Source organism: Pseudochaenichthys georgianus, chromosome 15 (assembly GCF_902827115.2).
Source record: "Pseudochaenichthys georgianus chromosome 15, fPseGeo1.2, whole genome shotgun sequence".
Classification (NCBI taxonomy): Eukaryota; Metazoa; Chordata; class Actinopteri; order Perciformes; family Channichthyidae; genus Pseudochaenichthys; species Pseudochaenichthys georgianus.
Genome location: NC_047517.1, coordinates 34,013,109 through 34,085,197, shown reverse-complemented (window position 1 = coordinate 34,085,197; position 72,089 = coordinate 34,013,109). Strand labels below are relative to the sequence as shown.

The 72,089-nt window shown below is 42.2% G+C and overlaps 1 long non-coding RNA gene across 1 annotated transcript; it reads right to left on the bottom strand.

The window, feature by feature from the left end:
* Positions 1-33,636: 33,636 nt before the first annotated feature.
* Positions 33,637-40,737, bottom strand: LOC139435252 (uncharacterized). The gene is made up of 4 exons (XR_011644545.1): positions 40,655-40,737; positions 34,344-34,450; positions 33,912-33,972; positions 33,637-33,799 (listed from the first exon to the last, which is right to left on the bottom strand). It is a non-coding gene; the product is annotated as an uncharacterized lncRNA (long non-coding RNA).
* Positions 40,738-72,089: the final 31,352 nt, after the last annotated feature.

Sequence of the window (72,089 nt, the reverse complement as noted above, 5' to 3'; positions counted from 1 at the left end):
GCAATGCCATCAGTGGAAAAAGAAATGAATCTGTGGCTAGACTTCATTTACAAGGGACATGTGCCAGAAGACCACGGCAGATTTCTGTTTGTGTGTTCCAAACATTTTACGACGGACATGTTTATGAACTTGTCTCAAGTCCAACACGGATATGCCTCCAAAGTAATGCTAAACCCGGGATCAATACCAACCATCCGGGACCAGGCCAGTGAGGACACATCCAATTTTGAAGCTGTAAGTTTTTATTTAGCGGTGTTTTTCCTGATAAAGCTATCTCTAGCTTGTAGCATGTAGCTTCGCCGTATCAATGTCGCCTCAAACCGAAATAGTAATCGGTTAGGTGTTTATATATTTTTGTAGCATTTTATTTTGTACGCTCCGCAGTCTTTGCTTTGTCTTTTATTTGAATGATCAGGCATTTGCTAACATGTTCAGACATACTGCCGTAATGGCGATCTGTGTGAAGGCTGTAAAGCCACGCCCTAGGCGATAACACAAGTATTTATTCTCCTATTTATTAGTATTTTGTATCCTCTAAAATCATATTGAGTAAGTTATAATAACAAACGTAATCTTCTGTAGGCAAGTGCCGTTTTTTCCAGCGTTACATGTAAGAGCTTTTGTGATTGTAGTCTGTAAGAACGATCAGATATCATCGATCTGTAAGCTAAGCTACGCTACGCTAATGAGACATGCCGTTTTTTCCAGCGTTATATGTAAAAGCTTTTGTGATTGTAGTCTGTAAGAACGATCAGATATCATCGATCTGTAAGCTAAGCTACGCTACGCTAATGAGACATGCCGTTTTTTCCAGCGTTATATGTAAAAGCTTTTGTGATTGTAGTCTGTAAGAACGATCAGATATCATCGATCTGTAAGCTAAGCTACGCTACGCTACGCTACGCTAATGAGACATGCCGTTTTTTGCAGCGTTATATGTAAAAGCTTTTGTGTGTTTACTTGTTTGCGCACATGAATATAAATGGGGGTGTGTTAGGATACAACACTGTGTATGTATGCGAGGGGGGACACACACCACAAGTAAAACTGAGCTAAAGCCCCGTTGGTCTGTTGTTGTTGACAAGGCCTTACCTCTAGCAACAGGCTAATTAGTGGCTAGCACTCATTACAGTCAGTCTACTGAGCTCAGCCCCTCTCCAACACATCATCTGTATTGAGTCAGAAACACAGCATGCACGTTACGGTTCAAAACTAACTCAGATTGGAAAAGGCTAAGCAAAGAGCTTTGCTAAATAGAGAGTTTTAGCCCCATCTTTTGGGATTTCAGACTATATTTATCCAAATAGTATTTTCTCATCCTGAATACTAAGTTGAGATGATTTTGTTCTAACTATGTGTTCTTTTTTACAGGCCAGCACCTCACATACTTACTAATTAGTGACAATTTGTACATCCTTTGCTATTATTTACATTTTTTTTTTATCATGGCGGAAATGAAAGACTGTACCTGGCAGCCCTGCACTACAATGAAAACGCTGAGCGTGCACAAGCCACTACATCCACTGGAAACCCTCTGTATAAACTGCAGTTCCCAAAGGCCAGGAAGGGAGAATGCAGAGCAAAACCAGTAAAGACTGACCCCACATTCCGTAAGTGTTTAAAATATTTATTATACAACTATTTACAAATATAAAATAAAAAAATTAGAAAGAAGTTTCAGTTTTTTACATGCATATACTAATCTAAACCACATTTTTTGTTGTGCTTTTTTTACCATTGCACAGGCTACGTGGCCAACTTGATGGACCTCATCTTCGACCAAGTCTTTGTGGACCCTGCACCATTATGAGCGACCTGACAGGGAGGAGGTCATCGCCGGGTATGCTACATGGTTCAATTTGGCTGCTGTCTGAACCCAACATCGACATTTCACGGATCAGGAAACTCCCTGCGTATCCTGAGGACAACGCAGGCCGGAATCACCACTCTGATCCTGCGTCCAAGGAAGCTCCAGCACCAGCTCACAAAGCTTCTGTAAAAATATTTAGTGACATTTATACAAAATACAAGTAGGCTACATTTAATTTTTTTTATGGGTTTTTTTAACCGTTGATCTTGACAATAAAGTTCCGAGTTGATATCAAAATGTGTCGTGATTATTCATGTTTGGATGGGTAAAGAATATTCTGATTTCAAAAGCATAAGGTTGTGTGTGTGGACCTTTTTGTCGTACACATGGGTGTGTTATGCCATTGCTGTGTAGTATATAATATAATAGTATATGTACAATGACAGAATGAAAGATTGCATAAAGCCATATACACCAGTATGTATTTCCATGAACAATATTAGCATTCGTTTTACAATTTCAGTCAAAACAAACAAACCACTCACTGCTCTATTTGCCTCAACTGTAGTCCACCATGTTCAGCTCTGTAAATATTCAACGCATTCTGCAGGGAGAACACATTTAGGCACACAGGCTCCAATCCAGGATGGTCCACCATACAGGTTACAGAGTCCTCAAGTTACTGCATCCGTCTTGACACATTGTGATAAACATATATTGAATGACATGTGAAAAATGTATTTAAACAGACAACTTAGTAAAGCTGTCAAAAATGTTACCTGTGGTATCTCCATGCAGCACACATTCTCCGTTCAGAAGGCATCGTGGCGCAATTTGCACAAAGAAGTCAATAACTGAGCTTTTAAAAACACATGAAACTACACACATTGCTGACAACTGAGGTGTTGTTGGAGTTATACTTTTTATCATCCTAAGTTATTCAACTTTCCAACGGTTGTTGCACGATGTTGGAAGAAAAGGACTGTAAACTATTAATAAACGCAATGAGGCCATTGTATATATGCTGAAAATATGAATGTCTCCCTTTATAAATATATATATATATATATATCGCTGTTTTTGCGTTACAAACTGTACACATTGCATTCTTGCTAATTAGCCAAACTATGAACGGAATAAGGAGCAAGCATCGTAACAGAGTAAAATAAATAGGGGCAACAGCTTGTCAGCTAACCATTCAGAAACGTCCTGCTGCAACCGAGATTTTTGCACCTCCACCAAAACCTCCGCTGCTTCAGGGTCAGTTTCTGGATCAAATTGATAATATGCTTGAACACACGCATTGCTCTGAGATGACATGTTTATTCAACACTCGTAATCACAGCAAACATGGTAACGTGACTCTCGCCGGCTCATGCCTGCTCTTCTGCAGGGGGGCGTGGTCAGCTGCTGCTCAGAATTTTCAAAGACGGGCTTGGAATAGAGCGAAAATGAGCGAAACGAGGCATGTCTAAAAAATGATCTGTTTGGTATTTTGAAAAATAAAATGTATAAATATACCTTATATAGGTATGGTCATACACTATATCATTTAAATATAGCATGATAGGTCTCCTTTAAATAAACCAAAGGAATTGGTAATCAATCAATCAATCAATAGGATACGGCTGTAATAGGCCTAAGGCCTTTTAGTCGCTCATAAATAAATAAGTAGATCACTGATTCTTTATTTACTATGGATGCTGGCAACAGTCACATAGTCCAAGTGAAGGTGATGTTTGACCAGTAGTGGTCGAGGCGGGATTTGAGACAGTTAACCGTCTTGGATGTGACAACGCTTACTGGCAGATCATTCCACAAGTCAACCACACGCAGGCTGAAAAAGTTGCGGCGGATAGCCAGTCTTGAGTACTGTTTCTTCAACTTGAGGCAGTGTCCACGAGTCCTGGTGTTATAATCCCGTTGTAGTGGGCATGATGTTTTGTAGATGTTGTTTAGATATTTGAAAACTTCGATCATATCTCCCCTCGCCCTTCTATAATACATACTCGGGATTTTAATGCAGTTACATTGTATATGCAGCTTTACTGAAAGGTTGTCCTTGCTGAGTGGTGAGGTTTCTGTAGGGCAGCGATGATCAGTGTGCCGAACCGGATTAGCCTGAAATGTCAGGAGAGGAAAACCATAACAGAGGTGAAATGAAAGAGGGGAGAGTATCTGACATCAGCTGTGAAGAGAGACCAGCCTGAAGTCTGCTTTGCCCTTACATACTGACACACACATGTTGTGTACATGTTATACTTTCTTTCCCCTTGCCTGAGGAGTGTTATAATGGTTTTAGTGCATGTAAATGGTCTGCAAAGGCTCAAATCTCCCACACACTTCCCCACAAAATAGGCACAAAATACTAATATATCAATTTAAATGATAAATAAATGTTATGTTGTGATATTTGTTTTTAATAAATACCTTCTGTCTGTGAATATCTAGCTTTTTATTGTATTTTAACCAAACAACTTAAGTGCAATTGTGAGATCTTATCATGGCGTATGCGCACCACAAGTGGTCATTTAAAACAGATTAGGAATGTGACAAAAGATGTGATTGGTCAGCAGACATCCAACCTTATGAACAATGACCACCATATCTGAACGCATTAGTGATATATGACTTTGCAGGCCAAGGACTTCTCTCTGTGGTCGGAGACTTGGTGGACTGATGCCGCAGTAAACAGGTCATATAAACGCAGTGTGTGCTGCCTCAGACAAGATGAACCTCGACCTTTTGATGATTAAACGGTGATGGGTATAGCAGACCTCAGAGAGAAGACACACATCGACTGGAGCGGTCATTACAGGCCTGACCAGCAAAGTGTCAAGGTTTATTCCCTGTGAAACAACACATAGGTCACCATCCAACTCATCTGTGTGTGTGTGTGTGTGTGTGTGTGTGTGTGTGTGTGTGTGTGTGTGTGTGTGTGTGTGTGTGTGTGTGTGTGTGTGTGTGTGTGTGTGTGTGTGTGTGTGTGTGTGTGTGTGTGTGTGTGTGTGTGTGTGTGTGTGTGTGTGTGTGTGTGTGTGTGTGTGTCAGTCACATAATTGAATTTTAACAAAACTGTCACACACAAACCACACCAAACAACGAAGCGAAATGGATTTGTCTCACAGTCTTGTCAAATATTGTATGTTTGTCTGCAATCTTACATTTTCTGCACAACTTCAAAGATAACAGAGCATCCTGGGAGGCAACTGCATCAAACCTCATGTATGATATGCAATGAAAATGTCATTGGCTGACCCAATAATGTGAATACAAACACATTAAAAAGTGGCACATATTGACAATCTGCAAGACCAATAGGCCAAGCAAACAGAGCTGAGACTACATTACATGTTTAAATATGTATATTCAAGATATAGAAATATGGGATATATCGTTTGAGTGTGCTCTGAATTCACAGAGCTTGAACATCTTACACAAAAAAAAAAAGCTCAAATACATCTCGTTTTTTATATTTGTAAGAAGAACATTTGGTCTGTGTTGATGTCAAGAAAGAACAATCATGTCTGAATCTCCTCCTCTCTCTCTCACACCTGCAGCAAATCCTCCGCTATTGGGGACAGCCTAAAATAAAAGGAACTATTTTGGGGGGCTGAGCTAAAAAAAATTGCCCCAAGCTCCTCTCTTTTTCCTCTCCTCTCCTCATCCCTCCCTTCTCCTCTCCTCTCTTTTTCCTTTCCAGTATCCCTGGGCTCCAGTGAAAACAGAGCATAATACAATTGTACTCAGTGGAACAAGATGACAGAGAAGAACATGTACTGCTTAAGCTAAGGTCAAGCAGTATTTTAATTAAAACAATACTGTATAAATGATATTGTGGATGAGTTGGTGAGAATAATTAATTAGAGAAACAAAGGCCACAAGGACAGCTTTGAAAACAGAATTACACAATAGTATTATTTAAAATCGTATTCTATGTATGTATTACAAATCTGTGTCCAAGCCTGTCCCCATAAGAAAAACATGTGTGGTTCGAATTTGTAAAAGGACCTATATATTTTTGATTTTACCAGACAAGGACTGCATGCAAACTATGTCTATGTCTAGAAACAAGTAGGTAGTGTGATGACGCTCTGCAGCTAAAAAACGTATAGGGAGGGGACTGAAAGGAATAGATGAGTCGAACATAAGTACATTTAATACACATTTATGAATCCACACACATACATACAAAAAAGGCAGAGCAGAAAATGGTCCTATAAATATTTTTGGACATTTGTCACGGCTTTGAAAGACCCTGAACAACAATGTCTTCCAGGCGTTGAATCAGAGACCATTTCATTAAGTCAAGAACAATAATGCAATAATGTTACTTTTAAACATGGGACCGTTCTGCAGTTAAGAAAATCTCAGGTAGTTAATTGGAATACATTAAACAGTGTTGGTCTCTATGGTGATGAAGCTTTTAAAATAGGACTCCTAATTATCATAACATTATATCAATGTGTCACCTCACAAACATGCACACTGCACTAGTTCCTCTCTGAAGTGAAACAAAATTAGAAAAGAACAATGCAGCAATTCAGAAAGGAAGTAAGTATTTCCAATTTTCAAAAAACAATACCATGACAACCAGCTTCACAAAAAGCGACATGAAAGGGAATCACAGAGAGAGTTTAGAAAGAGAACACAGATTTAAATATCAGGGACAGTGTGTCAAAAGGAATTATGGAGTTTATCAATAACAGAGTGGTGCAGTGATGATGTATTTTAGTAGTTTGTAAGTTAGCATTGAAAGGGGTCCCTCCACTTCACACAAAATTAATGGGATTTTTCCATTCGTTTTTGGAATATTGCAGAAAATAAACTGTGTGGCAAACACATGTTTATGCTGAGCAAATATCTCTACATATTACCGCTGCTTTATTATTTTTGAGGCGTAAATACAATCATCAGAAGTAAACTAGAAGGCTATAAAGGTACTACATCCCAGCTGCATGATTTAAAGGCCCCAAGTCATGGCCATTTCTACTGATCATATTTCCAATGTTGAGGTCTACTAGAATAGATTTAAATTGTGCAATTTTCCAAACTCCCATTGGTTTCTCAAACAGCATCTCTGTATAGTATGTGTATTCACCAGGTATTCACTCTCTGTCCTAAACGGCTTGTCGGAGCTCCTGCCCCCCCCCTCCATGTGAGCCCAGTGTGCTCTAATTGGTCGGAACGTTGCGAGCAGGCTTCCGGGTCGGCGATACAGCGAGAACAAGTGAAACTCATCCTGAGCACACAAACACTCACAGCCGAAGTAAAAACAATAAGTGTGGCTTGATATTGAGTAAGAAAAAGGTTTATAACGCTGTGAGCATGGGTCTGCGGAGAGCATTTCTCCGCGATCCCAACTCGTCTATTACCAGCGTTCAGGGAGCTCTATGCAAGTCAATGGGGACTCCCTGTTAGTTAGCCAAGGGATCCTGGTGTGTGAGGTGCTCCACGGATTGGTCCATTTTGGACCTTCATAACACACGAGGGGACGGGTAATAACCAGAAAAGCATGACATGGGCCCTTTAAGGTCACCACCGCTAAGCTAAAGGTGGCTAATGTTCGGCGTGACTACATTTAAATCGTCATGTTAGTCACTTGTTAGCAGACGCCGTTTTTAAGACACATTACACCTTCAGACATCCACCAGTGGGGTACTTACTGATGTATTTTATGTCGTACAACAAAATGTATATTCCCATGACTTTAAATTAACCTCAGATCTTATTTCAGGTATCATTTCGAACCAAATATGTTTGCATGAACAAGTTGGACGGCTGAAAACTTTGATAAATCCCAATTATTTTAAAGTTTCAAAGAGAACAAGAACAAGGCTCACAGTGCATGTCGTAGACAATTGAATAAGTGGTGCAGTGACAAAGGACACCTGCAGAGTTCCCAAAATGATTTTTCCTATTAATCATGACCAAAATATGATTTCTTATAAAACCAATCAAATGAGGCAGCAGGTAAAAGGCACACAACAGGGTGATGTTGTGAAATGAACAGGCTGTGCAGAGCAGAAAAGAAAGGATCAAAGGAGAGGAGAGAGTGATGCAGTGCAGGTGCAGTGCAGCCCAGTTAACAGCAGAGTTCACACAGGATGAAGGCAGTAATGAAACAGGTTTTAGGTACAAGGAAAGCTTGTTAGGAATCAAATCCTGTGGTTTATTCACAATGGACAGAAAGAATGAAAGAAAGACAGAAAGAAAGAAAGAGAGAAAGAAAGAAAGAAAGACAGAAAGAAAGAAAGAAAGAAAGAAAGAAAGAAAGAAAGAAAGAAAGAAAGAAAGAAAGGCATGAGAGGTAAAATGTATGAAGGCGCAAGAACATAAATAATTCTGCTAACACACAAAGTTCTCAATAACCAGGCCCCCCCCCCACCTCACCGACCTGATCCACCACTACACCCCTTCCCGCAGCCGTCGTTCATCAGAAGCGAACCTCCTCTCTATCCCCACACGAACCAAGCTCCGAACCTGGGGGGACAGAGCCTTCTCCATCGCTGCCCCACCCTCTGGAACTCCCTTCCACAACACATCAGAGACTGCACCGACCCCCCCACTTTCAAAACACTGACCAAAACACACCTCTTCAGACTGGCTTTTAATTTGTGAATTATGCTGTGTTGCTGTTTTAATATTTGTTATTCTATTTTATCTCGTTTTATTACCACTGTAAAGCGTCTTTGAGCACCTGAAAAAGCGCTTTGAAATTACATTTATTATTATTAATAATGACTGGAATAAAGACGCAGTTATGGAAGAAATGTACTGTAGAGAGAGCGAAGACATAAAGGATGAGAGAAACTAAGAGCATCAAAGACATAAAAAAGTACAAGAAAATAATGTATGACGTACCGTAGTAGACATATGAAGGAAGAGAAGAATAAGGAGATAAGCAATAGGAACGAACAGCTTTATAAGACATAATGAAAACAAAATATATGTCCATTGATGACAAATGTTTGCCAGAACACATTTAGAAAGAAAACATTTATTTGTTTGCGCATTTTTAAAGAACATTAATCTCCTGTTGTACATTTCTTATGCCGCCGATTCATAATTCTATTTATCTTCTCTTCGCATCTTTTTCGTCCTTTCCTCTTACAGTATCTCCTCATACTGTTTATTATGTCCTATCTTTCCTCTTCTCTCTGTCCTGCCTCCAGACTTTCCCCTCTTTTCCCTCAATATTTATTTCATCATGCTGCCCCTTTCTGTCCTCTCTTCTCCTTCCTTTTTCCCTTCACCTTCTCCGCCTCTCTTCCCTCCAACATTTTCCTCTGCTCTTATCTGACCAAACATTCACTCCCCCACCTACTCACTATATTTCCCCCCTCGCGTCTACTTGCCATTTCCACCTTTTCCTCTCCTCTTTTTTATTTCTCTCATCCTGTCATTCTTTCCCTGTAAGATCCGGGGCTTTGTTCATTACCTGCTCTACAAACAAGGTTGACATTTACACAAGTGCTAATCACAGTGGACAGGTCTGTGTGATGTTTCCGGTCTGAAAACACACACACACACACACACACACACACACACACACACACACACACACACACACACACACACACACACACACACACACACACACACACACACACACACACACACACACACACACACACACACACACACACACACACAAACACACACACACACACACACACACACACACACACACACACACACACACACACACACACACACACACACATACACACACTCATTCACAAGGCTTTCTCATAGGATACCTTTTGTAGAATTGAACTGTTTTATCATTTCGTAAATCTTTCTGTGGGGTTACATTATCATTTATACATCAAGGGCTTTATTATCATGTTACTTAGGAGATGTATTGGTTAAGCTCATCCATAGGAACATACACTCTCATTAGTACTGAAAGACATACTGTATAAGAGTGTGTATTTCCCTTGTGTGTGTGGCTAATGTAATTGCTTTAATCCCAACCTGTTTGTTACATCTTACAACCCGCATGACTGAGCTGTAGCAGATTGTGGATCATTGGCTTTAGTTGGCATGAGATCGTGTTGTTTTTAAAGGCGACCTTTTACGCTTTTTGGAGGTCCCTTTCCTGTAGTGTGTTATTTAGGTTTGTGTGCATGTAAATGGTCTGCAAAGGCTAACATCCGAAAGTCCATTCCAGAGGGAGTTTCTCTCTCCACACGAAGTCCTTTGTTTACTTCTGAAACATAGTGACATCATCATGTAACGCTAGCGCTTCTATCGGCTAGCCCTCCTCCAACACATTATGATAGGCTAAGGGGCGGGACATCTCTAAGCGGTTGACCAATCACAACAGAGCCGGCCAGCTAACCAATCAGAGAAGACTGATTTCTGGTTTCAGACAGAGGGTGAAAAGAGGTGCTGCAGCACAGGCACGATGAGAGAAATAAAGAGCTTTTTGAACATTAAAGCAAGGAGACATGTCCCAGGAGAGGCAACAAATATAATTATCAACCTGAAAAAGAGCACAATATGTCCTCGTTAATGCAGAAAAACCTGTCCTCTCCAGAATTTACTAAATTGACAAAAGGTTAATTCCAAGTGGAATAACATTTGTAGGTTATTTTCATCATGTCAGAAACACCTAGCTGGCTCCTTCTTTAAAATATATGACTTGGATGGTTTGGGACAAAGTGCCAAAAGCTTACATTTTCTTCTAAATCCTTCTTACAATACAGCTTTATTTAGAGCCCTTTAAACCTCCAGACAAAAAAATAACAGAGCACAGTAAAAACAATAGACAATTTAAAAGCAATAAAAGCAACAGTCTAAAAGATGTGAGAAGAGGTGGGTTTTAAGAAGCAATTTAAAAGCAGGCAGTGTGGAGGCCTGTCTGATGTGCAGGGGCAGATCGATCCACAGTGTGGGAGCCGCTACAGAGAAGCGACGGTTCCCTCTGAGCTTAGACCTGGTTCTGGGCACATTCAGGAGCAGTTGATCCGCTGACCTGAGAGGGCGGTTGGGCAGCTCAGAAAGATATGGTGGGGTCATGCCATTTAGGGATTTAACAAAAGGATTTTGAAATGAATCCTAAAAAGTATTGGCAGCCAATCGAAGCCAAAATGGGGGAAATGTGGTCATATTTCCGTGTGCCAGTTAAAAGCCTTGCTGCAGCATTTTGCACCAGCTGCAGACGAGCGAGGGAGGACCCACTGACCCCCACGTAGAGAGAGTTACAGTAATCCAGCCGAGTGGTGACAAAGGCGTGGATTACTGTCTCAAACTGCTGTCTGGAGAGAAAAGGTCCAGTGAAGGATCTCTATGATCTTTTGTCTTTCCAGATATTGATCATGCCCGGCACTAATGCTTCAGCAACTGCTGTGTTGTCAGATTAAAAAGGATCCACATCTCTCAAGGTGAATTCATTTCTGACCGTACTCTTTCTTTGTGGTGCATGAATTATAGAGTCTCTATAATGGTTTAAGTGCAGTGAGGCTTTACTTGCTCTCAATAGCCTCATCTAAAGGGGTTTCAGTCTCGAACACTGCATCCATCTCCTGGCAGCTAATTAATCAGCAATTTGTCCATAGGGATTGCGAAAAGGTATTATGACTCGTTTCATAAAGTGTGCAATATATCACTGAATCACTGCTCAAGACATGAAAGGTTTGAGAAATACATTTTTCAATTGTTAATGGATAAGAAGAAGAGAGGTTTGACATTTTAAAAAGCAGAGGTTCAGGGTTTTCTTTCAGACCTCAAGTATATTCAACTCAAAATCACATTTTCAGTGTCAGACAGCTGCTGAATATTGTGTTGTTGGTGATGCTGTTCACACTCACTTCATCTGCAGGTGTTCAATAACATCAGGTCCTGATCAATAAGCCTCCAGGTCATGATGACAGCAGTTAAAGTTCCTAAAACACAAAGTAAATCATGATTAGTATATACTATGTGGAAATATACAAAAGATATGCCTCTAAAACAGATTATACTGCATTCTGACAAGACCTGATGGACTGGTAGCTTCAGCTTTAATAACACTTTCCTTATGTAGGTTTGAACAACAATATGTTACGCTTAGAAGAATATGAGAACATAAAAGTATCCGACTTGAAATGAAATGCCCAAAACAACACTTTACATATTTCAAATAGTGTCAACGCTAGCTCATGGTGGCTAATGAAAAGGCTTAGCAAAATGTACTTTGTTTTTATTTAACTTATCAAATGTTATCTTAGCTCATTTAAAAAAGAAAAAACTGGTGGACCACGTTTTAAATGACGATGAAGTTGGCTTACTAATGGTGTATTCAGCATAGTGTTAATTTCGTTGACTAAAACTATGACGAAATATGTTCGTCAACGACCTTTTTTTCCATGACGAAAACGAGACGATGACGAGATGGCACCGACGGCAGTAAACAATAACTGTAACAAAATCAACATGCAATATCGTTGACGAAAAGTGACGAGACAGAAAATGTAGTTTACTAAATAAAAACTATGCCAAAATCTCTCTTTAATTGAAAAATGAGGAGACGAAATATTATCAAAGATAACGTTACATCTCTCAGTTTTTCTCCCAGCTGCTCCATTTCCGGTGCTACGACTAAATAAAAACAGGATGAAGGTGACTAAAAACTAAAAATGAAATTTAACACAGGACTAAGACTAAAACTAAATAAAAAAATAGCTGACGAAATGAACACTAATTCAGCAGAACATGGATCTTATCAAAAGTGTATCATTCCCATTGCCCAATGTGTAACAGCTAATACCCTTCTTCCATTAAAAAGGGTGAGAAACTACCTTTTCTTTTGCAGGAGACGACTATGCCTTTCCGTTCAGTTTTTGTTCTTATGTGGCAAAGGGTTAGTAAACAGTGAACATGTTTTGGTGGTTACTTAATTTTTCGTATCTGTTTCTTATTTTAGTCGCTGTTTAAAACAAGTTGGTAATTGTTGGAACAGTAAAAGGACTAACGACGACCCTTTGAAGAGTTTTATTTTGCGTCTGAGCGTCAACGCAATGTGTTTTACGATAAACACAGAGTGAACAAATCATTGTACTGTGTGACTGGAGCCTGGTGACTTTGACATTACATGTTACTTGTTATGTGTTTATTAGTTAGATATGTTGTACTTTAAGGAATTATAGTAATTGTTCAAATCCCTGTTGATTTTTTCAATTGTATTCACTTGAACATTTGATTTTATCCGACGTAACCCTTACCCACTCGACACAAAAGCCAGATGTTAGTGTTTTTATTGTCCAGTGGGAAATGAGCTTCAAGATGTTTTTAAACCTGTAGCAAGTAAATAACTTCCAATGTTTCTCTGTGTTTTAATCTCATATTCCCAAAACATAAATGGTCTGTTGCGTCCAAAAATCAACAGTCAGCCTAAGTTTTTTTTGTATTTACTCATCAAAGTTTTAAGTTTTTAAATTAGCTTCACCTGTGTGATTGAGGAAGAGGTCCCCGTTGTTCAATCCATTATCGCTCACAATGGAAAGGTTGTCTGGGAGCCAGGGCTCTGACTTAGGTATTCGAGTGTCTCTGAGCAGAAGAAAGTATTTAAGATTAGTTTCGCTTGAGGAGTCAGCAATTCAATGGTATTTTTGAAGTACTTTAGCTCAACACAATTCAATATATGACATGTTCCAGTTCTGTCTGAAAAAAAAAAAGGAAATTAAAATGAATCCATGGATGGTTAACAGAGTACGCCAAGAAGCTTTTCCCCACTTAATCACATTTACCAAAGTCACACTGGTGAGGACAGACTCAACTGTTTGCCAGTGAGCAGGTCCATCGAACTACTGGGAATAAACTGCTTTGCTTAAGTAAACATGAGGCAGGGTTTAGTTTCTGAGAGAGAACAGAGCTTCACACACTCGCTTCTCTTGCCAGGCTTTCACAGCCGATTGGGGATCCAAATGAGTCATCCTCAATGAAACATTTTATGGTCTTGATATCAAATATTATGTGTGGATTTGAATGGAATACTCTTCTTGAAAACAAGGTGTTGAATGCTGACTAAAAGTAAGAAAAAGGGAGCTGATGTCCCTGAAAGCTCTAACATGACATGTGTCAGAGCTTGGTAGTTTTGTATTGAAAAAGGTAACAATTATACAAATGAATTAAGAATTGTTTCCTTTTCAAAACAACCAGGCACTTCTTTTATCATCTCCAGAGTAAAAACTGCACTGATGAATAATGGTTTGCTGATTAAAATGGCTTCAAACGTTTCACCTTTAGAGAAACAGGTGCTGATGTACAAAGTCGTTTTCAAAGTATCTTAGCAACAGTAAGTCATGACCGGCACTTTCCCATCTGCTGATGAGCCCCATTACATAATAACGCTGCTCTGTGTTTGGGTCCTTACCTCTCAAGTATCTACTTATATGTTTCTACAAATGGATTTATTCCTGGGTTATTGGCTGAGAAGCTAATGGTACATATAATCAATCAATCATCAATCAATGTTTATTTATATAGCCCAATATCACAAATGTTACATTGTCTCAGTGGGCTTCACAGTTTGTACAGAATATCAGTATGACAATACGACACCCTCTGTCCTTAGACCCTCACATCGTACAAGGAAACACTTCCAGAGAAAACCCACAGTTTAAAGGGAACATGGGAGAAACCTCAGGGAGAGCAACCGAGGAGGGATCCCTCTCCCAGGACGGACAGACGTGCAGTAGATGCCGTGTGTAAATAGAAAAGATACTACATTTTACAGCGTAGGTAGACCAAATGTTTGGAAATGTATGCGTCTATAAGAGGAGGAACATGAATCTACTCATAAGGAAAGGGTGGTATAAAGACCATTGAGATTTCTTTATAACATAAACAGGGCTTCTGAGGGTTAGAGTTATTTTATTTATTCATACTTGACATTTTCAAGTAGCTGCAATAATGGGATTGATTATGTTAGAAAAATATCACTCGTCACCGGCTTGATCTTCAATATCAGGATACATGTATGTATTATCCTTGCAAGAATGGAAGTAGTCATCACACACAGAGCTGCATGGGACAAATAGTTCCCCGAATAGAGTCCTTGACATGATTATATACAAGAGAGGGAGTTACACAGTCACAAGATGGAGGAATACTGGTTCAAAGCAGTATTCTGGCATTAGTTGCGATTAGCTAAGGCCTGCGTAATCAATACACATGACAGTCATATGCCTATCTGTCTAGGGGCTGTGTTATGTTAATCATAGGAACTTAGCTATCATATCTTCAACACAGTGTGTCATGAGCGTCATCCATGTAGTCATACATCCGGCTACGTACACATGCTACATAGGGCCTTTCTTATCATGTGCTACTCTGATATAGAAGGAACATTCAGTATTTTCCCAACAGTTTATTACCTAACTGGGTTTAAAAATCAACTTCATGGCTGGGTATAAAAGACACAGATCTTAGACAACATGAGATGACTGCTATCACATCCTCTTTGCTGGAAAAGAAGTTCAACATTGAAGGATTATGCATAACATGTAGCTTTTGACAAAAAACTAAGATTTGTCTTTCAATTTATTAAAAACATTCTCAATATCCATAATGTGCATTCACAGCTACTACTGTTGTTAAGATTTGAGTCCATACATTCATGTTTTAATAATGTATTAAATGTATTGTGTATAATACTAATCTTATTAACAGACCTCTGCTGGACATTTTGTTTTACTTTTATAATTGCTTAATCTCATTAAAAGTGTAAGTCTATAATCTGCTTAATTTGGTTCTTAGTGGTTGAGAATTGTTGTTCCTCTTTCTGTTTAAAAGTGTTTGCCAAGATAAGAAATGTACAAACGTCCATCTTGTGTGATGTAAGATACATTGAGTTATAGGAAGTTATAAAAGTAGAGAAACTGCATTCAGTTGTAATAAAGAATCACCGTCATGCACACATTATCGTTGAAACCCCAGAGTAATTGAATGCAATTTAGTTTGCTTTATCAGATCATTTTCTTTACATCATGTCTCCTTTCATTTCACTGGCCTTTTACAATGTCTCAATCCACACATTTGTGCCTTGAAACATGACGCAATGAGCCATAACACACTGTCATTTACAGCAATAGAAGCACTCAGAGGTGCAGTTAGGCACACTGCGGAAGGCTGTCGTTCAGTTCCATTCGAGTGTTTCCTGGGATTGTACATAAACGCCACTCTGTCAATCAGAACTAAGGAGCAGAAGTTCATGTTTTATAATCCCCACCAGCTGACACCTTTCATTGGCCCGATAATGAGTCTGGATGAAAACAGAACCTCACAGAAGGCTTTTTGTGTGCCGCACTGCGCTTTATCTCCTGGTCCTTAACCTTTGTAGTACTGCGTCACATCTGAGCACAACAGCAGAGTTGCAAAGCACACTCAATTATATAATATATGCTTGAAAATGTTGAATAAAAGTGTGAAAAATACAAGATAAACTGCACTCATACTGAGCAGCTGGTCACATTACATTCATATCTCTTCTCCCAGTATGCACTTTGGGATAAACCTGAACATGAGATATACTTAATTGTATTACCTTTTTAAGGAGAACTGAGCTTTAGGAAGTACTCAACTTACCTGACGTTTTGTTTAACATTTATTAAAGCGCCATTGAGAAAGTGACTGTAGACATGTTTGAAATGAAGATATTGGAAACTCTCTGCTCCCATTTTACATCTGACTTGGATGCATGTCAGACTTCTTCCCACACACAGTCTAGTGTACAACTTACTGCTCAGAGACTCGTACAGTAACGCAGTCAGAGCTGTCGGAGTAACCTTGAGCCAGCACTTGCAGCTGCACAGCTCCCTAACAAGGAACAAGGAGGCTCTTCAAACTAATTGACAAGTTGTCAAATACAAACTTGGCTTTTTGTATGGATCCATATTTCCATCAGCTCTCTCTCTTCCCAGTCTCTTTCTAGTTCATTGCTACATTTTTGAGAGCATTACTGTCAATCATGAATGTGCTACGCATTTTCAGAGAGTCTAGGAGGAAGAATTCATTTTTGTCTTTCAGGGTCCTGCAATTGAAACTAAGATAATTTTGTGCACAAACAAAGTTATCTGACTGGATACTGTAAACGCATGCTCATCCACTGGTTGAAACATCAACAACAAATGAGCTTATCAAAAAAATGGTTCTTTCACAAAAGAAACATATAGAGAATAACATCTCAAAGCTTAACGAGGCCCTTTATGCATGTTGCCCTTGCCTGTATTGTGTTATATAGGATTGTGTGGATGTAAATGGTCTGCAAAGGCTAAAATCCCAAAGTTCCCTTCATAATCTTTTGTAAAATAAATACCTTTTTGAACATTACAGCATGTAAACATGTCACAGTAGAAGCATAAAATACAACTGAAACGTAGCATAATAGAGTATTTTTAGAATGTGTTATCGTCAACCTACAATAAGAGGAAGATTCCACTTCTAGAACAATTATTACACAATCTGTACCCCAAAATGACTTCTCTATAACAAAGGCGGAAGAGTCTCATTAGTATCGCAGTAGGCCCATTTAGAAGCACATTCATAAAGGAAAATTAATTAATTCTCAACAATATTTACACAATCTACGGCCATAATATAACATCATTTTTACATGATTGGGCATCAAACTCGTTCTCTGTTAGAAATCAGCTTATTGCCAACGTAATTTCCATCCTACCAGTGTGTCCGCGGCTCAGCAGGTAGAGCCGGTTGTTTATTCTCGGACAAATTGCTTCTGATGGTTTGGCCGGCACCCTGCATGGCAGCATGACGGAGTGTGTGCAAAACGAAAATGAATTTATAAGCACTTTGGATAAAAGCAATGTATAAAATGCAAACTTCATTGATGTTTATCATATGTATATAGAGCCTCCTGCTGAGCCACCAGAGCGGTTTCCTGCTTGTTGTGCCCTCCACAGATTCAGAAGAGTTCTCTGAATGTACTGTGACTGTCAAGATGTCTCCCCACAGGAAATAATTAAACAGGCTGTACAACTGCGGGGTTAACAAGCATGCTAATTCGAAATGATCCCATTTTATGAGGCTAACTTATCTAACGGTTTGTCTCACTGTGTCTCTTCTTTATTTCATGTTCGTCTGTTCCTCTCTCATTCACTTTTTCTACCGCCTCTACCCTCCCCCCTCTCTGTTTTGCAGTTCGTCTGCAGTGGCTGCCCCACTTTTTCAGGCTAAAGATGATAAGAAAAAATAGAAAACGCAGCATTACAAACAAAGTTTACTTGATTTTAAACATTCTCTGTACCTATCTGGTGGGAAGGAGAAAGAGAGTAACTCAAGATGAATTACATAGTAATGGTTCATGTTTTTGTAATCCTCACCTTTGATTCTACTACTTTGTGTTATAAGAATTTAAAACTCTCCACTCTTCTTCTCGGCTGAAAATCTGCCGGTTGCAGGTGTGCTAGCAAGATAAAGACCAGGCAGTAAAGAAAAAGTGTGTGTGTTATTGTGTGTGTGTTGGGGGTGGGGGAGGGTTATATCTACAGCAAAGCAGCAAGTAGGCTATAGAGGACTAGTTAGCAGGAGATAAACTGGCTCGGACATTCAGTACTTCACTTCTGATTTAATTGTTGTAACTTATGTTATCATAGGCAGACAGCGTACCATTTCCCAACACACACATCTACTCCTTTCCCAATTTGTGTGTGTTTTTCTGAAATCACACATACACAAGATGCACAAATCCCAACACACTCTTCAGTCAGCGCACTGCTCCTCAGTGTGTAGCCCCTGCGATGTTGCTGATGATGCAGAAAGCAGTCGATCGCTGCATCAATACCATGTTGTTACAGCCACAGGCTACAGAAAACACTTCAGAGAGCAACAAGATGGAAAGAGTGGGACGCCTTACAAGCAAACTTCTTTCCGCAAGTGTATGAGCAACAATACCAAATCTAGGGAAATAAATGAAGGGGTTGGGGATACACAAGAGAAAGAGCAGAGAGATAATGAGGAAAGGGAACAGAGAAAGAAGATGAATATTAAAAAAAAAAAAGTCGTGTTCAGTCAGAGATTCCTACATCACGATTGTTTGTAAGAAAACCTCCAGACAATGAAAGATGTGCGTGTTTGCGAGAAGATTTCTATGTTAGCCTTTGCGTGGGTGGGAAGTGTCACTGCAATATCTTAGAGAGAAAAACACATGTGACTCAGCAGTTGTGCCTGCATGTGTGAAAATGCGTCACAGAGGCTGGTGACTCGAGGTCAAAGACTTGAAGGGTTTGCTTTTAATGCCCACACTACACACACATTAATTGAAATTGCCAGTGTTAAAGTAGCATGCAAATGAACAATGCCAGAAGTGTGTCCAAGGTATAATGCATGTATATTGGCTGGCTATATAAGCTATTTTCAATTCTGGGACAGGGTCAGGGACAATGGTTAAGAGCCGCGAAATGACGTGTTATTTTTACATTGTGTCCCATCACAACAAACTGTAGCGGGAACTTCCACAGAAGCTGTTCTCAATCATTTGACAGTTATTTTTCTGTCTGTTTTATGTCTTATTGTAATGTCTTAATGCATCTACTGTGATTCTTTGAATTGGGTCTGGTAGGCTCAGTAATCAGTTTTGAAATGTCCAAAGAAGGATTATCATTCCAGACTGAAGATATTTAGAGAGGCAGTCGTCCAATTTAGCTATGGGGGGAACATTGAGTTGGTTGAAGAAGTATATAGTATTAGCACACAGGGTGGACGGGTCAAAACTAATCATGTCTATTCTATGTACTGTATAACAATTTTTTGACACATCTGAATTATTCATGCTTTGTTTTTGCCATTTTTCTGTAGGAAAAACGGGTTTAAATCTGCTGACACAATCTTCAAATAGATGCATCCAAAACCTTTTCTAGATTTAGACGAATGAGGATGAGGTGTTGCAGAGGGAACAATAGGCTGAAGGGAAACTGGTATTACTGTAAGTTCAGCTTCATGACAGGAATGGTAAGCTACAATCTCTCCGGCCCTCTGGTTGGTCTGATTGTCATTATTCGGGTAGGATGAAAAAAGGATGGCTGGTGGGGGAGAGCTATAGTGAGAAACAGGACTCTGGGTGCCTCTGTTACCGGAGATGGATATGGAGGTTTTGCAGGAATAGGCTGTGACATGTACACAATTGAAAGGATTGAACAGTGCAATGCTAGTGGCTAGCATGCGGTTATCCTGCCTGTTGGACTTCATCAAGGGTGTAATTGTCGCGAGTGAGCCCTCTATGTAATGGCCCACTTGCTGGCACCCAGTTCTTTTAATCCCCCAATTAACCCACACACACGAGGAGCAGGCAGATATCCGGTAACATAATAATCTTTATTATAAATTAAGTTAATAGTAAGGGACCATATCAGCCAAGCTTCTCACATGGAAATGTATCACAAGGCCAAGTAATGCAGTGCCTATAGTGCAGCCGTACAGCAAATCGCAGCGCAGCAGAACTTCCACAGTGGACCTTCGCCTCACGGTCGCTTCCTCATCGATCCGTCCAGAGTCCCGACTACCCCTTAGACCTGGTACATTTGTGGAGGCACCCCAACATTTCGACGCTGCGACCTTCTCACAGGGCCCTGTCCTTCCCCTGGCACAAGCCCACCCTCCAATTGAGGCTCAGGGTCCAACGGAGCAGGGACCTGCTCGAGTTCCCCTAACTGCTCTGGCTCAGGCACTAGACCTGGTATGACTGGAGTAGGCTGAGAGTCCCACCTAGCTACAGGGGCAAAAGAAGAACAGGCTGTTTAGGCTGGGAATCAATTTCCTGAGGATACACCTGAGACTCAGTCCATAATCCTGCTGGGCAGGGACGCAGGTTGTTGCAGTGCATCGTCCGTATCGGTCCTTCCTTCCCCTTGGGCCGGATACTATACACTGGATGGCCAGGCCGTACCTGTGAGTGTTGTGTCTCGTCAGATCTGTTAGTATTATTTCTCTGTGAGTCTATATTGTCAAGTCCGTGTCTGCCATTTCCTGTTTTACTTTGTAATTTCTCATTTCAGGTAGTTCGATTCCTACCTTGCCTGTTTGTCCACGGACCTGATTACCTGCCCCGCCCTTATTGTTTGCACCTGTGGAGTCCCTTGCTTCTGTATATATTCTGTGTGTTCCCTGTGCCAAGTGCCAGATCGTTTTGAACCTTGTGAATGGATTACCTTGTTTTATCATCACAGTAAAACCTTTTTTTGAATCATCTTTTGTCTAGAGTCGTGCATTTGGGTCCTATCAGTTTTTGTGTGCTCCAGTCGTAACATTACGATCTGACCAACAAATGGACTCAGCCGACTCTCAAACCCTGAGGGCAGCGCTCTGCTCTCAGGCTCAACGTCTGCGGCAGCAGGAGGAAGAAATGAAGGACATAAACCAGGGAGTAATGACCCTGACTAGCAGCCAGAGTGAGTTTCGTGGCGTAGTTACAACACAAATTAATCACCTGGCTGAACAGCTCCATAATGTACTCACACGGTTGGATAGTGTGCCTGCCGCTCCTTCCAACGTGGCTGCCCCGGCCCCAGAGCCTACAGCTGTTTTTTCCATGCCAGCTTCCATGATTCGTCTTGCTCCTCCAGCGAAGTTTTCGGGCGAGTCCGGTAACTGCAGTCCATTCCTAACGCAGTGTGACCTACATTTTACCTGCCAGCCTGCTGCTTTCCCCAGTGATCTAGCCAAGGTGGCGTTTGTTGTGTCCCACCTCACGGGAAGAGCGGAAGCCTGGGCTACGGCGGAGTGGGCACGGGAGTCTCCGGTGTGTAAATCTCTCCAACTATTCACTGAGACTATAAAAAAGATCTTTGACCGAACCACACCGGGGAGAGAAGCTGCCAGAGCCCTGACACAGATCTCCCAGCAGAATCAGAGTGTGTCTGACTACGCCATTGATTTTCGTACTTTGGCCACGGACAGTGGTTGGAATGAAGACGCACTATACGATATGTTTTTGAGCGGACTCAGTGACTCTGTGCGGGATCTTCTTGTTCCTCTTGATCTTCCGCCGGATTTGGACAGTATGATCGCCTTGGCTATACGCACAGACACTAGGCTGCAAGAGCGACGGAGGGAGAAAGCCAGGAAAGCGCCACCTCCTGCACGATCTCCACTACGACCCGGATTTCGGACCCACAATTCCTCTACTACCGTGAAACCTGCTTCGGGGAACACAGAAGAGGAACCCATGCAGCTCGGAAGGGCCAGGCTGTCTCCAGAGGAAAAGCAGCGGCGCCTCCGGGAGCGTTTATGTTTCTACTGTGGGAAGCAGGGACATTTCCTGGGAGCCTGCCCGTTAAAAGACGGGGCTTACCAGTAAGACGGAGGGTGCTGGTGAGCCGATTGACAACCGCAGATTTCCCTTCACGATCCATGACCCAGGTTGAGGTTAGTAATAATGAGCACAGCATAGCTTTGAAAGTACTTGTAGATTCAGGGGCTGACGCTAACCTTATGGACTGGGGGTTAGCTAAACGTTTGAAAATTGCCTCCGTGCCATTGACTCAGACACTTGAAGCTAGCGCTCTGGACGGTACTCTCATGTGCAAAGTGACTCATAGAACCATGCCTCTTAAAATAACCATTGATCATGAACACTCAGAGTATATGACTTTTCATCTGTTTAATTCTGCACAGCATGCAGTAATTCTGGGCTATCCCTGGTTGTGCAAACATAACCCTCACATTGATTGGCGGACTGGTAAGGTTTTGGGGTGGGGAAGCGAATGCTCTCATTCGTGTTTCAGGAGCAAGACTGCTGAAATTGTCAGAGAGCCCATTATAGACAATGACAGGGAACATGAAGATAATCAAGACTCAGACTTCCCTGACCTTTCGAACGTACCCAGCTGCTACCGAGATCTCAAGGAGGTGTTCAATAAAACTAAAGCGACATCCCTTCCTCCTCATCGCACCTATGACTGCGCCATCGATCTCCTGCCTGGGTCCCCCTTGCCCAAGGGAAGACTGTACTCTCTCTCAGCTCCAGAGAGAGAGTCTATGAGAGAGTACATAGACGGCTCTCTCAAAACGGGTCTTATCCGTCCCTCGTCATCTCCCGCCGGAGCTGGTTTTTTCTTCGTTGAGAAGAAAGATGGATCCCTAAGACCTTGCATCGACTACAGCCCCCTAAACGATATAACCATCAAGAACAGGTACCCCCTCCCGCTTATGACCTCAGCGTTTGAACTGTTGAAAGGAGCTAGAGTTTTTTCAAAACTTGACCTGCGTAACGCTTACCACTTGGTGAGGATACGGGAGGGGGACGAGTGGAAGACTGGTTTCAACACTCCAAGCGAGTAAGATACATTTGTTGAGAACACTATGATGTGCTATTATGAGTATCTGGTAATGCCTTTTGGTCTAACAAATGCACCTGCCGTTTTTCAGGCTCTCATAAATGATGTGTTGAGGTAATTTTTGAATCATTTTGTTTTTGTCTATCTTGATGATATCCTGATTTTTTCCCGTGATGAAGGTTCACACGTTTCGCATGTTCGTCAGGTATTAAGAAAGTTGTTGGACAATCAACTTTATGTTAAGGCTGAAAAATGTGAGTTCCACGTCAGTTCCACTTCATTTCTGGGTTTCATCCTGGGTCCTGACCAGATAATGATGGATCCTGCTAAAGTGAGCGCTGTGGCTGAATGGCCCACACCCTCTTCCAGGAAAAAAGTCCAACAATTCCTTGGATTTGCTAACTTCTACAGGAAGTTTGTTAGGAATTTTAGTTCTATTGCCGCTCCTATGCATGTACTCACCTCTCCTTCTGTTCAGTTTGTGTGGACCCCACAGGCAGACCAGGCCTTCCAGAAGTTGAAAAAAGTTTTCACTACAGCTCCAATACTTACCATCCCGGATTCCCAACGGCAGTTCACGGTGGAGGTGGATGCCTCCAACGAGGGCATCGGGGCGGTCCTCTCACAGAGGGCAGAGAAAGACAGTAAGCTCCATCCATGTGCCTACCTTTCCCGTAAGTTGACTGCGGCTGAACGGAACTATGATGTAGGCAATAGAGAGTTATTAGCCGTGAAGGTAGCACTGGATGAGTGGAGGCACTGGCTAGAAGGGGCAAAACAGCCATTTATTGTGTGGACAGACCACAAAAATTTGGAGTACATACGCAAGGCTAAGAGGTTAAACTCCAGACAGGCACGATGGACCTTATTTTTCAATAGGTTTAACTTCACTCTCTCCTACCGTCCTGGCTCACAGAACGCCAAACCAGACGCGTTATCCAGGCTTTTTGACCCAGAGGCTCTTTCCAAGGAGACAGAGTCCATTTTACCGCCCACTCAGGTGATAGGAGGGGTGACATGGCCAATTGAGGCTAAGGTAAATCAAGCTTTAGAGGGAAAAACCGTACCCAGTGGTGGCCCCCCTAACCGTCTCTTTGTTCCCCCATCTGTCCGTTCTGATGTGATTCACTGGGCTCACACATCTGTATTAACATGTCATCCAGGTATCAGACGAACTATGTACATGATAAAGCAAAGGTTTTGGTGGCCTAAAATGGAGAAGGAGGTTACTGAGTATGTGGCAGCCTGCACTACCTGTGCTCGGAATAAGACCTCTACCCAGTCTCCTATGGGTCTACTGCAACCTTTGTCCATTCCAAGCCGCCCATGGTCTGACATCTCGCTGGATTTTGTCACTGGACTGCCTCCCTCTGCAGGTAACACCACCATTTGCACTGTTGTTGACAGATTTACCAAAATGACTCACTTTATCCCCATGCCCAAATCTCCCTCTGCTAAAGAGACAGCAGAAGCGCTCTTATCTCATGTTTTCAGGCTGCATGGATTTCCTCGAGATGTGGTGTCAGACCGTGGGCCGCAGTTCGTTTCCCAGTTTTGGAAGGAGTTCTGCAGCCTGATAGGAGCCACTCCCAGCCTCACATCTGGTTACCACCCACAGGCTAATGGTCAATCAGAGAGGATCAACCAGGAACTGGAGACGTGTTTACGGTGTCTGGTGTCCCAGAATCCCACAACTTGGAGCAAGCAGCTGATATGGGTGGAGTATGCCCACAACACCCAACCTACATCTGCCACGGGTCTCTCCCCTTTTCACTGCGCCTATGGTTACCAACCTCCTCTGTTTCCGGAAGTAGAGAAGGAAGTGACTGTACCGTCAGCACATGCCCTGGTGAGGCGGTGTCACAGAGTCTGGGCAGGAGCTCGCCAGGTTCTCCTGAAGAGTGCTGCTCGCATGAAAAAGACAGCAGATCGACATCGTCGTCCGGCACCTGCCTACAAACCCGGGCAGAAGGTTTGGCTATCTACAAGAGATCTGCCCCTGTGTGTGGCCTCCAGGAAGCTGGCTCCGAGGTTTGTGGGTCCGTTTCCCATAACGAAAGTTGTTAACCCGGTGGCTGTTCGCCTGCGCCTGCCCAGGTCATGTTGCCAAAGTCAAACCGGTTCGGGAGAGTCGTTTGGTTCCTCCATCCAAGCCTCCTCCTCCCCCCCGGATGTTAGACGGCGGTCTGATATATGACGTCAAGAAACTGCTAGCAGTCAGGAAGAGAGGACGCGGCCGACAGTTCCTTGTAGACTGGAAAGGATACGGTCCAGAACATCGGTCGTGGGTACCAGCAAGTTTTGTTGTGGATCAGAAACTGATAAAGGACTTTTTCAGACTTAATCCACAGGACTCTGGGCCGTCCGGAGTCGGCCGTAGAGGAGGGGGTACTGTTGTGTCTCGTCAGATCTGTTAGTATTATTTCTCTGTGAGTCTATATTGTCAAGTCCGTGTCTGCCATTTCCTGTTTTACTTTGTCATTTCTCATTTCAGGTAGTTCGATTCCTACCTTGCCTGTTTGTCCACGGACCTGATTACCTGCCCGGCCCTTATTGTTTGCACCTGTGGAGTCCCTTGCTTCTGTATATATTCTGTGTGTTCCCTGTGCCAAGTGCCAGATCGTTTTGAACCTTGTGAATGGATTACCTTGTTTTATCATCACAGTAAAACCTTTTTTTGAATCATCTTTTGTCTAGAGTCGTGCATTTGGGTCCTATCAGTTTTTGTGTGCTCCAGTCGTAACAGTGAGACAACAACATAGGGAGAAGGCACCCAATGTGGTTCCAACTTGCCTCTGGCTCTCCGTCTAAAGTTCCTGATCAGCACCCTCCCTCCGGACAACAAGGGGATAGCATGGGCCTTTTTATCATACCGTGCCCGGTCCCAGTTCTGCCTTTGCTTGGTATGAGCTCGTACCCGGCTATACGCTTCAAGCAGTGTCTGATGGTGTGTACTCACCCAGCCATTAATTGTTCCCTTTTTCTGTGGGGAGACAACACCTACACACAGATCAACAGGCAGTCTGGCGTGACGGCCAAACAGTACAAAGTAGGGAGTCAGTTTAGTGCTACAATGTACAGTGTTGTTGTAAGCTTGAACTAAAGCTGGCAGCTTTCCCCTCCACCATACCTGCTCTTCTGCACCTAGTGTGCCCAATAATGACAGCAAAGTTCTGTTGAAACGCTCACAGGCCCCATTTCCCTGGGGATGGTATGGGGTAGTGCGGCTCTTTGTACAGCCATACAGTTCACAGAGCTGCCGCATTACCTCAGACTCAAAGGCACCTCCTCGGTCCGTCAAGAACCGTTCTGGGCACCCGACATCCACAAATGTCTCGCCGTCGTCTGGGCTGTCTGGTCCTTGGTGGGCACTGCCACAGCATACCTGGAAAACAGATCTGGCATAACCAGTATATACTGGTGTGTGTCGGTTGGCCGTCCCAATGAAAATAGTCCAGGGCTACAACCTCCCATGGGTAACTGGATACAATGGGCTGAAGAGGGGCCCTCACCTTAGCACCAGCCTTCCCTGTCACACATTGTGGGCATACTACTGTCCAGGACTTTATGTCCTTAGCCATCCCCAGCCAGTAGAATCTGCGCTGCAGGATACTCAAGACCTTTTCGCTGTTGGCATGTCCAGCCGCTTTGTGGTAATCCTCCCACAGCTCCCGGGCATGTTGGGTTGGGCCAATCAACTGGAAAGCCTGCTGGCCCGTGTCGGGTTCCTGAATGCAGCGCCCCAAGATTCCGTCACAAAGTTCCAGCCGATCCCATGTCTGCAACCACCCGTGCACTTGGGGGAACTCAGACCGTCGCACCTGAGACACATTTAACCCTTGGTTTATCAATTGTCTCACCTTGTCCAACTCCGGGTCTCCCTGTTGGCGCTCCAGCCAAGACCCTGGATCACAGTCCTGTCCAGCTGGTGGATCCTTCACTCTTAGACCTCCCTGAGCTCTGGGCACGTTGTAGACTACTTTGATATCTACTTCCCCTGGGAGCCGGGACAAGGCATCTGCATTCCGGTTTCTCACCCCGGGTCGATACTTGACTGAAAAGGTGAAGTTTGCCAGCTGGGCTGCCCACCTCTGTTCCACGGCCCCCAGTTTGGCTGTCCCCAGGTGTACCAGGGGATTGTTGTCTGTAAACACTGTGAATTCTGTGCCCCACAAGTAGTGTTTAAACTTCTCTGTGATTGCCCAAAATAGCACCAGAAACTCTAACTTAAAAGAACTATAGTTCTGATCATTCTTTTCACTAGGGCTGGCATATGCAATCACTCGTTCCCTCCCCTGCTGAACCTGTGATAGTACTGCACCCAGCCCATCCAAACTGGCATCTGTATACAACAGGAAGGGTAATTTGAAATCTGCATACGCCAACACAGGCGCCTGTAATAGAGCTCGCTTAAGTTCCTCAAACGCACCCTGGCACTCTTGAGACCACTTAACTGTTGTTGATTTAACCCCTGCAGTACCCCGAAGCAGAACATTCAGGGGAGCTGCCAGCCGGGAAAAGGCAGGGATGAATCGGCGGTAGTAGCCTGCAAAGCCTAAGAAAGAACGGACTTGAGTGACTGTCTTGGGGACCGGCCATTTCCTGCACAGCTGCAGTTTTTTCTGGGTCCGTGGCCACCCCTTTCTTGCTGACCACATGTCCCAAGTACTTCACTTCCTTCTGGAACAGGTGACATTTGTGGGGCTGGAGCTTTAGGTCGTGCTGGTGTAGTTTCTCAAACACTTGTTCCAGGTGCTTGAGATGACTATCAAAGCAGGGAGAATACACAATGATATCATCCAGGTATATCAATAGAAAGTCATGTACTTGCCCTCCCAAACAGCGTTGCATGAGCCGCTGGAATGTGGTGGAGCATTGCGCAGACCAAACGGCATCCGCTCAAACTGGCCCACTGGTGTTGTGAAGGCGGTCTTCTCCTGGTCTCGGGGGTCCACCGCAACCTGCCAGTACCCGCTAGCCAGATCCAGTGTGGAGTACCAAGCTGACTCCTTGAGGTGGGTGAGCGACTCTTCGACTCTGGGCAAAGGAAAAGCATCTTTTTGAGTTATGGCATTACGTTTCCGGTAATCTACACAAAAAGGCCACGATCCATCCTTTTTCCTTACCAACACTACAGGTGCTGCCCAGGGGCTGGAACTTTCCCTTACAACGCCATTTTCCAACATACCTTCCAGTAGGGCTCGTAACTCAGCATAGAGTGTTGGTGGAACTGGCCTGTGTCTCTGTCGGATTGGAGGTGCATCACCGGTAGGGATCTGATGCAAGACTGCCAAAATCATCTTCATTGGCTGCAAAAACCTTGGTCCACCTCCGAAGTAGATCACTTAAACGTTGCTGCTCGTTATGGTTGAGGTCCTCTCCCTGCAATGCCAGGGCCGGATGATCTGGAGGTACAGTAGCATTAGGGACTGGAGTGCTGCTTATACTCCTCACCTCTACCTCCACCGCAGATGGCCCCGTGTGGGTCATCACCAACTCCTCCTCAGTCTTCACAGCCTGAGGATCCACCTGGGACACTGTAGCCAGGGCACGACGCTGGGGGATCTCTATGGAGAAGGGATGGGGGTTACACACTCTTATCGGCACTCTTCCACTCCTTACCCAGCTCAGTGTCCTCGCCACCTGCCACTCCTGGTCATCATTCTGGAGATTGTCCACCATAACACAGCAGTCTGGGGTGCCAACTGCTTGGGGCACCTGGGTCCAGATAATAATTTCTGTCTCTGGGGGAACCAACACAGCGGACTGACGTGGCAGTTTGGCAACCCCCTGCAGTTCGGTGGGGGATCCAACACGGCCCACTCGTCGACAAACAGCAAAAGCCTTTCCCCAGGCTGTGCTGACCGTAGGTGGCAGTGTTGACCTGAAGGCCGCCTCTCCTTGGTGGCCAACCTGGAAGATAGTTTGCCAACAGTCCCCAATCACATTTATCCCCAATAAGGCACATTCCTGTTGCAGGCAGGAATCTTCAATCACCACCACACCCTTCCCCATTACCTTCACCCCATTGATCTCAAAGTCCAAAAGCGCATATCCAATGTATGGGATATGAAGCCCATTTGCAGCCTTCAGAGTGAGCCAGGGGATGTCTCCTCGGACCAATCTTTCCCCAAACTTCTCCTGAAACAGAGAATAACTGAACAGAGTGACTTGCGAACCATAACACAGCAGTCTGGGGTGCCAACTGCTTGGGGCACCTGGGTCCAGATAATCATTTCTGTCTCTGGGGGAACCAACACAGCGGACTGACGTGGCAGTTTGGCAACCCCCTGCAGTTCGGTGGGGGATCCAACACGGCCCACTCGTCAACAAACAGCAAAAGCCTTTCCCCAGGCTGTGCTGACCGTAGGTGGCAGTGTTGACCTGAAGGCCGCCTCTCCTTGGTGGCCAACCTGGAAGATAGTTTGCCAACAGTCCCCAATCACATTTATCCCCAATAAGGCACATTCCTGTTGCAGGCAGGAATCTTCAATCACCACCACACCCTTCCCCATTACCTTCACCCCATTGATCTCAAAGTCCAAAAGCGCATATCCAATGTATGGGATATGAAGCCCATTTGCAGCCTTCAGAGTGAGCCAGGGGATGTCTCCTCGGACCAATCTTTCCCCAAACTTCTCCTGAAACAGAGAATAACTGAACAGAGTGACTTGCGAACCAGTGTCCAATATACAAGGAATATTTTCACCACTTATAATTACATCCACCTCTGGGCAGGTACCAATCAATGCAGGCTTTGTTGGGGGTGTGGTCTGGGTCCCCTCCTCGACCGCTTGCCCGGCAGCGACCGAGGAGACTAAAAATCCGAAGGTCCAGAGCGTCGTCTGGAACAGAACCGGGGGTGTGACCCGCCTGCCCACACTCTAAACAGATTGGCCGACCTTGGGGGTCCCACTGGAACTGAGTCCTGGCTGTGCCCGGGGGTGGTTGACAAAGGCCTAGGCTGAAATGCGGGCCCTGCTTGTGGGTTTTGCCTCTGTACAGTTGAGTCAACCGGCCCCAGAGAGAGGTTAGCAATTTGACCACGCATCTCTTCCATGAGAGACTTGCCCAGTGTTAACATCTGGTCTTTAAGGTCCTGTTGGAGCTCTGCCCGCAGAGAGTCCCATAATGCCTGGCTGTCCTGGGCAGGTGGGGGTACTAAGGAACATGAAGGCGGGGCAGGTGGTTGGGTTTGTGGAGGCCTGGGGGCATAAGTGCGACAGGCCCATGTCTCAGTTCCATCTTTAGCCTGCTCCCTTTCAAGCGCTTTGGCCTCGGTGCAGATAGCAGGAAAAGTCATTCCCGGCGTGCGACGAAGAAGTCGTTTCAATTCTTGTTTCACCAGGCTTTCTTGTAGTCCCCTGATTAACTGTGTCCTTAGAAGCTCATCTTCAATGTCCTCAGCTGGTGGTTCCCTCGCTTGCCACTTGTGATAGAGCTCACGAAAGCGTATAATGAAAGTTCCTATTCCCTCCTCTGCGCCCTGCCTGCATTCATAGAACTGAGCCCTCAGTGTTGCCAGTGACTGACTTCCCGCATACAATGAAGTCAGACAATCTAATATATTTTTCTAATAGTAAAATGTAATAGTACAATTTCCCGTTTAGCTTCACCACCCAGAGCACTTAAGATAAAGTCAACTATTTGTTCGTTCAAAAGACCCTGAGCCCGTACAAACATTTACATTTTTTCCCGCCATTCCCCCACCTTCTCTCCGGTTTTCCCTTCAAACATAGGAAGCCATGGCCCCCCCATGTACTAAGGTAACATAATGTGATTTACAACATTGGGAGCTGGATTAACAGCGCCAGCGACTCCCTCGGTACCCTCAACCGACATGCTGACCGTGTGTGTAAGGGAGATCCTGCCGACAACGCCAACATTTAAGGTGTCGCGAGTGAGCCCTCTATGTAATGGCCCACTTGCTGGCACCCAGTTCTTTTAATCCCCCAATTAACCCACACACTCGAGGAGCAGGCAGATATCCGGTAACATAATAATCTTTATTATAAATTAAGTTAATAGTAAGGGATCATATAAGCCAAGCTTCTCACATGGAAATGTATCACAAGGCCAAGTAATGCAGTGCCTATAGACCACCCCGTCATTCAGGCTGTTACTGCTCTACCCACCCCCTGCTGGCCGGAGGGACTATCAATGGTACAACTAACAGTAAAATATCACAAAGCATGCAAATAACGCAAACACATGGCACTTCTATTAGGGAATCACTACACACATGACACTTCTATCAGGGAGTCACTACACACATGACACGTCTATTTAAAGAAAGCACTACACACATCACACAATGAACATGTTCTCCCACTCACTGGCCGCTAAGGAGTAAAATGGAACAGTCACTGGCACTGGTGGGCAAATGACAACGAGTGGCACTATTTGCACCCCATATTCTCCCTGTTCATTAGCAGTGACAGCCTGCCAAGACATGGCCCGAATTAAAATAGTTATGGGTCCGCTCTTGGTCAGGAACACCTCAGACCGAGAGGAGTTAAAAGTTATTTCTCTCACCCTTCTTTAAGCGCAGCGTGTTTCAATACTGAGCGACCCCGGAATCTGGTCAGAAGACAGCAGTTGGAGACTTGGCGTACATCTCCCAATAATTCGGAGCGCGTCCGACTCAGATGCGCACTGGCCCTGATAGGAACAAGCGCACAAACGTTGCAATGATCAGGAACTTGAGTGCGTTGCAATAACAGGAACTTGAGTGCGTTGCAATAGACAGGAACTTGAGTGCGTTGCAATAGACAGGAACTTGAGTGCGTTGCAATAGACAGGAACTTCATTAATAGATGAGAATAAGAATAATGCAAGATTTCTTTTCAGCACTGTAGCCATGCTGACAGAGAGCCACAGCTCGATTGAGCCTTCTATTCCCATAGCACTCAGTAGTAATGATTTTATGTGCTTTTTTAACGATAAAATGGTTACTCTTAGAAACAAAATTAATGACCTCTTGCCTTTGACCAGTATAGTGTTATCAACAGCTCCCGGAAACGTAAGTTCTAATATTACACTAGATAGTAAACTAAAATGCTTTTCAGCCATAAACCTTGAACAATTAAATTCAATGATTCTCTCTTCTAAACCATCAACGTGCATGTTAGACCCAATTACAACTAAGCTGTTGAAGGAAGTTTTTCCATGAATTAGCACTTCTTTATTAAATATTATGAATATGTCTTTATTATCAGGCTATGTTCCACAATCATTCAAAGTAGCAGTGATAAACCCGCTTCTTAAAAAGCACAACCTCGATCCAGAGGTTTTAGCCAACTATAGACCTATTTCTAATCTTCCGTTCCTCTCAAAAGTTCTTGAGAAAGCGGTCGCAAAACAGTTGTGTGATTACTTAAAAAACAATGATTTATTTGAAGATTTTCAGTCTGGCTTTAGAACACATCATAGCACAGAGACAGCTCTGGTTAAAGTCACAAATGACATTCTAATAGCCTCAGACAAGGGACTTGTCTCTATTCTTGTTTTGCTCGATCTCAGTGCTGCATTTGATACAATCGACCATGATATCCTATTGCAAAGACTAGAGCACTTAGTTGGCATACAGGGAACTGCTTTAGGCTGGTTTAGGTCCTATCCAGAGCTATTTAATAGAAGAGTTACGACACCGGAAGTCCAAAAACGGTTATCGTCACGTGGTTCATGTAGACGAGGGATCGTTCCCCGGAAGTTCATGGCGGGCAATGTGAATGCATTGATAACAGGAGATAGAACTACGATTTTTGGTAATTATTAGTGAATAAAGGTTTTTATTTGCAATATTTATACAACAAATCGATATGTGTATGTATTTACATCAATATGTTTTCAAAAATAAAATCGAATTTGCTAATATTAAGTGATAATATTAGGATTAGTGTGAACAACTAGTTTACATGTTACTAACAGTGCCTTGGTTAAAGAGCCTGTTGCTGTTTATTTATAGCTTTGAATTCTTTCAAACCAATATTATCTTCTTAAACTTGTATGGTAGTCAGGAGAATCACTTTCTAATGTTTATTGATACATTTAGAGGGAGGGGATCTAAAGTAATGCTTTAAAATTCAGATTGGATTCATTTCTACCATTTTCTTAAATTCATGGTAGTTTCAGTAATCCCATGGTAACTGAGGACACAAGTTATCTAAATGACTAATGTCGTCTTTATGGCTTTCAGAAAGGACAGGAGACCGACAGGATATGATGATGATGATGTTAAATGTGTTGCTTTAGGAACATCCATTGCAAATACATGGAATTCAATAAACATAGAAGAGCATATCATGCAGATTGTCGGTGCCTTTTCCTCCGTGTTGTCCTGGTTTGCTGTGCTGCCTCCTAGTCGCCACCATGGTTTGATGTGCTGCATGGGGATGCTCAAATCGCTCAGAGAAAGGAGTACAAATGTACGGCTTCCCCACTGACACAGAGCGGAGGAAAAAATGGCTGGCTCAAGTCAGCAGGAGCAATTTCACGACCAACAGCAACAAAATATGTGATTTATATACAAACACTGCATTTGCACTTTTTCACCAAACGAAAACCACACCATTGGGAAAGCTTAATGTTTTGTTTAATACAAAAAAACAGGGAAAGGCTTGAAAAACACTGAGAGTTGAGACTCAGGGTGCAGGGTGAGGGTCTCAGTGCAGGTATTCAGGCTCCATTGAACCCCCCTCTGGTTCTTGTGCTGAGAGAGGGAGTAACAGACAGGAGAAAGGGTTATACACACCTATATAGCACACCTATTGCCTTGGGGAGATAACGTGTTTACTTATATAAAACAGTAGTATTAAACGTACCTTGTGTTTTCACTCTCACTTAAGTCCCTCTCCCTTTGCCATCAATCCAGAATCAGCTGGGCTGCAACATTATACATAATCACAAGGACACAATATGGCTCTGCTAAAAACACTCACTCTTACACGCACCAAAGTTATATTTATCTAATATTTAACTCCCTCCACCCCCGCATACAATCCCGTTTAGAAGCCCCTCTTCTCTAATTCAACATGTTGGACGAAATGACATAGAGAGAACGGAATTTACAATTAAAAGGCTGTTCAACGTGTGTTGCTAACTTGCTTCGGTATGCTAGCTTAATCTGTTATCTGTAAACGTTCCCTAAATCTACTAATTTAGGGATAATCCACTGACATCCTTTAATACACATGTTCATTTGAATCAGATGTACTGATAATATCCGCAATATACATCTTTAAACTTCTTCTTACCTTTAAAAGTCCGTCACGAACGGTGTATTATGCAGCAACTCCACAGCTCTGCCAGCCTTGGCGCTAACTTCCGGGGAACGATTGAGAGGCTCCACGATCCGCCATTGCTGTAAAAAAGTGGTCCATTGGAGTGAACGGAGATGTCGTAACTCTTCTATTAAATGGCTCTGGTCCTATCTATCTGAACGCTCTCAGTTTGTACGTGTTAACGATGAATCTTCCACGCAAACCAAAGTTAGCCATGGAGTGCCACAGGGCTCAGTGCTCGGACCTATTTTGTTCACATTATATATGCTTCCGTTAGGCAATATTATAAGGAATCATTCTGTAAACTTTCAATGTTATGCGGATGATACTCAACTATATTTATCAATCAAGCCTGATGAAATTAATCATCTAAATACAATTCAAGACGGCCTTAAGGACTTAAAAACGTGGATGACCTTAAACTTTTTGATGTTAAACACGACCAAAACTGAAGTTATTGTACTTGGCCCGAAGAATCTACGAAACAAATTATCTAAAGATATACTAACTATGGATGGCATTAATTTGGCCTCCAGTGAGACTGTAAGGAATCTTGGTGTTATATTTGATCAGGATTTATCCTTTAACGCCCACATAAAATCAATTTCAAGGACCGCCTACTTCCATCTACGTAACATTGCAAAAATCAGGCATATCTTGCCTCAAAACGATGCAGAGAAACTAGTCCATGCATTTGTTACTTCTAGGCTGGATTATTGTAACTCTTTATTATCAGGCAGTACCAAGAAGTCAGTCAAGTCGCTTCAGCTGATTCAAAATGCTGCAGCTTGTGTACTAACCAGAGTTAGGAAAAGGGACCACATTACTCCTGTTCTGGCTGCCTTACACTGGCTCCCTATAGAACACAGGATATCATTACAAATTATTATTCTCGCCTACAAAGCCCTTAATGGGCAGGCGCCATCTTACCTTAAAGAACTCATTATACCCTACTGTCCTACTAGGGCATTGCGTTCCAAGAATGCAGGGTTGTTGGTTGTTCCGAGAGTCTCTAAAAGTACAATGGGAGCCAGAGCCTTTTCTTATCAAGCTCCACATTTGTGGAATCAGCTTCCAGTTTGTGTTCGGGCGGCAGACACCCTATCCGTTTTTAAGAGTGCGCTTAAGACCTTCCTTTTTGATAAAGCTTATAATTAGGGCTGATTAGATTCAGCCCCTAGTTTTGCTGATATAGGCTTACTTTGTCGGGGGACATCTTACTTCTTCCTTCTCTCTGTCTATACCTGTGTACTCTCATGTTCCGATTAACCCAGCTTCCCCAAATTTCTTTCTTTTTTGTGTCTATATACGCCGGGATCCGGAGTCATGGATGATCCTGTGGTCCTGTGTCCTGGATCGCGAGCCCTGGATCATCGGTCCTGGATGGATATCCTCGTGGATTCATCTTCCTATTATACACACATGCATTTCCAAACATTTGGACTACCTATGTTGCAAATGTATTATTTTTTCAATTTACACACGGCATCTATTGCACGTATGTCCGTCCCGGGAGAGGGATCCCTCCTCTGCTGCTCTCCCTGAGGTTTCTCCCATTTTTCCCTTTAAACTGTGGGTTTTCTCCGGAAGTTTTTCCTTGTACAATGTGAGGGTCTAAGGACAGAGGGTGTCGTATTGTCATACTGATATTCTGTACACACTGTGAAGACCACTGAGACAAATGTAACATTTGTGATATTGGGCTATATAAATAAACATTGATTGATTGAACTTGAGTGCGTTGCAATAGACAGGAACTTGGGAGCGTTGCAATTCTGCCTTCAACCAACCCGTCGATCAGCGGCTGGCAGCCGTACAGCAAATCGCAGCGCAGCAGAACTTCCACAGTGGACCTTCGCCTCACGGTCGCTTCCTCGTCGATCCATCCAGAGCCTTGCTTCCCGTTCCCTCTTCACCTCGTTGCTTCACCCTTTCCGTTCTCCCAGCCCTCCCGGTAAATGTCCCGGCTCCTCGCTTTAACCAACCACCGGCCAATCCACGTAGCTCCCTGGAAGGCTGGGCAGGCAGCAGCCAATCACGCTGCTCTCATCCAGCTGATTCACACCAGCTGCGACAACACACATACTCCGCCCACCTGACAGGCTAACCCTTTTATGAATGGAAACACACATTTGTCCCCACTTCTGCTTAAAATACATATACACACAGTAAATATAATGCATCATCATTTGACATACAAAAATCCCATCCCTACATAATGATCCCAAAACAAATTAGTGTCACGGAGACTTAGTCCATATTTTAAACAGTCTATGGACTTCACACACATACTATAGCATTATTTATTCATTTAGCTATCAGGGACAGCCCACATTAATCAATACTACAGTTTCCACATTAATATACTAGAGTTAGTTAATGAGCACATTTTCGTCTGCAGTCTTATGAATGTCTTTACCAGCTTTTCTGTTACAACTTTTGCTTTTTATTAGAATTAAATATAACCAGCTTAAGAGGCTGCCCACATGGGAGACACATTTTTGACATAGAACCTCCTTGCTATAAGAAATGTCTTCATGACCAAAATGTCCACTTCTAATATGAATATTTTTGTGATGCGTCTCCCATGTGCTGTGGTTTTTGAGAGCAGCATTTTAAAGACAGAGCTTTGAGTTATAAAACAGCTTAAGGAGCCAAGAATTATAGATTGATGCAATGCCCGTCTCATCTAGTTAGAAAAGACCAGCCAGTTTTTTAAGATGAATCACAACATTGAATGTGAAGTGGAATTTGTCTGCTGTAATAAAATGTAGAGCTCTGGTTTAAATTGCATCCTGGGGCTTTTTCAAGAAGTATGGGAAGAGGTTTAACTCTTAGCAGTCATACCCAGCCAAATAGTATGAACATGGGCAAAAGAAGCAGCATTGGTTAGGATTTACATTGTATAAGCTCATCCAAATGCAATTGTTTATCCTGTTTGAGCTTTTCTGTCAAATATCCAATAACTGCAATAGATATTTATCCGGCTGTTCCACCTCTCTAGGAGGAGCCAGGCTTATAATCATATTAGCTCAGGCTTGACCATGGCTTCAGGCACAAAAGGACCGCTTACACTACATTAAACTCCCATGAATACGATGTTCTACAGTAAAAGCACACACACACACACACACACACACACACACACACACACACACACACACACACACACACACACACACACACACACACACACACACACACACACACACACACACACACACACACACACACACACACACACACACACACACACACACACACACACACACACACACACACACACACACATTTCCACTGTCAATAGAGCTTCACATCAGGCAGCGAGTTGCAAATCAAAAGTTGTTCATCTGCCTGGAACATAAAACCCTCTTTGCATAGGTTTTAGAAAGACACAATTATGCATTGTTCCAAATGAGCATCATTACCTTTGTCATACGTGTGTGTGTGTGTGTGTGTGTGTGTGTGTGTGTGTGTGTGTGTGTGTGTGTGTGTGTGTGTGTGTGTGTGTGTGTGTGTGTGTGTGTGTGTGGTGTGTGTGTGTGTGTGTGTGTGTGTGTGTGGTGTGTGTGTGTGTGTGTGTGTGTGTGTGTGTGTGTGTGTGTGTGTGTGTGTGTGTGTGTGTGTGTGTGACTGCAAAATGCTTTTCACATTACTGCTGCATATTTGTCCACACGTGTTTATATTTGTACATATGCCAGAGCTATTGTGACTGTAGTTGGCAGGCATATCCATGTTTGAGGTAGCCTCCTACCTCCCTTCACCTACACTGTTTTATACATAATAGCCACAACAACACCAAAACAGCATTATGGCCTTTTCTTAGAGACACTTGACTGCATTAGAAAAATAAAGGCGTGTGTGCTTTTGTTTTCACCAATTGAGAGGTAGCAGTCATTTCAATAGCTTAAGATTAAGGAATACTTCCACAGAAGCAGGACATATTGGTGGGATCAACACTTCTGACAATCTGCAGTGATGCACACTTGACAGTTATAGCTCTCGTTTCAAAATAATTCCAGTTCTTTGGTTACACAGATTAAAACGTTTTCTATATTTGAGATAATGCAGTTTGAAGAATCCACAAAGGATCATTTTCTATAACAAACTGATTAGTCACTCACTTTATTTCTATTTAAATACTGTTATATTTCACTATATTTTGTATTATTTTTTTAATGTTATTATAGTTTTCTTTAAATAGTTCTCTATCTGTGTTTTTTTTATTAATGTTTTACTTTTATGTATGCAACATGACATCAAGTCAAATTCCTCGTACGTGTCAACCTAGATCCCAATTCATGGCTTTTAAAATAAAAACACATTTCCAAAAATGAAAAGTAGGTCCCACATACTGTACACCTACAATACACCAAGGCTTTAGACAAAGCAACTTAAAATCTTCAAAAGACTGATGCCAGTCCTCCATTATCAACAAACCCACAGCTCAGTTATGTAACCAATGTGTGTTGTGTTCTGAATGCTAATGTATGTGTAGGATTAAAGACAAACAAAAATACATCTTCTCTGTGTACACAAAGGCACACATGATTTACAGATTTAGGAGAACACATACAGCTAACTATAGCCTCGACAACACTGCGTCTTTGTCTGAGGTCATGACCTCTCAATGGGTGGGGTAAACACTTATTGAACAGCCAAAAATTATGCATAAATAAATGGGTTGAAAAGGTGATTCATAATGGTCTGAACACTTCAATCATAGTGCTTTACAAGCTTATTGTGTTAAGGCTTAATTGGCACCTGTTGTTTTGTAATGTAATTTCAACAAATAAAGTAACAAATACATTTTTAAAAAGAAAAACCTTTTAGCAACACATGTGCATGTAATTTTGAAGTATAACCTTACCACATACTTTGTTTTCACTTGGTCTAAGACTGTTTCAGGCCTAGACGCAGCATTGAATCCATCATTAGCATGGTCATGTTATTGTAGTGTAAGCTTTTTGTAGCGGTCTTCATTGATGGTTTCTTGGCCCGCTGTGTGCTCATGTGGATGCGGGGAACAATCTATCAGCAACAACCTGAGGTCACAACATACTGCCTGGCAGGGCTGAGAAAAGGGTCAAGAAGAGGAATAAATAATTCATTGGTCCCATACCACCAAGGCACTGCAGTCAGTCTTTCTGAATATCTAGTACTTTTTAAAACTCCTTTTTGGCATGCATTAACGGCGAGGTCAGTGATCAAAGTTTAAGAAATGTTTGCCCTTATGGCCTGACTAATATTTATGCAGTGAAAGATAATGTGACAAGTAGTGATGTCACGTATTGCGCTGAGGCTTTGGAGCGTGTGTCAACTAATCCCCGAAGCTTTTTGTGAAGCTTGTATCGAGGCTTGTATCGGTTTGGGCCAGTGAAGTCATCGATGACAAACGAAGCCTCGCTACCTGTCGATACCACGTGACTGCTTCACGAAGCGATTCAGATCGGTTGAACCACAACGCTCATAATACCCATGGATGTATAATAAGAACCATATTACCCCTCCTCTACCTGATGGAATTAAGAGAGATCAGACCCTCACTTATATAGAGGTCGGAACATGTCATAAGTATAAATAAATAAAAGCATGAATAAATGTAGGAATAAAAACATGAATAAATACAGGAATAAATAGGGTGCAGTGTTTTGAAGGAAAATTCAGTGTGTGGGCTGTGGGTCAGCTGGAAAGCAGTTGAATCTCAACCGCAAGGTCCCTGGTTCAATGACTCGTCAATAAGTCTTTTTTTTGTTTATAAAAGCTACAGCTAAATGAGATAATGTAGTTAATAAATGTATTCCTTGATATGGTTTAGCATCTCTCCGGCTACAACATGGTTAAGTTTACAAATATTATTAAGGAATACAAATCCCTCTTTGCAACGTTTACCAGCCTCCTTAGGCTTTTCAATCACAATCATTAAAACTGGAATAAAAACAATATTGTTAACATGAAAATATGATGTAATGTTCGTTGTTTAGAGTTATTCTAAGGCTTTACTCATTGGGAAGTCGGTATGAGATAGAAAGAGCACACTGTTGAGATGTCCAATCTGCCTGTTTTACACACTTTGACCAACAGGGAGTTTGTGTTTAAATGAAGCCCATGATGAAGCCTCATGAGATGAACCCTTTTGCGAACCAATTGGCTGGAAAGCTTCAAAGCTTCATAAGGCTTCATCTCGCCATCACTAACGACAAATAAAAGCAGATTGGTTTAAGCACATGTTCTGGTTAAAGTAGACAAAGTCCACTGATGAGACACAGTTGATTTAGATTTACCTGTGATGGGGAGTCACTGCTGGTTTCTGGGGCTGCTGGAGGGCCATCTTGTCAGGCTGTAGCAAAGAGGTGACACCAAAAGCACACCACTTAAATTCAGGAAGTCAAAATCAGAATGTACCAAGTGCTTGTCTCACAGAGAGATGGGGGGGGGGGGGGGGGGGGAATTCAGATTTGTAGTTTAGAGATTTTGTTTGTTTTTTCCAGACTATACCAGTTTTGGGGGGCATTGCTTTGGTTAATGGCTGACATATTGCAGTTTGATGAGTTGTCTTGTTTGTTTTGTAGTTTAGGTGTCAGTGTTTGTCTTTGTTCTACCCCTTTTTTTCAAAAATAATCTGATAACCCTGTCAGGGTTCCCCTTTTTGTTCAGTTTATTAGAGTCTGTTGTGCTTTTATTCCAAGTTTCATTTAAGATATGTTAAGTTGACCCTTTTCATTGTTCCATAATTTTGTTGCAAATGTTTTCATATGAAAATCCACCTGTGACTCCTCACACTCACAGGCTTGGTCCTTCACATCCACATCCTATTGATACATTGATTATCTTACCTAGTATTACAACAAAACAATAATAAGAATACATGAATCAACCTTTTTCACAGTTAATATTCTAAATAAACACATACAATATGTTTTTGCTGCTCATATTCCTTAATGAAAATGTCAAAAAACATACCATTGTATTCTGTTCTCTAAAGTGTTTTGGGGAAATTGATTCTGCTTCTTTCATTATGAATATATTCATGGGTTGTATCTTGGAATTTTCCTCGTTGTAAGGTGTGCAAGTCTCTGGGATTTTAACCCGCAAATACACAATCACTACAGTCATTTCCCTCAGCACTGTGACTGTTGGATTTCATGTACCGTCTGGGGGAAACCTGAGTGGGTGGTGCGAATGTACAGAAACCCTGCAGTCAATAATTACTATTGAACTGCCCTTGAGTCAAGCACTTAAACCCCGGAGGCTCAATGATCACTGGAGCAGGGCAGAGCACCGCGACAGCTCCAAGGAGAGAACAAATGAATATGTGCAACCCTGTCATCCTGCAAGAATCTCCCCAGGATGCTGGTGTATGGAGCCATTCTTCCTCACCTTGCCATAAAGAGTTTGACAACCTGCTTTAGGAGGATAAATGAGGAAGATTTAAAGGATTTGCAAAGAAGTTTGAGGCAGTGTATGATTACCAGTTTACTTTGGCCGCCACTTAAGCAACCACTTACAAAAGGCGAGAAGATGTTGAATGGAGTCAGATTAATCCCTGAGGCTGGAAGGGAACGTTTCACCGCACTTGTTTTCAGCTTATTTCTGCTGCGCTGCTCTTACAGTATATGAGTCAGGACATGAATGTGGTCTGTAATGTAAAGAGTACAACAGCCAAAATCCCTACTGGGCTCGTACCCAATGTCATCAAGTTTCAAGTTCAACAAAGCTGCATAGAGGCAGGGAAAAGAGGAAGGAAGTATTAGCGATTTGCTTTTTCTGCCGTTCTGCCAGCTACTTAACATGAGGAGAGAAAATCCCCTTTCATAAATAAAGGCTCAGCTAACTGCTACTGTTGGCTCGGACCTCTCAGTGCTGGCAGCCCACAGCAGCTCTTATGGAGATCATCACCCACAAGCCTGGGCTTTACATGCCAGGTGGTTTTCAATCTGGGGTCATAAAAACCTGCATGAGAGCTTGTGGAAGAAAAGGTACAACAAAAGAAAGTCTTTGCAAGGGGCACACTGACTTTTCGGGTGTCATGTTGAAGGGCGAGTTATGGTAATTATGTTTTGGGGTCGGATTTCATTACATTACATTTTAATTAGTTAATGCTTTTATACAAAGCAATTTACAATAAGTGCAATAAACCATAAAGGCATGGAATCAGAGCGATAGAAAATGTTGGTACATTGACTTCAAATAAGTACTCCAATTTGTATTTTTACTTTTTGACAGGTTTATTGACCATGGTGGATGGAAAGAGGTGGATTTTTAGTCTGGGACAGTATACTTTCTGCTGTCTTCAAATCAATGGTTAGCTCATTCCATCATTTTGGAGCCATGATGGCAAACGTGTCTCACTTGCTTTGAAGGGGAACAAGTCGATTAGCAAAGTGCACATTTTGGAGTATTTTGGATAAGCAACAGACTAGCACGATGCAAATTAGGACAGCCTCTGATAGCAAGTGAACAGAGCCAAGGATGTGTGTACTCTGTGTTCGAAGCAGTTGATAGAGGGTCAATAACTGAAACACAAGAAAGTATGTTCTACTTCAGCTTTGGATATGGGATAAGGATTGGATGAGGACAAGAGAAAAGGTGATTGATGCAGTGGAAACAGGGATGAATAACTGACATAGGACAATGTAGTATTGGTGCTTTATACTGGGAATGAATTGCTGTTTATTTTGTTGCAGGTCTGCCAGCCACTTAACACCAGAAGCAGTAATCCCTTTTTTTAAATAAAGCTTCAGCAGAGGAATGGTATGCTCTACTGAAGCTTTATAGAGCTGCTTACATCCTCACCTCGATTGGTTTACTAAAAGAGAACATGGTGAGATTGTATGTTTGTGTTGGAGTGTACTTTAGATTTATATGGTATGTTCTCATCTTAATCCTTTTTTTCCCACAGCTTACATAGGTGATGACCACAGGACGTATATTATATTGTATATAGTTCTTCTATTTGCTTTCATAATCGCAACGTGAAGCCAAAACTACCCAGACCATGTAATGTGTCACAAGCCTTTTGTGTTGCCCCCACCTTTATCACCAGAGACATGACTCTAATTTAAGATAATATTTAAGTTAGGCTTTTTTTTTGGTGGTTCAAATATCAAAAAAAGTTATTTTTTGTTGACTTTCTCTGCAGACATATGCTTAATTTGTTCGTTGGAGCTAAATGATTGACAGGTAAAACAGATATCTTCTTGTTTCTTCTATCTTTCTTTAACATGTACATCTGCCAAGTTAAGTTAATCAGTCAGTCATCCTAAAAAACTCTGGTAAAGAAAAAGCATTCACATTTATAGTCAGCATGTATTTTGAGGGAAGGTAAGAAACAGGCCTTCTGGACATTTCAAGTGATCAGTGTTACTATGGCGATCATTGCCAACTGTCAGTTTGGCAGTTTTACTGAGCCAGAGCTTGAAGGCGTTACAACCAGCCAAGAAAAAAGGGACAGAACACATTCGACTTAGTATTTTATAGAGACTTTTCACTCTAGTCAAAAACAAATACCCTGCAGAATCAAGGAGAACAGGTACACAAATAGGTTGTTGCTCTTCTGTGTATTTCCTGTTGCTGTCAATTTAATCACAAACACTCATCCAGGATAGTTAAGCAGCTATTTGGGATTGAAGAGATATAGCGTGGGTGAAGCTTTTGTCTTCAAATCAGATCAGATACTCTCATTACTGCTGGCTTCAGCTGAAATGGCCCAGCATGGGGTGTAGAATACAGGGCTAATACAGTGTCTTTCAGAGCATGCATTGTTCATATGATGAAGACAGCTATGCTAATAATTGTATTTATGAGATGTGTTCCTATCTGTTAGCCTCCCTCGAGACCCATTGCAGTGCATTTTCCATTCTACACAGGATCTATATAATATGTGCTGTTGCGTTTCTTAGAAGCTTCTCCGTCTGCATGTTTTCATTGGACAGGACAAAACATTTAGGAGATATGTCGGCAACATGAAATGTTTGTATAACATCAATAATTAAGAGTTTAATTTGCATCTATCCTACCACTTATCTCAACTCAAACTTGTAACAAACACATTTTGTAGTTAAATAAATAAATGGATGGTTCAAAAGGTCTTCTGATTTTATCCTACAACAGAAGGAAATAGATATATTTTTTAATTGCTCTATAATTAATGAAGCGTGGTGTGAATTCAAAACCTTTGTGTGTATGATGTAAAGCTTTGTAAGTTCTTGTTATTGATGCTTTAAGCAACTTTTCCTCTGATTTATACACAGAGGCGCATCAAGCTGCAGTTCAACATTTATCAATGGCAGTGTTTATTTTGTTGTTGTTTTTTACACCACATCAATAGATGTTTTGACAGCCCCTTGTCTAAAAGTAGCCAGCCATTAATTATTCATAATGCATTAATGAGTTGGTGTAGAGCAGGAGTACTCAAACGTTTTTGTTAAAGGTCCACTTGCGAATTTTATACAAGGTCAATGGTCCGAATCAATGCCAATAAAGCGGAGCAACGAAACAGAAATTAAGAAGCAATTTCGGCGCGCTATGCAAGGGGCCCCCTTGAGGGGGTTTCCCGTTTCACGTTTATTCTGGTTTGTTTTGTGTTTGTATCTTTTATTTTTAATTAATTTTATGTTTTGTGAGCTGAGCTGTGTGATTTTATATTGTATGTATCTCTCTGTACAGCACTTTGGTCTGGAGTTTTTAAAGTGCTTTATAAATAAAGTTGGATTGGATTAATCTACCTTATTTGGGGGCCCCCTTCTGGTCCACACACACACACACACACACACACACACACACACACACACACACACACACACACACACACACACACACACACACACACACACACACACACACACACACACACACACACACACACACACACACACACACACACACACACACACAGTGTGATGGCTTGAACTAGTGGGAGAAATGGCACTGTTTGTCTGTAGGCAATGCCTTGAACCTCGGCAAAAATTGCATTATAAGCATTAGAAAGTCAAGGTAAACTTGCGGTCTGCAATGCATGTCACGCTCGCGCACATAAGTACATATATATGCAAGTTCATTCTCACAATGCGTCAGACACATGTACATTAAAGGGGACCTATCATGCAAAATGCACTTTGTGATGTCTTTTATACATAAATATGTGTCCCCGGTGCGTCGGGGAATTCACGCAGCGTCAGAAAATAAAACCCTCTCTCTTTTCCTCCGTACCCAAATCTTTTAAAAACAGGGGTACAACGAGCGGATACAGATTTGCTGCCGATCTGACGTCAAATCGGCAGTGGACCCACAGAAAGTTGCTATCAGAAACAATGCCTGACGTGTTTTGGACGTAATCTGGTCTTTGTTTACATTAGCAAGCCTCGCTAACCTGTACTGTAGAGCACATGTGTTTAAAAAGCAGGAATTAAAAAAGGAACTCACCTTGTGATAAACCCGCAAGAGAAAAAGCATTTGAGCTCCATACTGTTTCAGAGATAATCTTTAATGTGGTTTAAACAGGATGGCGTTTTATCACAGCAGAATGTAACTTTATCTCTGATAGAATTCTGATCAGGCATTAGCTCCGCCTCCTCTTTTTTCAAGCTAAGGACCCAAAATCCGCGTTTCTCTAACAGGGCTGCAAAAGAGGGGTATGAGCAGTATGAGGCATGGCTACAATGGGTGATCTGTTTGGTATTTTAAGCAAAAAACTTCACAGACATGTTTTGTATAGGTATGGCCCTACAATATATGTTTCCAATATAGCATAATAGGTCCACTTTAATTGACAGAATCAGAATCAGATTTTTTGGGGGAAAAAAATATTTTTATTTTTTATAATGGGACACAGGGTTCGGTCCGGATTGATTTGCAGTTCGGTCCGGATCCGGACCTTGGTCCAGAGTTTGAGAAGCCCTGGTGTAGAGGAAGAGACGGCTTACTTTTAGGAATGTTGCTATTCAGATCTTATTAAATAACGGAGATGGAAACCATCCTGCATCTGTCCGATTGCATTCTCTCCTTTATTGGTAAAGACGCTGCACTATGCAAAGGTTTCTAAATATCTCTCTATTTTTTTAAGACAGTTACTGTTGGGAAAATACGGAATACACTCTTCCAATATCAGAGTAGCACATGATAACAAAGGCCCTACGTAGCTGTGTACGTATCAGGATGTATAATTACCTAGAAGAGCGTCGGGACTGTTTTAGGAATATGATAGCTATGTGATTAACATGATGATTCAGCCTCTATGGAGATAGACATATGACAAGCATGATCATTTCTGACGTGGGTCTTAGCTAATCTAATCTAAACATTATACTTACGGAGGTGTGTGGTGGAGTGGGTTGTGCGTTGGTGTTCGGATCAGGGGGTCATTGGTTCAAACCCCATTGCAGTCAGCATGTTGTTGTGTCCCTGGGCAAGACACTTCACATTGCTCCTGTGGGGATTGTCCACAGTATTGAGTATGTAAGTCACTTTGGATAAAAGCGTCTAACAAGTGTCATGTAATATATTACAATATATGGGAAAATATATCAGTAATTGCTGCTTTTCATTTATTGAGTAATATATGTAAATAATATATATAATATATTGGTTGTTTATATACAGTATGTGAACATACATTTACTTAGCATTTATATGGGGACATGTATGTACTATATATTAAGATTGATATGGGGACATGTATGTACTATATATTCACAATTATATTGGGACATGTATGCACTATATATTCACAATTATATTGGGACATGTACTGTATGCACTATATATATTCACAATTATATTGGGACATGTATGCACTATATATATTCAGATTTATAAAAGACCATGTACGTACCATATATTCCGAACATGAGTGCAATATATGTTCACAATTATGAGGAGAAATGCATGTTCTGATAAAAAAAATCTTTAATTCGTTTTTTTCTATCAATGTGTAACAGTTATCAAAATACTCATTAAAAGAAGGACAAGGAAAGAATAAAAGAAAAGGCCAATAAATAACACATTATGTAATGACTCAAGAACATTTTCACGTAATTAAGTAATAAAACCCACTTTTTGTAACAATCTGCTGCATTCTGTAATCAACAGCCTGAACGCAATATAAAATACATTTCCCTGCATTTTGTAATACATTATTACATTTTGCAATGGTTATTACAAAATGCATGAGTTGCACTTTTAAAAAACTGTAATATTCATGATGTAACCATAACCAAACTGTAAATACATCCCAAAATGGATGTTGACATGTTGGCTAATGAATATTGGTAACACTTGATGTCGTTTTAACCAATGGAAGATATTCTACTGAAATATTTTAAAATTAATTATGAGTAAGGATGATTCATGGTTGAATAAATAAATAAACATTTGTAATGATATTGTTTGCAACTCATTTTGTAATAACCGCTGCAATATGTAATAATATATTTCAAAATGTGGCGACATGTATTACATATTTGCATTGAACTTGTTTATTACATAATGAGCAAATTATTACAAAAGGAGGTGTTATTACATAATGAAGGGGAAAATGTTTTACATATTGTATAGGTATAGTTAATAAATTATGCATTGTAATTTTTGATTTGATGTCCACCTCCACTTAAAATATGTTCACATGGATAGGTTCCTAAATAGATTTGCACTTTTTTTTTTAAACAGTAACCCATGTCCATATGTTTATTCTGGGGTAGTATATTTAAAGTTTAGGGCTACCATTATGGGCAGCAATGCTGTAAATATTAACAAATAAATCCAGGAAAATGGCACAAAAGAAAACTGGTAGTGGCCTGGCTGGGTGTATAATTCGTGGCCTGGCTGGGTGTATAATTCATGGCCTGGCTGGGTGTATAATTTGTGGCCTGGCTGGGTGTATAATTCCTTTGAACTAACTTGAATGCATTAGGCCACAACACATAGCCTAACTAGTGTTAGCCTACATAGTTGCTAACATCAGAAGACAGTGACTAACTGTGGTTACATTACTTTACTAGCTAGCTTCAGCAACAGAACATATTTTCATTCATCATCTTCACCAGTCAGAAAATGTCCGATAGCCGCGATGCTAATTTCCGCTATGTTAAAATCATAGGTTAAACTCCATTGACTTACAGTATGCTAACAATGTTAGTTTAGGCTTTTTTGGGTCGACTTCAGTTGACTGTAACATCGAAAATCTTACCGAATTGAATGTTCACAAAGCTGCGGACCGGTTATACACTGCATAACAAGGGAACTAACATAGCTAATTTAGCTAACGTTAGCTAATTTAGCTGTTGTAGTGCCGAGAGACGGGACCTACGGATTAAGCTACTAGACTACTTGTAGTGCACATGCATAATTATTTCAATTTAAAATAGTTTTAAATGCTCACACACATACCTTACTCTCGTGCTGTATTTTCCTCTTGTTGCTTTTTATTTTTCGAAGCACCTGATGAATGCTTTCTCTTTGACAGCGCCATAATCCCATCATCAACAGACAGAGACAACACACTTGCATTTGAATCTGCCAATCAGATCAATCTATTGCTGGAGAGGGGGGGCCTCCCCGAAATCTGTGAGATTGATTGATTTTATGATAACTGGCACGTAATGTGTCCAATGAGAACGTTAACACGTTTTTAGAGAGTTCTAACAAATATTTGTTTAGCGAAGACGGAGGTCAGTTTTGGATAGCGGAAAGCTACATGATCCAAGCCACTGTCAGCCGGAAGTGGCACGTTCGATTACTGTTTTGGGCTGTCTGCCGTGGATGGGCTGCATTCCACTCCAAATAGCTAGTCGGCCGTAACCAGAATCCAAACGCCAGCCGTTTTATGGATTCTCATTTAATTTCCAAGAATATCTCAGTACTGGGTTATTTACAATTTCAAAATAAACATATATTATAGTATATTCAAGAATGAAAAAATATGTGCATTGAACACATGTATATATATATGCATATATATATATATATATGCATGCATATCTGCATGTGTGTGTCTGTATATATTTATAAACTGTATATTATTTTCCATCATTCAATGGACAATGGAGTATTTGTACTTTTTAAATACCATCAAACATATGTTCATATATAAAGTGGGTAACTATACAAAACGAAGTGAGATAACTGTTTATGAATATCTGTTCAACTTTATGTAAACTTGTGTAACTCATGAAAGATAAATAAGTGTTTCAATAAAACTATTACATATAAAAGTGCAGTTTTTGTTTTCATTGCAATATTTTTTTTGTGTATCAATATATAGCCATACACGGCCCATGCATATATTGCAATATATTTAAAAATATAAGGACTACTTTCCCATATGTATGATCCAGTATATTGTATTATATTTTCCAATATATTACAACATATTTTGTTTCATAATCTTGTGACCGTGTAACTCCCTCTCTTGTATATCAGCATGTGAAGGACACTGTTCAGGAACTAGTTGTACCAAATGCTCTGTATGACTACTTCCATTTTTGCAAGGATAATAAATACATGTATCCTGATTATAGAAGCTCAAGCCGGTGACGAGTGATATTTTTCTAACAGTTACCAAATAAAATATTTTTCACATCATACCATGCAACCCTCCAACTGAACTTCAACACGAACCCATCAACCCACCAGTACTGCAGCCCTGTGTCCTTCCCCCAGGGCTTCAGGCACGCTCAGAAGCGTTTATCTCCCCAGTGTGAGGTGCCAGCTCTGGGCTGAGGTCTGAATGGGACAGCCAACTCCAGAGTAACAGCATGGGTCAGCAGTCAAAGAAAGAGGGAGAAAGTGGAGAAAGAAAAATACATCGGCAAATTGAGAGAGAAGCGAACAAAGGCGAAAGAGGACGACAAGATATGTGTATGGTGTGTATTTGTGTTTGTCAGTGCCGTTGGGACAGGCTGTCAACAATCAGTTGACACTGTCCGACAGGCCTTTGGCCCTCAGGGGCCCCTGTCACCGGCCCCCAGCACCTCGGGGTGATCGTGTAAGACAGACGGAGGCAACTGGAGAGAAAGAGGGATGAAGGAAGGAGAAAGGGCTTTGCTTGCACCCTGTCACTGACCCTAATCACCCCTGAGTGTGTGAGAGTATGTGTCTGTGTACTTGTGTATGTGTGTGTTAGTGTGTGTGTGTGTGTGTGTGTGTGTGTGTGTGTGTGTGTGTGTGTGTGTGTGTGTGTGTGTGTGTGTGTGTGTGTGTGTGTGTGTGTGTGTGTGTGTGTGTGTGTGTGTGTGTGTGTGTGTGTGTGTGTGTGTGTGTGTGTCTGTGTGTGTACGTGAGCAAGAGTATGCAGAAGAATACATAAGGTTTGGCTTGCATCGGGCAAAACTGTCACTTACCCTCAGTGCTAAAGGCTTACCCTGAAGATGCTGTCAAAGATCGGGGTGCATGTGTGTTATTGTACTTTTATCCTTGAGAGCCAGTTCGAGTTTTACCGTAATACCTTCAATATATGTGTACACTTTTTCTTACTCTATCCTGTTGCACTGCTGTGTGATGGTAAACACTGGAAGACAAAGAGACAAACACAGATTCAAACTAACACACATTGTGCTCATTCTGCCATTTTGTTGTATCTTATATCTTATACAGTATATGAATGTTTTTCGTATTCTTACATGTTACTTACCGCATTATGTCTATGCACTATTTTACTGCACTATTATATATGTCTCTGTTATGTTACTGTTAGAGGACCCTGGGACTTAAGGTGTTTTCTTGCCAAAACTAGGACAAATAAAGCCTTTGAATATATTGCGTTTACTCGTGTTTACTTCTGCAGTGCACTTCAGTCTTCAGGAGGACAGGCTCCGGCTCAGATAATCTGATATTAATTGCCAAACCAACCTTGGCAGCAATAGCTTTCTTAATTAATAGTCTAGCTGCCTGGTTACACCTCACACACAGACGCACATGAATGAACGTACGCTTGGGTATGCTCTCATCATGAGCCACATTAAAATACACACGTGTGATGGTACAGGAACATGCAGCCTGAATAAGCAGATGTGCACATATGCAGTAAATATACAGGTGCAGTCACATTAGCTTGCACATACACTCACATAATCTGCAAAGGAGTAGAATTATACAATTTCAGAAACAACATATATTTCTGCCAATCATTTTTCATAACAGGTGTTGACATATGAATGTTTTTTAATGTTTACTTGTATGATGAAGTTTGGCAGTGATGTTGTTCTCCCTTATGGCTCATTTAAACGAGACGTGGTGTGTGCAACATCACAGAGCTGTCGCTGATATTCCCCTGGTGCTAGCGTGGAGGGATGGAAATTATTGAGTGTGTGTGTGTTTTGGATTTCACTTCCAGCTGTGTGTGTCAAATGTAGATGCAACTCTGTAATGAATAGAGAATGAGAGGAGGGAAATAAAGTGGTAAATGGATGAATGATGCTGAAAGAATGACAGCCAATGTTCAATTTAAATGTAAACTTAAAGGACACCTATCATGCTATATTTGAAATATATTGTAGGGCCATACCTAGCCTATATAAAGTATATAAATACAGCGACACATATTCAGTTGCCAGTTACTTTTGGCATTAGGGCAGGGATATCTAGATACTTTCCAAGGTTTGACATAATGAATTGTGCTACTTTTAAAGTAAGCAACGATGTTTTCAAATCAGTAAGCTCCTCAAAAACACTATCGAAGCAGTTCCTGCCATTGCTACGTTAGTTCAAACAGTAACAACGGACTATTTTTCTTAGCGGATGCATGCCAATTTAAATCAATACATACAACTATATTTTAAATCAATAGAATCATTTTCTAAATCCATAAAAGCATTTCAATTAATATTGGGTGTTGGCGCAGCAGCCATTACCAGCAAAGGTCTAGATAGCCTTGGACTAATACTACGGAGGAATAAAAGACGCCACACACTTGCATTGTAGTTCACATGACACTGACTGAGTTCGCCGAGTGAGCCAGCAATGATCCCTTTATTAGAACCAGCTGTGTGATTGACAGATTGACAGATATGACGTCAGCATAAGAGCATTCAAGAGATGAATCGTTCACAACAGTTCAACACCCCCACTTGATCTTATTCTGACAACCTTTGACATACATTTACACTTTCTTTTTTTTTCATTTTAACCTTCATTGTCAAATTGTTGTTTATACTATATGGAGTCGATCTTGCCTTGCAGTCAGACATGTCAAACCTTTGCAATATTTTCATGATGTACCTTTTCTGGTTCATCTTTATTTCACCATCTGTCTGTGTGAAATCAATGCCGAGAGAGTTCTTAAGTTTGCCAAGATCTTTCATCTTAAATTTGGCTCCCAAAATGTCTTTTACATTTTGGATTGTTTGACTGTTGCCTCCTGGAATGATAAGATCATCAACCCAGATTATCAAAAATAATCCTTTCACCTTTAGATGTTAGTTTACTGTAAACACAATGGTCAGCCGGATTTTGAATAAAACCATTTTCACTTAGATAATCATGGAGCATTTTATTCCAATTCCGTCCTGATTGTTTCAGACCATACAGAGATTTGTTAAGTTTACAGACCAGTTTCTCCCCCTTCTCTGACTTAACCTCAAATCCCTCAGGTTGTTCCATAAACAACTCACAGTCTATAGGAGCATGTAAATATGCCGTTTTAACATCCATTTGATGCAATTCTAAATCATGTTGTACTGCGATTTGCATTAGACTACGTACAGATGTCATATTTGCAGTTGGAGAAAATGTTTCCTTATAATCAATACCAGACACTTGACTATAGCCTTTTGCTACATACCTGGCTTTGCATGTTTTAACTGGGTTCTCTTTCACTGTGTAAACCCATCTGCCCCCCACTGCATGTTTACCTTCTGGCAGTGTGGTCAGGGTAAATGTTTCATTTTCCCTTAGTGAATCCATTTCCTCCTCCATAGCTTTAGCCCATAATTGAGAATGTGGTGATGTCATAGCCTCCTTCAATGTTTGGGGCACATCACATATAACTATAACAGTAATCAAGGGTTAGTTCTCCTTGGTCATCAGATTCGACTTTACACTCATAATCCTTCAAATATTGAGGTTTTCTTTCCCTTTGTGGATAAGATGTCCTCTGGCTACTTTGGCCTTCACCTGTCTGAATTTTATCACAAATCTCAGTCTCATTTTCCTGTGACTCTTTTGGGATTACATTGGCCTTTTCAATTTTTGGTAGGTGGTTTACAGCTCTCCTCATACTGAACTCTTCATCATCCGTTTCCTGCTCTGTTTGAGTCTGACTCTCAATGACACTCTTGGTGATGAATTTGACCAACCTATTTTTGAGTACTTTTCCTGTGTCAGGATAAAACACCAAATAAGCAGGGCCTACAAAAATACCCTTTTCAGATCTTGAATCCAACTTTTTCTTGTTTTGCTTGTAAGCATAGCATGGTGACCCAAATGTTCTCATTTTTTAAAGGCTTCTTTCCTGTCAACATGTAGTATGGAGTCTGTCCTACACGTTTGTTGTAACACCTATTTCGAATGACAGCAGCAGTCATAACTGCATATGTCCACAACTCATGAAGCTTAGCGCAAGTTCAGACAGGAAGACCTAACACTCCGTATTGCGCGTCATGGCAATACTTGCTCCCTGCATCTAAATGACAGGGAGCGCCTCTCCTCAGCTAAACCTATCACGCCCCTTCATTACAGGGCTAATCATCGCACCTGTTAACCCCTCTATATATGCTCTCCCCCGTTCTATCAGCTGTCTTCCAGGTGTCAACGCGCAAAGCTGGTAGTTTATACTCCTCTTACGCCTTTAAACACTGGATACAAAAAACAAAACAAACGCTCAAACATGCCTAATTCAGACTCTTCAGAGGACTTACCTTTTTCGAAGGATCTCGATCCCATCTCCGATACCCTTTCAGAGGCAGCATCCAACTCTGTAACTCATCGTCGCTCCAGCTCCCGTCTGAGCGCCCGCAGCGGCTCTCGCTCAGCAGAAGCAGAATTCCTCATCGCCCACCTCCAGAAGCAGGGCATCACCCCAGCCCCAGATCTCCTGCTGTCTCAGCTCCGTGATCTGGCGGACCAAGCCTCCGGCGCGGTCTCGCAACCCAGGCCAGCAGCCCCAGCCAGCCCCCCCGGAAGAGGGCGAGGGCGCGCTCGCGGCCGCGGGGGCAAAAGGCTTAAAAAAGCGAGTCCTCCAGGAGCTCGCCCGGCCAAAAAATCCCACACTCTCCAGGTTCACTCCAGCGGGGCTCAGCAGCCCAGCACCGCTCAGCCCGGGAGCTCCGGCACTCAGCCCCCGTTCGACAGTAGACTAGCCAATACGCTGCAATCTTTGGCAAGCTCCATGCTATTAATAGACGCTCGCCTCCAGTCCATGGAGAAAAATCAGGCCGGAGCTTCAACCTCTCTGGCGGCCCCGCCGGGCCAGGATTTTACAACCGGCGCGATAGCTCCCGTTTACACCCTGACTTCCGCCCTCCCGGCTCCTCTCTCAGGTAGGCCCTATATCCCCCAAGCCGCTAACATCTCCTCACGGCTCAGGGCAAAAATCCTTGACGGGAAAGACATCAATTTGGTCAGCCTCATCCTGCCTTCCCCGGAGTGCGACAAAGCCCGCTCCTCGCGCTGGGCCGTTCTGCAGCATCAATAGCCTTATTCCCCCCGAGTATTTTTCACTTCACTACGCTTCAGTCGATAATGCCATTAAGCTTATCAAATTTGCAGGGCAAGGAGCGTGGCTCTCCAAAGCGGATATCACGGACGCATTCAAAATAATTCCCATTCACCCATCTCAGTGGCACATGTTCGGTATCAGGTGGGAATCAAAATTCTACTTTGCTGTCCGCCTAACCTTCGGGTGCAGAAGTAGCCCCTGTATCTTTAATTCTTTTTCCGAAGCCCTCTGCTGGATCCTCCTGAACGTCGTTAGAATCCCCTCCGTTCTTCACTTATTGGACGACTTCCTCCTCATAGATCCCCCTCGGGACAACTCAGGCGACTCTTTAGCAAAACTCCAAACATGCTTTCAGGAGTTAGGTGTTCCCCTCTCAGTAGAGAAAACGCTAGGCCCCAACACACGCCTGGGCTTTTTAGGCATTACACTCGACTCCGTAGACATGGAAGCATCTCTCCCCACGGACAAACTGCAGCGCATTCGCGACATCTCAAAAGCCTTCTGCGAGCAACAAGTTATCACCAAGCAGCAGCTTCTCTCCTTGCTCGGGCACCTCAATTTCGCCATGCGTATCATCCCTCAGGGGCGCTCTTTTATCTCCCGGCTCCTGGATACAGCGTCGGCTGCAGAAAACCTCCATGACTACGTCTTCCTAGACGAAGGCTGCCGCTCTGACCTACGATTTTGGTCCCTCCTGCTCGCACACTGGAATGGCGTCACCTTCTTCTACGACGACCTCATGTACTCCTCCGACTCCATGAGATTCTTCACGGACGCTGCCCCATCCGTGGGTTTTGGGGGGTTTTTTCAGGGAGAGTGGTTCGCAGGCTCGTGGCCTCCGACATTTCCCAGCCATGCCTCTTCCTCCGCTCTGCATGAGATCTTTCCAATCGCTGTTGCCTGCCACGTGTGGGGGCACCTCTGGCCCCGGAAGCGGATCTCAGTACTCTGCGACAACCAATCAGTGGTCGGGATTATTAACAAAGCACGCTCCCCGTGCCGTGACATCATGCCGTTCATGAGAAGCATCACGTGGTCTTCCATCACCCACAATTCCCTCATCTCCGCACGTCACGTTCCCGGCCACCTTAACCCAGTGGCTGATTCCCTCTCTCGCTTCCAATTTCAGAAGTTCCGGAATCTCTGCCCAGGAGCCAGCGCTCAACCCGTCAAGATTCCTCCCCTGCACCTCCTCTCTCTCTCCTAGATAGTAGCCCCCTAGAAAGGCACCTCGAATCAGCCAGATTCTTCATGAGGAAAGGCTTAGCCACTTCCACCCTTAAAACATACGATTTCGCTTGGAGAACGTTTGCGATGTTTTGCTTTTCCTTAGGCATCACTCTTAAACCCGTTCTCATCTCCACCGTGCGTGCCTTCATGTGCTACTGCGCCACTGATCGCCACCTCAAACCTCAATACATCCGGGGCCTCTTAGCGGGAATCCAGTTTAACGTTCGCTGTTCCGATCCCGGCTTTCCCAGCCTGTTCACAAACCAGTCTGTCAAACTCGTCCTCAAAGGTCTCATTAAAACGTACCCCCCCGTTTCAGACCGGAGACGCCCTATTACACTCTCCACTTTACACCTCATGCTCTCCAAGCTTAGAAGCGGGGTATTCTCCCCTTACATCGATGCACTACTCGACGCTCTATTTCTCCTAGCTTTTTATGCCTTTCTTAGACCAGGCGAATTTACCACCGCTTCCCTCACTTTCAATTCCAATAGAGACGTCAGCTTTTCTGACTTATCCTTTCACGCCAGCCATCTTAGTTTATATCTTAAACACTCCAAATGCGGCGGCGCCTGCTCCGTCATCGCCGCCCGCATCGATTCTCAATTCTGCCCTTATAAAGCCATGATCAAGTTTCTACGGCTTAGACCTACCTCGAACCCCCTCTCGCCATTATTCCTCATCTCAGGGAATTTTCCTTTAACACAAAGACAGTTCAACATCTATTTAAAACAAGTCCTCATTAAATCCGGGTTATCACCCCTTCTACACACGGGGCACTCCTTCAGAATAGGCGCAGCTACTTCCGCTGCCAATCAAGGCGTCTCGTCCTCATCCCTGCAACAACTCGGACGGTGGTCCTCCTCCGCTTTCTCATCCTACATCCGCCCTGACCTCAATGCCGTGCTGGCTATCCAAAGGTCTCTCCAACCTTAAACAAATTGGTACGTATGCATATAACTGGTGGTGGTTCTTAGCATGTCAGCACGTATGTTGCCCTACGGCTCATGTTCAATTCTGTTATTTAAACCTGCATGTCCAGGCTGTAAAACCTTCGGGTTGTATAATGTGTCCCTGCTAAAGCAGGTTGCCCCGCAAAAAATGTTCGGGAAGCCCCGCACGTTCCGGGCACCCGGGGCACTGGTCGGGTCGCTCGGTGCGTCCGGGTAGTCCCCGCTCACCCGGGATGCCCCGTACGTCCGGGACGCCCTGTACGGCCAGGATGCCCCCTCCGGGATGCCCCGTACGTCCGGGAAGCCCTGTGTGGATGCCCTGTACGATCCAGGATGCCCTGTACGGCCAGGAAGCCCCGTATGTCCGGGTTGCCCTGTATGTCCAGGATGCCCCGTTCTTCCGGGAAGCCCCGTATGTCCGGGTCGTGAAACCTCCGGTCCGTATTATGTTTCCCTGCTAAAGTCAGGTTACCCCGCACATTCGGGAAGCCTCGCACGTTCCGGGCACCCGGGGCACTGGTCGGGTCGCTCGGTGCGTCCGGGTAGTCCCCGCTCACCCGGGATGCCCCGTACGTCCGGGACGCCCTGTACGGCCAGGATGCCCCCTCCGGGATGCCCCGTACTTCCGGGACGCCCTGTATGTCCAGGAAGCCCCATCCGGGTTGCCCCGTCTGTCCGGGATGCCCCGTACGGCCGGGAAGCCCTGTACGTCCAGGAAGGATGCCCGGGAGGCATCAGTCGCTTATATCCTCACATGCATTAACCTCCTTTTCATCCATAGATTTCCGTGATGAACTGTCATCATTATGTTCCATTGATATAATGTGCCCGATAATAAATATGTATTCCATACATCATGTCTCTCCTGATTGAAATGAAGCTTAGCGCAAGTTCAGACAGGAAGACCTAACACTCCGTATTGCGCGTCATGGCAATACTTGCTCCCTGCATCTAAATGACAGGGAGCGCCTCTCCTCAGCTAAACCTATCACGCCCCTTCATTACAGGGCTAATCATCGCACCTGTTAACCCCTCTATATATGCTCTCCCCCGTTCTATCAGCTGTCTTCCAGGTGTCAACGCGCAACCCTCCTCCACCCCTTCGCCTCCTGCTTCCAACTCAGGGCCAAGCTTAACCTTCTCCCTTCCAACCGGACCTAACCACTTATAACCACCACCAGTGTCTAGACCCAGGGGGGTTCATCGGAAATGGTTCTTCCCTTCCCGATTGATATCCTACTAAAACTTGGGCCTAATCGCCAAAACAACATTCATTCATTTGTGATGAACTGTCATCATTATGTTCCATTGATATAATGTGCCCGATAATAAATATGTATTCCATACATCATGTCTCTCCTGATTGAACTTTGGTAGGTTACTCTCAATTAGCATGCATCTTGCCATTTCAAACAATGTTCTCCAATTTCTCTCAGCTGTCCCATTTTGATGGGGTGAATAAGGAGCTGAGGTCTCATGTCTGATGGCATTTCTACTTAGCAATGGCTGAAATCGACCAGAAGTATACTCAGTACCATTATCAGATCTAATGCATTTGATTTTTCCATAAGGTGAAACGTCAGCAATGTACTTCTCAGTAGCCTTGACTGTGTCACTCTTAGATTAAAAGAAATAAACAAAAACTGCTCCTGAATAGTCATCAGTAAATGCTAATGTATATCTGAACCCATCTTTAGCTGTAGGATCAACACACACTCTCACTCCCTAAGCGTACAGGAGCGACGTTTGGTCAGTCTCCGTGGCGTGCAGTTGTGACGCTCCTAGGCTCCTTCAGCTTCATAAAGGGACGCAAATAGCTTTCAACTGATTGCAATGTATTCCCATCTGCGTCGGGATTTGACGCTCATGGAAGCACGGCATTTGTTTGTGTCGGCTGCCCTTAAAGGCAATGTGAGCGTCCATTCCCATTGGATAACGGGGAATTGTACACCCGGAAGTAAGTATTCCCCTTAATGTCGATTGATTTTACAGTGATATCTGCACTACTCATCGACTAAAAAACACCAGATTATCCTTGTTAATTACACAACATTGATTGGTTTAAATTGTGTGCAATGCTTTTGTATTTTTCCCCTTCGATTCGGAGAAACAAATATTTTTTCTGAGTAAAGGATGGCAGAAGACACTACACTACCCAGAATCCCCAGCTATCGTTTGGACTACACCATGTGCTCTGTTTGACAAACTCCGTTTTTTTTCACCATTCATTCCTAAGGCTGGCATCTATGTCATGTGCTCTTCCCATTTCTCCCTGCAGAAAAAGAAAACATGGCCGAACTTCGTTTTATTCTCGGTGGAAAATGCCTATTTTAAAGTTAGTTTGGCCATTAAAATACGTTTTGATGTCATTTGATGCGAGAAATATTAGTTGTTATTTCAGATTATGTGTGCAGTGGATGTACATGATCTTTAGTTTGCTAGTTATTACGAAGATTACTTCAGGAAATCGCGACGTTTTCATTGTTACCAAGGTGGTTGCTAGGGACGCTGCTATCGATATTATTTCTGTTATGTTGTGTAACTGTTTAATGGTGTTATCTTTATTGCTACCCCCTTCCCCGTCAATGTATAGTGTTGGTCCACAGCGCAATCATATTAGTTTAACAAAATCTGCATCTAAAGATAGCCTACGTTATTTTCCCCTGTGCAATTCCAGTCTCACATTTCACAGCACATCGTCATTAACAAATACCGGAAACAGACCGAAAACATTTAAAAAAATAATAATAATACTTTATTCCGAGTGTGCTTGCTTTTCTCTTTGAAAGTCATCACATAACGGCATTGTAATACACGGTTCGGCTGCATTAAATATTACATATCTGCCGTAGTTCTATATTTATAGAGCCCTGATGAGAAGACAAACATGAGGAACTGAAAACGTGACGTGGATCATAAATATATCAGCCATTAAACAACATCTTACATTTATTTTCACACAATACGTCTCCTTGCAGTATCAACACTAATTCGGCTCACTTTTATATTTGATCCAATTGGTAGATAGGCTGTATTTACACCATAAAGGTGCACAGCTGATATAAAGGGACACCTAGTGGTTAAAGCATGTTATTGAATTTCATTATTTTTATTATTAGATATTAATAGGATCCCTATAAAGTATATTCATTACTCGTTATTCTCTACTAATAGTTCATTAAAGACTGTATGTAATGACTATTTTGCACATCCCTTTCAAGATTTCAAGATTTTCTAAGGTTTATTGACATATCATATAGGCCTACACAACTGTGGTGTAGTTCTGCACTGAATGAAAAACTTGGGTCGCAGGTTCCTCAATAGTGCATTACAAGACATCTATCAATATGTGTGCATACCTCCAGCAATGTTAACTATGTTGAAGCACTTATTTTAACTGATATTATACATAATGTATTATACTCTTATAAGATGTATGTAGATATTTCATCTCCGGCCTTGTCAGGTATTGAACAATCAATAAATAAAGAACACAGAATTATTGAATATAAAACACAGAATTTGTGTGATTATACTAAATGATATTCAAATAAATACCACTGCATATTTAACCGTTACACATGCTGATGTAACGCAAATGTTCCAACTTGGGATCAATAAAGTATATCTTAGCTTAAGCTGATCGATGGCTACTGCCATATTTGCACAATGTGCCTCTGAACCTTGACAAGTGCATGTTTCAGGCTTATCAATTAATGTAATGTTATCACAGGGGTCACACACATAAGACCAGCTGTTAAATAAAGCTCTTCTGACCTTAGCTGGCATGTGTGTATATAATTAATACTGCCCATTATGGGAACAAGCAATTTTCACCCATTTATTAATTATATGTTTTAAATGTGAGTGTTTCCTATCCCCTAAACCTCCAGGGATGTACACAGTTTAATACTGGCAACTTCTTATTATGGGAAATACGAAAACGTCTTTTAAAACTACAACTCCCAGCTGAGACGTGCCATAGAGAACATGTTGTGAAACAGAATAGCCAGCATGTGTAGTTCTGGGGACGGGGTGTGGGAGGGGGGACGTGGTGGACCCGTTCAAATCCAGTTTTGGACAGTCTGCCGTGGTTCCATCTCATTTCAAGTGCTGTTCGAGAATCGGCTTAACCCGGAGCACACTCTCCAATCACAGAGCTTGAGGACTATCACTGGGTTTGTCAAACAGAGCACATGGTGTAGTCCAAACGATAGCTGGGGATTCTGGGTAGTGTAGTGTCTTCTGCCATCCTTTACTCAGAAAACATATTTGTTTCTCCGAATCGAAGGGGAAAAATACAAAAGCATTGCACACAATTTAAACCAATCAATGTTGTGTAATTAACAAGGATAATCTGGTGTTTTTAGTCGATGAGTAGTGCAGATATCACTGTAAAATCAATCGACAGTAAGAGGAATACTTACATCCGGGTGTACAATTCTCCGTTATCCAATGGGAATGGACGCTCACATTGCCTTTAAGGGCAGCCGACATAAACGAATGCCGTGCTTCCATGAGCGTCAAATCCCGACGCAGATGGGAATACATTGCAATCAGTTGAAAGCTATTTGCGTCCCTTTATGACGCTGAAGGAGCCTAGGAGCGTCACAATTGGACGCCACGGACACTGACCAAACGTCACTCCTGGACGCTTAGGGAGTGAGAGTGTGTTGGTAGGATCTATAGGTCCAGACAAATCTGTGTGTACAAGCTGCAGTGCAGCCTTTGCCCTTTCATCTGGCTCTCTGCTCCTGCTCTGCGCAAATTTACCTTTTGTGCACACTTCACATGTCAAATTAGATGTATCAGTTTTGCCTTTAATTGTCATACCCTCTGTGACTTTTTGCAATTTCAACACATCTTCGTAGTTACAGTGACCTAGAATTTCGTGCCATGTTTTGATATCATAACACCCATGACATTCATCAACATTTTCATCATTAACTGTGTTTAAATAAAAACAATCTATCAAATATCAAATGTCGTACCGTTCTCGTGAATGCGCTTGTTCTGTCCTTCTTTGAATACGACCGTGGCTCCATTGGTCGTCGCTGCTTTGACCGAGAAAATGTCTTGGGGAAAGGATGGGACGTACAGCGCTCCCGTCAGCATCGTCTCCACCTCTCGACCCGTATTGTCTTTCAGCCAAACTTTGGCTGCACCTCTCTTCAGCGCTATGCCAGAGGCCCTCACTCCATCAGCCAACTCCAGGACATGTTTTCGTGGCTCGAAACTCTCGTCAAAGTCTTTGAATTTGTTCATGTCAGTCACTATGTGCGATGGAGCACCGGTGTCGACCATAAGCCCTCTTTGCTTTAGTCCATTGCCCGGGTCGCTGTCCACCTGTCGTTCGCAGGCCTTGAAGGCGAATGTGTGGTGGTGGTCGTGGTCCTCTTCATCCATGGCCTGTTTTACGTTGTCTCGTCATCCTCTCCGCCTGCAGTTTGCATCTCTGTGCGTGGAACTCCAGCAAAAACGGCACCACTGTCTCTGTTGTTCCCTGTGACCAGCAGCCTTGCACTCGCGGGCCCTGTGACCCTTCTGGCCGCAAGTATAACAGGTCAGCAGCTTCACATCAAAGTCTTTGCCTCTTACTTTCATCACGCTGTCATCAACTGAGCTCCCACTGAACTTCTCAGTGCTCTCGTAGCTCCTCAGCTTGGTCTTGAACTCGGCGAAGGTGATCTTCTCATCACTTTGTGTAGTGTGGATAGAAAACGGTTTAAATGACGCCCCTTCAGAATCATAGCTATCATTAAACCGTCACTCAAAATCTCTTCTGCATTCCTCAGTGCTGTGATAGCAGTCTCTGCTTGTATAATATAGTCTGTGATGCTTTCATTAGCATATTTCTGGAGAGACGTAAGCTCTGTATACAAGCTGATCACACGCAGTTTTCCTGTACCTGCGTAGTGATCCCTCAGAATCTTCAACGCCTTTCTCCCATCGTCCGCTGCATCTCTCATGACCAGAGACAAACTTGTATCGTCCAACAATTGAATAAGTTCAGCGTAGACTTCTTCATTTTTATTAGCGTCTTCTGCGGCTCTTACCGCGGCTCCTTCTGCGTCCTCTTCGCCTCCGCCACTGTCAGGCTTTAGCCAGGTGGCCAAGAAACTTTGTTTCCCACAACTCATAGTTTTTCTCATCTCCGTCAAAGCACAAACGATTCCATCGGTTTCCAAAATCCTTTCTGGGCCCATAACCTGTTGGCGCAGCAGCGATTACCAGCAAAGGTCTAGATAGCCTTGGACTAATACTACGGAGGAATAAAAGACGCCACACACTTGCATTGTAGTTCACATGACACTGACTGAGTTCGCCGAGTGAGCCAGCAATGATCCCTTTATTAGAACCAGCTGTGTGATTGACAGATATGACGTCAGCATAAGAGCATTCAAGAGATGAATCGTTCACAACAGTTCAACACCCCCACTTGATCTTATTCTGACAACCTTTGACATACATTTACACTTTTTTTTTTTTTTCATTTTAACCTTCATTGTCAAATTGTTGTTTATACTCGCATGGAGTCGATCTTGCCTTGCAGTCAGACATGTCAAACCTTAGCAATATTTTCATGATGTACCTTTTCTGGTTCATCTTTATTTCACCATCTGTCTGTGTGAAATCAATGCCGAGAGAGTTCTTAAGTTTGCCAAGATCTTTCATCTTAAATTTGGCTCCCAAAATGTCCTACATTTTGGATTGTTTGACTGTTGCCTCCTGCAATGATAAGATCATCAACCGCGTCGCTGCACATTATCCCTTGCATATGATTATATAGAGTCATTATTCATTTGTTTTAAAGCAGGAGGCGCAAAAGCTTGCCTCGGGGAGGGAGAAAAAGAGCCAAAGCGGAGAATAAACGGCAACCATGCAAGGGAAGTCTTCTTCGCTGCTTTTGTGGCAGACTACAGCGCCACTTCCAGGCCTGGCATATGTACTACAGCGTCTCCAGCGCTTTCAAGCAGCAATGGCTGGCCGTGGCCCAACCTCTCATTCCCCTGATAGGTGGAGAATTGACCAATAGCCGTAGCGCCACTTTACTGACGTCAGTAAAGTGTTCAAATCTGGATCAGTCTGTATCAGATCCGTTGCAGCCCCTCTTTTAGAGATTTGGGTATGGAGGAAAATAGAGAGGGTTGTGTTTTCTGACACTTGGTGAGTTCCCTGGAACACCGGGGACACATATTCATGTGTAAAAGACGTACAAAAGTGCATTTTGCATGATAGGTCCCCTTTAAATATGTTGAATGAGAATAAGGATGGATATATGGTGAGTGTATTTCAATATTACAAACACAATCCCAGTATAGAAACATTAAGAGTTATCCACACTTTAACTTCTATCGTTACTTGAAAATGCACGAGGCAAAGATGTGTCATCGCTTTTCAGCATGAATGTATTTATGTGTGTGTATGTGAGTGTGTTTCCTCACCCATGCCTTATCCTACCAGAATCCCTGTGTTGTTGTAAATTAGAAAATCTCTGCTGCTCTGGTCCCCCTCTATTCTCGTTTCCTTTTTGGCTTACAAAAACCTAATAACAGACCAAGTAACAATCAGCAACACATTGTTTTTTCAGCATTTCTAAGAACTAATTTCAGGATTTATTTCTGCTATTCCTCATGGAGATATCAGTTTGTTTTCAGAATAAAGTGTAGATGTTGCAAACTGCATTTGTTCATATTAGGGAAGCTAACTCAACTAAAAATATATTTATTCAGATGTATATTATACATTGTGTCGTGTATGGTGACTGTCCTGCAAAAACCTAAAAACCACAAATAACAATATAGGTCCAAAAGAGCATTATTTACTTTACTGTGTAGGCTACATATTTCTAAAACATCGTATTTTATACTCCATTTAAGCTCAAGTGCTACCTTATCTGTGTTTTTGCTGTATGAACTATACATCAGCCACCAGACAGGCAATTTTCCCGAAGAGTAAAATAACAGAGAGAAAACGGGTTGTATTTTCACATAAACATGTTTTGTGTGATTTTTCTGTTGCTGCGTACATGTTGCCCCGTGTTAGAGTGAGCAGTGTGTATTCGTCTGTGTTTACTGACCACTTGTCTCTATGACCTCTGAGCCAAGCTGTCTGTGACAAGAGCTCATATCCGTCAGAAATAACAGCGAGGGAGAGATGACAGGGAGACCAGAGACAGAGCTGCAGGGGAAATGGGTCAGTTAGAAACATCTAAAAGGTGGTGGTGGGCTTGTCAGACTCTCAAATAGCAGAGATGGAGGGTGGAGGGGATTGTACGTACTAGAATATATATCTCAGGAAGGTGAAAGGTCTCATTTCAAGATGGGTCTGTAATCAAGTCTATCTATCTGTATGATGCCACTGCCAGATGAGACTGTAAACATGTCACATTCATGTAGGTTTTTGCAGACAGACAATAATTTTCCCTTTGACAGTTTTTATTTCATATAAATTGCTGTTTTATAAGATATAAGAACGTTTTGGAGACAATAGAAGTAATTAACAAGAATACATTTGAGATTGTCTTTGAAAGGCTGCAGATGAAAAATAAACTAAAGTTTTAAGAGTTTTTGCTGCCAGCAGATGGTGGAACGAAAGCACAGAAATCACTTACAAACATGATTATCTTTTCATTGTTTATTGTAACTCTAACAAGTATTGATTTAGTTTAACAATGTTTGAGAATTCCACACACAATCAGGAGCAATTTCTAATAATCTTATTCTGCCAGACGAAGCAAAATCAATGTTAGAGACTTTTCCACAACTCAGACTTAGCAACTCAATATAAAAACTGATTTTAGTGAACAAAGATAGCAATTTAAAATAAATGAGAGATGATGGATGCATACTTTTTAGCCAAAATTGAAAATCTGTGGGTGTAGAGGTTAGACTGTTCTGATAACATGTGACTATTCATGAGCGAAATATAAATCCAAATCAGTGTGACCCAGACTGCAGGGATATTATAATGCTGGAAGTTCGATTGGTCAAATATTCCTTGAAACCAAGCTGACATTATCTATAAAACATACTTCACATTTATTTTCCTCTCCACAAAAACTAGGAGTGTCAGGATTCTCATGTTATATCACGGTTGTAGTTTTGTATGTCTGGTTATGGGTGTTTTCCTCTTGGTATATTGTCTGGTCCTTTTCCCTGTGTTTTTCCTCCTGTCGTCGTTAGTTTCCCTGGTGTGTCTAGTTGTCTGATTGTGTTCACCTGTGGCCCTTGTGTTTCTCCTCCCCTGTCCGGCTGTTTCTCATCTTGTGATTACCCCTCCCTGTATTTAGTCTCTTCCTGTGTTCAGTGTTGGTTCGTCTTTTGTTTGTGAATGAGTTCACAGGTGAGAGTTCTGTTTTGTCCAAGTTATTTTTATTTTATCCTTGAAATAAAGGCTTTTTTCATACACTATATCACTATATACACTATAATAGGCCAACCGGCATCTAATAAAAGATAAAAACAGAATGTGTGAAACTGTATTTTTCTTATTTTGACATGTAAAACATGGCTAGAGTGATGACAGGGAGAGTTAGTAACAGTTAACAGCCAATTTAACATCATTATAATATACAAAAACAAAGCCGAGTATTTGTAACTTCCTGTGGCCATAACAGACTCTCAGCAAGCCTTAATGAATATGATTGGATGTTAGTAATCAGCTGTTAGCACACAATATAATGTTTCATTGGGCCAAAGACACAGTGTGTACATTTAAAGACCTATGACTAATGCAAGGGTGACCGACGGCTCTTTCCGACCTAATGTAATAATCTGCAGAAAATGAAGGTTACGTGCATGATTGACACACGTACTACAGTACAGGGTTACATGTCAAGCATGTGTCCTACCAGTATAACATAACAGTAATCAATACTAATGTGATGGGCTTCAAGGGACAGTATGTGTGTGTTAACATGCAGTCAGTATGTGTGTGTGTGTGTGTGTGTGTTTGCTGTGTCTGGTTGTCTGCTTGTAAGTGTGTTAGGGAATCATTGATAAGCTGCCACTGCCACTGGTCCATGTGTTTCTCTGTGTGTGTGTGTCTGTGCGTGACTTTCACATGATTTGCCGCAGAGCACACACTCATTCATTATTCAGCTAACATGTTGTGGCATTTCTGTCAGTGTCGTGTGTTGACTCACTGCAGTGTTGAGCACCTTCAGTGCACATGGGAAGACTCATTAATACAAAGGGAGGTTTTTTTAACTTTCTCTCTCATTCACACAGAAACAAACCATCTGTGATCACTACAGATTCAACTGCAAGATGGATTTCAGTAGAGCTATGACACATCCCTTGGATTTTCAAGAATTGTTTCACCATGACTGATCTTCCACCTATTGATGAATGTTGTTATTAATCTCTCTGTGTATCTTACCACGATTCCAACATTACACCCTTTATTATCCTTTTTAATCTTCCCACTCGATGAAGACACAGGCGGGTAATTGGCTGGGCAGAGCTGCTTGATGACAAAGTCCTAAAAGTAAATGTCATTACATTACAAGATGGATGATATCAGATGAGACTGCTGAGATGATTTATAATGAATTTATTAAGAGGGCAGCAATTACTCCTCATGATCCAGCTGTCACTACGCAAAGAGACAGAGAGATGTCCAGCTGACACGATGTGATCAGGAGCAAATGGAGTTATAATAATACAGTAAATGTGTTCAAGACGTCAAACATCTGCCATTCTTTCTGTCTCTTCGTTTTGGCACTCTTTATAATGTTTCTGTTAATTTACATTGTGTATATAGTACAGCCTTTGATATAATTTCTCAACATACATTGTTGATTTAGCTCACGATAAAAAGGTATTCATACGTGTTAGAAATTAAGATATTCCACTGCGACATATTTTTTCTACCTAAAACATAATTTTAAAGTTGTCAAAAGGTACCATTTATAGTACATTTTTCTGCCATTCACAGGATCCAGTCTAGTCTGTAGGGACTTTGTTTAGGAACCAAAATGTTGTCAAGTCCCGGATCAGACCAAATGTGATCTGGTACTTTAAGTGGTGCCAGGTGAGTTAGGGTGTACATTTGGCTGTGTTGCAATGAAAAAGGTTTTGAAAAACGTATTAGTCTCCAGTGCGGTGTAACCCTTTTCCATTATTTCACTGTCGTAAAGCTAAAGAATGATTACCTTTATATAAAATGAAGTAAGATGGTTAATACTGACTGGTACAGAAAAAAGGCCTTGTTACAGTGTTTGTCCAGAATGTCATCTTACGCTTGTATGTCTTCTTCTTCTACCCTCAATGGAAAGCAGTGAGGGACAGATGGTAGATAGGCAGACAGGCAAGACAAATAATATAGATATGAACGAGTCTGCACGCCAGTTTCCAGCCAAGGAGGCAAACAGACAGAAAGTCCAACAATCCTCAGGCCGGGCAGCCGAGACTGACGGTCTTTAAGTCAATCAAACTCAAAATAACACCATTTAGAGAGCAGATAAAACCCTGCCGTCTCTATGCATGTCTGGCTTATCATTGTGTGAAGTGGGTGTGATATTTACATTTCAAAAACGATTATCAGGGTAGGACCATGTGATCATCAACACTTTCGTTTCTGATGGGTCTGGAAAATGAAAACAGTTGGTCGGTTAGTGTCGTATTGCATGATCAATATTCCATTATTATATCAATAATCAATGAGACTATATCGTCTTAGATTTTACATGTGATCATTGGGTTGTATTTTCCTTCTTTAAAGGCTGCATTACGGTAAAGGGATGTCATTTTCTGAATTCATCTGAATTCAAATTACTGCTGATTATTTATCAAAATTAATATTTTGTGAAAGCATTAATGGTCCCACATGTATTCCTCTCTCTCTTTATTGTCACATGTATTAATTTTCTTCTTTTGCATTATTATTCTTTTATTTAATATCTTCCCTGCAAATATAATTACAATTCCTTCAAACATAAAATAATTTGTTCCACATTCAAATGATAAATTAATCTTTATAATACGTATTCTGCTATTCAAGGTCCCACTCTGATGTTACATTGGTTTTGAAAAGATGCTTAGGGCATTATGAAGAGGGCAACAACTATGCTGCAAAAGTATTTAATTTCAAATCTTGTGTAATAATAATATACACATAGTGGCTTTAATATTAATGGTATGCAACAAGTTCACACAAATGTCCATGAAAGCATAATTGACAGCCCAACATCAGACATGCATGTGGTTTAAAATCTGCTATATTCTTCCATATTTATTTTTCTTTCATGTAAAATCTGATTTTAATCCCCTCTGCCCTTATTGCTCAGCACAGTGAAGCTCTCCTCAAACATAGTTACCTTTCTAAAACAACCACCACTCTTATTAACATGTACACAAAGTGGCTACAAGGTAGACAAAGGTGTGTTTCTACAGAGCAGAGTGCTTTCAAAAGCTCTGTAAGGTTGAACTTTTCAGAGAAAGATTGAAACGTTTTTTTCCTGCCAAACAAGAATGAAGGAGATGTATCATGCTGTGTGGGAGGCTGGAGACTTCTGCACAGCAACACCACACATCATCTAATGCAGTATGAAAACTACTGCTAAAATATTAACTTTAAAGACGCCCTATTATGCTTTTGGGGGGTTTCTCTTTCCTGTAGTGTGTTATATAGGTTTTTGTGCATGTAAGTGTTCTGCCCCTTGACATTACTCTCTCATTGAGCTACGATAGCGGGCCCTCTGTGAATTTACAGCAGGACCACCAAGCTCCCCCGTCTTCACAGTAACTCACAGAGACGAGCTTCTTTCATTTAACCCTTCACATTCCAACAGAAACTGAACAGGCCGATTCGAAGGATTTATTTCTTTGGAAATGTTATTTTAAATACAATTAAATCAAGTTATTTTTGGTAAAACTAATGAAAAATATAACTAAAAAAATATTTTAAATGTTTTTTAATATTATTTTGTAGAATATCTTAGGCCCTCAGAGAGAGGGGCCTGACGGAGGGCCCTGACGGCTCGCCACTGTCCATTCTTATTGATGGAACACAGGACATAGAAGGGATTGAACAGGAAGCCATTTGTGTGAGGTATGTGGACCATGATTTGGTCAGGAGGCCTTCTTGGGTTTTTACAAGGTCTCACGCACAACTGGGCAAAACTTAGCAAGATGTGTTGCTGTGCTTGAATCTTCTGCTGTCTGGTCTGCGTGGACAAACATATGAGCAAACATGTCAGGCGACAGAAAGGGAGCACAGGCCAGGATAAGGGAGATGCAACCACTGGCTTTGTACACTGTGTTACCCATTGAGTAAATCTTGTCACCCAGGCTGCTTGTAAGGCTTCTTCCCTAACATCTGATGCTCTGGATTGGCTCCACAAGCTTGGATGTCTGTACAAATTGTCAGGCAAATACAAAACTAAATGTGTGAACATTGCAACAGCAGCATCAGGGACAGTTAGCAATCTGGGGCCCTTGTGTCAAACAAGATGGACCACCAGGACTCCAGCAATCTGGTCTGTGCTACGTCAGTACGAGTCAGTGCTACTGAGCTTAGAGGACATGGCCCAAACAGATGCCTCAAACACTGGTGTGACCGCAAGAGGGTTGCTGGAGTGATTCGGAAAAGGTACAACAGTGTTAGGACTCATTCTAGCAGAAGTAATTCAGGAGTTGGAGTGCCTTAATTGCACACTGCAGAAGCAGACAGAAACCGTGTCTGGTATGCTATCTGCAGCAAATTGTGTTAGACCACCCTGAGGGCAAAGAGAATGGAGGAGAAGTTCCAGGAGATTTACAGCCAAGCGACAGAGAAGATCTGCATGCTAAATATTGAGCCAATAAGCATGCCACACATCCGCCGTGCACCAAAACGCTTTATTGGCAACGACACTACTGCACACACACCCACAACCCCAGAAAAACACTACAGAGCTGACTTCTTCAAGGTGCTGGATACTGTGGACATGCAGCTGAAGGAGAGGTTTCATCAGAGTGGTCTGACAATATTGTCAAAGCTGGAGGAAGTCCTCCTAACTGGGGAGCTTGACACCGCAGTCAGGGTGGGATTTTAACGGAGGCCACGACGGCCATGGCCGTTATGCCCCACAAATAATGGTACGTCCTACGGCCACCATGGCCTTTGGTCATCTTGAAGTTGCATTATGCTGCGTTCACAACGGACGCAATGCGAATATTCGCATTGCTCTAATCGCTGGAGTTTCACCGCGGCTGTCAGCCGAGGGTGGTGCAGTGGTTACTCCTGTCATTCAAACAGGACGCGCTGGAGAGGGGGCGGGGCTTATATCCATGTAAATACTGTGGTGGAAACCAACTACGACAAAATTAACCTATTTTACCGTGATTTAATAGTAATACGTGTTGCAAAATGATACCAAAGTAACTAAATACTGATAACGGTTAGTAAAAACCATGCTTTAATTCTGAATGGAGATCAGATTGATCAGGCTAAACTAACCTGTCAACCCAGTCTCACGGCATTTTGTGTTATAGTCACGACATTTAATCTTTTGATTCGTGTTCACCAACACCATTTTCCCCTTTTTTTCATGTCACACAGAACAATTTAAAAAGCAATGTATTTCTATTGGTAGTATGTTTCGTGCCAGCACGTCTTTTTGTCAGTCCGGGTCTTGGAACACCGGAAGCTGTGGGGTTCATAAAAACATGTTCTTACTCAATATCAAGCCACAATTATTGTTTTTATTTTAAATCGTATAATGTCGGACTTTTTTTATCGTCTGTGAGGAAAATAAATGGGACTCAGAGCCTCAGAATACTGAAATCTGTATTTAAAAAATTCCTTCTAATTTGTTATTCTTTTCTAAATAAAACACTGTTATTTACTCACCAATAACACACAATTATCCTTGTTTTTATTTATTTGTTTAATTCCATA